Source organism: Lithobates pipiens, unplaced genomic scaffold (assembly GCF_037356315.1).
Source record: "Lithobates pipiens isolate NorthernLeopardFrog02 unplaced genomic scaffold, aLitPip1_a1.2 Scaffold_30, whole genome shotgun sequence".
NCBI classification, from domain to species: domain Eukaryota; kingdom Metazoa; phylum Chordata; class Amphibia; order Anura; family Ranidae; genus Lithobates; species Lithobates pipiens.
The window spans coordinates 169470018-169530482 of NW_027507791.1; the positions used below are offsets into that span (position 1 = coordinate 169470018).

Here is a 60465-nt window from a genome sequence, read left to right on the forward strand (position 1 = left end):
CCAGATGGCAGTTCTGAGATGCCTATTTCAGGCAAGGAAACTGATTGCCCAACCCTGCTTAGCCTCCAATGTTGGCAATGACTTGTTTTTTTTTGCTTGTTTCCCAAGATGACCATGTTGGCGTTTGTCAAGATGGTTGAGAGTGCCCGAAGAGATCGCCTATGGCCCCATCACCTTGAAAGTGCCTGATCTTGTCTGATCTCAGAGGCTAAGCATTGTCGGGCCTGATTAGTAACTGGATGGGAGACCAACTGGGCATACCAGGTGCCATAGGCTTCTTTTTATGTTGTTGGCGTTGACATGTTTTTTTTTTTCCACTTGTTTCCCAAGGTGATCATCTTGGCATTTCTCAAGAGGGCTGAGAGAGCCCAAAGAAATCTCCTACGGCCACATCACCCTGAAAGCACCCGATCTCATCTGATCTCAGAGGCTAAGCAGGGTCCGGCCTGGATAGTACCTAATTACAGGTGCCGTAGGAATCTTTTTATATTGTTGGCTTTGACCTGTTTTTCTTTCACTTGTTTCCCAAGGTGACCATTTTAGCATCAGTCAAGAGTTTTGAGTATGTCCCGAAGCGTTCGCCTAAGGTCACATCACCCTGAAAGCGCCCGATCTCAGAGGCTAAGCAGGGTCTGGGTCAGATGGGAGACCGCCAGGGTCTATGTTGTTGGCGTTGACCTGTTTTTTTTCACTTGTTTCCCAAGATGACCATCTTGGCATTTGTCAAGAGGGTTGAGAGTGTCTAAATAGAACACCTATGGCCACATCACCCTGAAAGCGCACAATCTCATCTGATCCCGGAGGCCTAGCAGTGTACGGCCTGGTTAATACCTGTATGGGAGACGATCTGTGAATACCAGGTGCCGTAGGCTTCTTTTTATGTTGTTGGCATTGACCTGTTTATTTTCGCTTGCTTCCCAAGGTGGCCATCTTGGCGTTTAACAAGAGGGTTGAGAGTGCCCAAAGAGATCACCTACGGCCCCATCACCCTGAAAGCGCCCAATCTCATCTGATCTCAGAGCCTAAACAGTGTCGGGCCTGGTTAGTACCTGGATGGGAGACCGCCTGGGAATACCAGGTGCCATAGGCTTCTTTTTATGTTGTTGACTTTGACCTGTTTTTTTCGCTTGTTTCTCAAGGCGACCATCTTGGCGTTTGTCAAGAGGGTTGGGCGTGTCTTGAAGAGAACGCTTACGGCCACATCACCCTGAAAGCACCCGATCTCGTCTGATTTCAGAGGCTAAGCAGCGTCAGGCCTGGTTAGTACCTGGATGGGAGACTGCCTGGGAAGACCAGGTGCCATAGAAGGATCTGGCCTGGTTAGTGTCTTGATTGGGAGATCGCCTGGGAATACTGGATGTCGTAGGCTTCTTTTTATGTTGTTGGCTTTGACCAGTTTTTTTAGCTTGTTTCCCAAGGTGACCATCTTGGCCTTTGTCAAGAGGCTTCAGAGTGCCCAAAGAGAGTGCCTATGGCCAAATCACCCTGAAAGAGCCCAATCTCATCTGATCTCGGAGGCTAAGCAGCGATGGGCCTGGTTCGTACCTGGATGGGAGACAGCCTGGCAATACCAGGTGCCGTAGGCTTCTCATTATGTTGTCGGTGTTGACCTGTTTTTTTTCCCTTGTTTCCCAAGGTGACCATCTTGGCATGTGTCAAGAGGATTGAGCGTGCACAAAGAAATTGCCTACGGGCACAACACCCTGAAAGCACCCAATCTCGTTTGGTCTCAGAGGCTAAGCAGGGTTGGGCCTGGTTTGTACCTGGATGGGAGACCGCCTGAGTTTTCCAGATGCCGCAGGCTTCTTTTTATGTTGTTGGTGTTGACCTGTTTTTTTGCTTGTTTCCCAAAGTGATCATCTTGGCATTTATCAAGAGGGTTGAGAGTGCCTAAAGAGATCGCTTACAGCCGCATCACCCTGAAAGCACACTATCTCTTCTGATCTCAGAGGCTAAGAAGGGTTGGGCCTAGTTAGTACTTGAATGGGAGACGACCTTGGAATACCAGGTGCCGTATTATTCTTTTTATGTTGTTGGCGTTGACCTGTTTTTTTTCGCTTGTTTTCCCCCTTGGCATTTTTCAAGAGGGATGAGAGTGCCCAAAGAGATTGCCTATGGGCACATCACCCTGAAAGCGCCCAATCTCCGCTGATCTCAGAGGCTAGAAAGGGTCACGCCTTGTTAATACCTGGATGGGAGACCGCCTGGGAATACTAGGTGCTGTAGGCTTCTTTTTATGTTGTTGGCATTGACTTGTTTTTTTTGTTTGTTTCCCAAGGTGACCATCTTGGAGTTTGTCAAGAGGGTTGAGCGTGCCTGAAAAAATCTACTATGGCTGCATCACCATGAAAGAGCCAAATCTCATTTGATCTCAGAGGCTAAGCAGGGTTGGGACCTGGTTAGTACCTGGATGGGAGACTGCCTGGGATTTCTCGATGCCATAGGCTTTTTTTTTAAGTTGTTGGCATTGACTTATTTTTTTTTTTTTTATTATTTTATTAAGTATAAGTAGAACAACATAAATATAACAGTCAACCATACAGCATGACCCAGGGTCACAATTACATGGTAACAAAAAATAGGCAGCCAAATAACTCTGGGTTCTCAGAGGGGAGTCCTACAGTTTCATGCAGAAAAGAGAGAAACCCCACCTCCGACATGTGGTACAGTATAACTAGTGCAGCTCCGTTCGGACAAATGTAATCATGGAGAACAACTGGGACCACAGCGAGCCAGCTTATCATGACCTATGTGAACCAGAGTAAAATATGAGCCGGTCGTGTCCAGAACCCTGGGGTTCTTCTGGGTCCCGAAGGCTAGTAAGGAGACAAGGCATAGTCAAAAGGGAGGATGGAGGGAGAAGAGAGTGCAAAGACAGAGAGAGAGGAGGGGGGGGGGGATGGCGGCGGGGAAAAAAAGAAAAATAAAGACAAAAAGGGAGGGGGGGGGAATGGCACCCAGGGCAGACATGGCCTACGTAGGTAAACATTAGATGTTCAGTCGTTTTCTGGGACACGGGCGCTGCTCACCTCCCGAATGTAATACCTCCAGGGCCTCCATGTAACACTAAATGCCTCTTCAGTGTTGTGAAGGGTGGCGGTCAATTCTTCCATCCGGAGAATATGATTGACTTTGGAATACCACAGCACCTTGGATGGGAGCTGAGGCTGCCTCCACAGTGTGGGAATGCAGACCCAGGCGGCGTTCAGGAGTTGCATCGTGAGGGTTTTTTTGTATTTTCGAATAGGCTGTTCAGTCAAGTGTAGAAGGCACGCTGCTGGGTTGTCTGCGATATCTACATTTGTGAGAGTTTTTATCGTCCCGGTCACCTCCACCCAAAAGTTCCTCAAGGCCGGGCATGCCCAGAAAATGTGTCCCATGGTCCCCGTATCTGAATTGCACCTCCAACAAACATCCGGGATCGATCTATTCATTTTATTCAGAAGGTATGGGACTCTATACCAGCGTGAGACTATCTTGTATCCTGATTCTTGATATTGGTTTGTGATGGAAGCTTTATGTACTAAGGTCAGGATCTTCCCTATCTGTTGTGGGGTAAATGTGATGCCTAAGTCCCTCTCCCATTTGTGGATAAATGGTGGGGTCGACTCCTCCTCCTGACTACTCAATAGGTTGTACAGGAGGGAGAGGGTGTGTCGCACAGGTTCCCTTTTGTGACAGATGGATTCATAAGGCGTCAGGTCTCTAGGAGTGTAGGGGGCCCTTTGTATGGCCAGAAGAAATTGACGAAGTTGATAAGCACTAAACAAGTCAAGCGGAGGGTCAGAAAGCTCGGCGACAGTTTGCGTAGTCGGGAGCCCTCCCGAGGGCCACACCTCTCCCAGATGCTGTTTCCCCACCACTGTCAACTGTCGCAGTTTCTTGTTGGTAAATCCCGGTGGGAAGTCTGGATTACCTATAACCCAAGTCATTGGTGATGGAAGGGGAGCAATGTGTGTGCAGCGGAACAACCTCCGCACAACAGCCAACGTAGCTCCCACTACGGGGTGATCTCTGAGGTCTTTTGGTAGGGAAGACAGGAGCCACGGGGAGGTCAATAGGGGAATTGATCCATCCTCAATCTCCATCTCCACCCACTGCTTGTGTGGGCCATTACAATGCCAATCAACGACTCTTGCTAGCAGAGTCGCTCTGTAGTATTGTCTCAGATCTGGGAGACCCAGACCCCCCTTGTCCTTTGGTCTGGCAAGCAATTGCAAACGGGCTCTGGGCGGTTTGCGCACCCAAACAAAGTCCTGGAGCAGCACCTGCAGTTGTCTGAAATGAAAAAAATTGGGGGTAACCGGATCGTTAATGTCTGGAACAAGTATAAGATCCGCGGGAGGGCCATCATTTTGAATGCATTACAGCGCCCGAACCAGGTCAGTGTTAAAGCATGCCAGTTTCCCAAATCAAATTTCAGTCTATTCAGGAGAGGGACAAAATTAAGTGGGTACAATTGCGCTAAATCCGCTGCGATGTATCTTGGGCCTCCGGGATCGCCTGAAGCCACCGGAGCCACGCCGGCGGGTGAGGTAAGGGGCTGTCATGGGTCCCCTCCCGTCACCTCCCCCCTCGCCCGGGTCTCATTTGGGCCTAAGGATCCCCAGGGTTTCCTACAGCTGCTGCCTGGAAAGTGCTCCACGGCCGTTCCGGCCTACAACTGCTGCCGCGGTTTGCCTACTTGCTCTGGCCTGATCGACCACCCCCCCCCCCCTCACGGAGGATTGCTTTATTTGAATTATTTATCTACTTCTGGTTCTCCATCCACATTTGATTGTGACCCCAGTCTGCTCTCCTGGCCCACTATTCCAGGCATCCTTGCTCCAAGCATCCCCTGCAGCCTCATACTCCCTCTGCATACAGACTCTGCTCTGGCTATCTTTGTGTACTCATTTACCTTACTGCAGCAGGGGACTGACAACTTTACATTCCTTCTACCTGGATGATCTTACAATCCTCTCAGATAATAAGCCAGCATTCCTCACAAAATTACTACGGCGGAGGTCACCTTGAACTATCTCATGACTGTAACTATAGGGCCATGTCTTGACGTATGCAAGCCCCTCCTAAATGATCTAGACTTTCACCTATAAGGGTCTACCCCCACATATGGAGAGGTAGGTCGGGCCTACACTCAGCTCCTGGCTCCCCCGACCCCACGGCCCTCATTTCGGACAGTAAACCGGACCAAACACAGCTCCATGGGGAAAGACAAGCCCAAAGCACACAAGAGCGGCAATGGCCGTCACCCGGGAGGGGATCTAGATGATTATTTCGGCCATGGACGGTTGTCCTCACAGCACCGACCAGCATCCAAAGGGACGCCGGCCCCTCCATCTCCGGCGCGCTCTGAATCAGCCCTGCAATCTCAGGTGCGTCCCCACAGCCTGCTCTCACACTCTGAGGACACTGCCCTCTCCCCCAGGCTTACCAGAAGCCGCTCTAATGCCTCCCTAGGATCGGGGGATGGATGGGACATGGAATCGCAGATCAGATCCCTGCACAGCTACATGAGGTCTCTACCCACCAAAGCTGACTTTGAACACTGTGTGCATAGGATCGAGGAAACATATCGAAAAGAGATCTCTGATTTGAGAAAAGATGTGGGGGTACGCTTTGATGATGTGGATAGCACAGTAGATGGCCTGCGGGACACTGTACAATCGCATGATCGGATCCTCAATACCCACACTGTCCTGCTTCAGCAACTCTCATACCAGCAGGACGACCTTGAAAACCGCAGTCGCCGCAACAACATACGTATACGGGGGATACCCGAGTCGGTTGACCCCAAGGATCTACCAGCGGCTGTGACGGCTATCTTCAACCAAATACTCCAACGCCCCAAAGATGACCCAATCGAATTGGACCGGGTGCACCGTACATCGGGTCCCCGCACCCCTGACCCCTCCTTCATCCGTGACACACTGTGCCGTGTCCATTTCTACAAAATAAAGGAGAACATTATGAGGGCCGCCAGCACGCAGCAGTCGATTCTCTCCCATCATGCTCCTCCCTGATCTCTCCCGCCAAACACTGGCCATGCGGAAATCCTTACGACCCCTCACGCAACTCCTACAAGCAAGACAGATCAAATACCAATGGCGTTTCCCGTTCCATCTTCGAGTGCACCATGCGGGTAAAATCGTTGTATTTTGTACATTGGGGGACCTGCCTACATTTCTCAGTACGCTTGAACTGCCTCAAGTCGCCCTACCCGACTGGCCGTTTACACCGACCACCCCAGGTTTACCCTACACCCCGCAATGGCAGAAGCAAGGTCGCAAGCGCACCCCACGGTCCCCGCAGCTTCAGGATCCCAACGACTGACCCGATCCAGTGGGCCCCCCCCCCCCCCGGGCCTGTTTTCTTTTCCCGCCACTGGGGTCCTCCCCTGAGATGGCCTTGGACCCGTATGGGTCGAATAACTCACATGCTGATTAACCCTCTTGTTTACAGGTTTTTTGTATATTTTTTACAACCCCGTTGCTGTGGCCCCCTCCTCCCTATCCCTATAGTTGGGGTGCTCCGTTGTGTTTTTTTTTTTTTTGATAGTTCCTGGACGGATCTCACGACTTGTCTTTGCAATCCACTGCCTACAATGGTCCCCTCTGTGTTGCCTTTGACGTACTTTAAGATTATTGTTATGTTTAATCTGATTCCTTCGTAGGGCCTGCTGCATATCCTTACCCCCTATGACTCATAGATGTTCTCTATTTTGTGCCGGTTTACAAATGCATTTATTGATGACCACTAAGATAATTATGCTTATTATGTTCTTTGGTTTACTCTTTAGGTCGCAACTGATTTTGGTTTACCCGTGGGGCCGGGGTGCTGGGAGCTGCCCGGTTCTGTGATTTTGTTCCACCCCCCCCCCCCCCCCCCTTACTGGGTTTTTCTTCCTTTTTTTTTCTCTCTTATTTATGTTTTTCGTTGTGCGCCCCACGGTGTTCCTATGATCACTGTGGGGTGCACTGATTTGTGCCTTTATTACAGGGTTTTTTTCTCTATAATGTTTGCCTTTTGGAGCCACCTAGTGGCCTTTTTTTTTGTTTTTGTCTTGACTACTCCTCTTTTCTGCCTGACCTATTGGGCCCGTCTCCTACCATTGATGTTTACAAATGCTCTGTTCCATGTCCCCCTGTTTGTTGTGCTGGGAGTGGGTTGCCATACCTACCACTGTTGCTACTACCTATGCAAGGTTATTATATCGTCTTTTCTCTCTCTTCTTCTTCTTTTTTTCTCCCCTCCGCCTTCTCTCTGCCTATGCCCTCCCACCCCTTCCCCCCTCCCTTACCCCCCATGACCATCGTCTATTCCCGTTCCCTACCCCAATGGGGTTTGCCCATAGTGTCACTTATCACATTGATCCTGAGCTCCACCCCTATGATCCCCCATGGCTAGTGACAATTCAATAACCTTCGCTTCCTTTAATTGTAGAGGTTTCAACACACCCGAGAAGCGGAGCCAGACACTTTACCATTTTCACAAAAAGCGTACGAAAATTCTGCTGCTTCAAGAAACACACTTTCGCGCTGGAGCTATTCCAGCACTGCGCAATAGGTATTACTCGCAATGGTTTCACAGTGTTAATCCGCAGGCCAAATCCAAGGGGGTATCTGTTGCCTTTCATAAATCTTTTAACCCGGAGGTTCTGGACTCTCTCATAGATGACTCAGGTCGCTATGTATTTTTGAAACTGAAAGTAAACGATTTTCTTTTCACAGTAGCTAACATCTACGTGCCGAACGTGGGCCAGGCTCGGTTCCTCTCTTCAGTCCTCACCAGACTATCCTCCTTTGGAGGGTCGGCTTTCATTGTTGGAGGTGATCTCAATATTGTCCTCTCCCCATCCGCAGACACATCCTCGGGTAAGTCTTCTGTTCCTTATTCCACCTTGACACGTATTAAATCACTCCTCCATTCCTCCCATCTGGTGGATGCCTGGCGAGTCCAGCATCCCACAGAAAGGGATTACAGTTATTTTTCAGTTTCACACAACTCCTACAGTAGATTGGACCACTTTCTCATATCGCAATCACTTCTAGACACGCCTCTCCAAACGGCGATCGGTAACCTCCTATGGTCCGACCATGCCCCCATCTATCTGACTCTAGTCCGCCCCCCTGCTGCCCGCCGGGGGCGAGCTGGAGACTTAACGACAATCTGCTGCGGGACACCGTGTGCGTAGCGGGTGTCTCTAAAGTCATTAAAGATTTCATAGGTGACCACTCCACTGACACAACCACCCCTTTGAACCAATGGGACACACTCAAATGTGTGATCCGGGGTACCCTTATACAACACGGCTCCCGCCTTAAGAAGGCCCAAGCTCATGACATACCCAAACTCCTTTCTACCATAGCGGACCTTGAACCCCTTCATAAAAAAGAACTGGACCCTACGGTTTTTGTCCAGCTTTCCAACGCCCGCAGAGACTTACTCCAGCTCCTAGACGCGCACTCCCTAATTGCCAGGGATAAAGCGTGAAACCACTTCTACTCCCTGGCGAACAAATGTGGTAAGCACCTGGCTAGAATTATTCACCCTAGACCCCCGCGACATTCTATCCCCTTTATTGTCCAATCGGATTATAAGAAAACATTTAACACCTCTGGGATATCTGAATCCTTCAGGCAATACTACTCACAGCTTTATAACCTCTCGCGTGCAACCCCTTCCGATCGGCCCCCCACCTCTCCTGACCCCACACAGGATTATAGTATGGAGACTGCTTTACCCACTATTGACGATGCAGAGGCGACATCCCTAGATGAGCCCCTAATTACTTCTGAATTTTTGCAGGCCATCAAAGCCCTTAAAGTGGGAAAATGCCCGGGTCCTGACGGCTTTACACCCCGGTTCTACAAGACTTTTGCCCCCCAACTTGCACCCCTTCTGACAAAGGCCTTTAACTCGGTAGACAGTCTTTTTCTTTTTGCAAATATAAGTTTATTCAAGAATTTTCACACAAATAGGGTAGAGCCCCCAAACAAGAAGGTGCAACATAGACAGTGGAGGTCGCAGCCTCCAGGATGTGCAACACATTAACAGAAATACGACTCCCAGTTGATATATTACATCGTGAATAGTAACTCGATTGTACCGGAAACACCCCCTCTGTCGGCTCCGGCAGAGGGGGCCAAAAATATACCAGATCCAGGCAATGTTTCAACTGCTAGACCCATAGGCCCAGATCACGACCGCTGTGAGCAGTCAGCAGGTCGCATTTATACAAAAAGAAAGAGAGGGTCGACAATTAGCGCACCAACAAGAGAAAAAAGAGGGGGGGGGTGAAAAATACAGAAAAGAAAGAAAAAAAAAAGGGGGGGACGGGATGAGAGAGAAAAGCAGTGATAAGAGAGGGGAAGGATTAAGGGAGGAGGGGGAGAAGGGAAGGAGGGGCAAGGGAGAAATTAGGGAAGGGGGAGTGGAGGTGATTCGGAGTACCCTAAAGGAACGTCCCTTATCGCCCAAAAAGGGCTCTGCCTTCTGTCGAGTACACAAACGTATTCCAGAGGGACCAGGTCTTTCGGTAAATTTCCTGCCTATCCTGGGCTGTCATTATCAGATCTTCCATTTTGTTAATTTCTTCCACCCGCCGTAGCCACATCGCCACGGAAGGGGGAGTTTGTTGCTTCCAGAGCAAAGGGATGCAAGATTTGGCCGCATTGGTGAGATGGCGCAGTATTGACCGCGCGTATCTCTTAGGGGGTATGTCCAACACATGTAAGAGGAAGAAGGCTGGGTCATTCGGGATTTGCCATTCCGTAAATTTTTGGGCAATGTTTCGGACTGCCGTCCAAAAGTCCAAGAGCTTGGGGCAGGACCAAAAAACATGTATGATCGTACCTCCATCTTCCCCGCAGCGCCAACAACATGCAGATGCGTCCGGGAAGATAAGGTGGAGGCGACTAGGGGTCAGGTACCATCTCGTGAGGATTTTATAATTCAACTCATGTGTCTTGGTGCATATAGAGGATTTCAGGGTGAACCGCAGAGTCTGTGCAATCTGCGCAGGTGTGAAGGTGCGACCTAGGTCCCCCTCCCATTTCGCGAGACTGGAGATACGGTGCGCTGGTGTTGGCGTATTGAGCAGTACATACATCCTAGAGAGAAGTCGGGAGATAGGTTCCGTGTCAGAAAAGTGCTCCTCAAACTCGGTCAACGGTCTAGAATAGGCCACTGGGTTCGGGATGGACTGAAGAAAGTGATGTAAACGCGCGGCGTCTCAAAAATCCAAATCATAAGGACCTCTGAGGTCCATTAGGTCACTGATAGAAACCCAGCCGTCGCGTGTTACAAACTGAGAGGCCCTAGTAAGGTCGGAGTCCCGTAATTGACGAAACTGCATAGTCGGGAGACCCGGCGGGAATCTAGGGTTGCCGAGAATTGGTGTCTGCGGTGACGACCCGTCCGTTAGGGACTGTTGGAACGCCGCCTTCTCACTCTGGTAGAGGGTGTTGCCTATGAGCGGGTGGGCTTTCACTTCCCTCGGTAGTTCGGTCCTGCACCAAAGGGCAGACTTCAACGGGACCGGGCACTGGTGTTGCTCTATCTGGGCCCACAATTTAGTGGGGAGGTTGCGAGCCCAGTCAACCACCCTACTCAGATGGGAGGCGTTATAATACTGCTTAATGTCTGGTAACGCCACACCTCCGTGTCGTTTTGGAAGGGACAGTTGGGAACGTGGTATCCGAGGCTGCTTTTGTGCCCAGACAAAGCGAGTAAACAGTGCTTGTACCTGCTTCGGTGCAACATCTCGGTATGGGTTTTTCTTTTTGTTTATGCCCTGTCTTTTACTTTCACCTTTTTGCCTTTCCTTTTTTCATTGGTGGTTTTTTATGTCTCCACATTCATAAATTTTCACCATTTATTTTCACACTTTACTATTTCCTCACTAATCATTTCATTATTGCATCTTTTTTACTCATCTAATTTTTTATTTATTTATTTATTCTTATTTCATACATTACGGTAATTACTCTTTGTGTAGTCACATTGAGTTTACCACACAAATAATTCACTCATATTACACTTTTGTTATGCACCAACATACATAATTAGTATAATATTCTGTTCACAGATACCCCTGTTCCACTGATGACATATCATCACGTCCGGCCATACAAAATTGGCTATCCACACTGCACACTTCCTCTGTTCATCTGATGCTGCACCTCTATATTATGCCGCCTCAGCTCCCGTGTTGGGGTGTATATCCGTGGCCTGCCCTGCGCCGGTCACCATGCGCTGCGTATACGGTTTGGGTTGGTGAGTGTGTTTGGTGAGCCATCTATTGACATATAATATCTGGTATAATTTGTATTTTATATATTGACATATCTTATATACTTTTATAGGAATCTCTGGTACATTTGCTCCTGACGAGTGGAAAAATCCACGAAACGCGTCGAGCTATACTTGATGACACAGTTGTATTCCATATGGATTGATCCCTACCCAGCTTTTATCAACATTTCATGATATGGTCCTTAGATTAGTCAATAGATCTGTATAGGTCCTGTGGGTGCATATGCCAGTTTTGGATCTGTCGCTGTGGCATTTTCTCGCCATAGCAATTATAAATTTTTCAGTATTATTTTCTCCTTTTTTATTTATTTATTTATTTATTTATTTGACTTTGATCTTATATCGTTTTGATTATATTATCTTACTCATGATGTTCAGGCCTTATGTGCAGTATAAATGTATATGAAATAAATTATATTCTTTATGATTCTAGATGAATGTCTTCAATTTAATAAATATTTAAATATCATTAATTTACAGTTTGTCTATACTATACAATTGCTTCATCTAAAAGTCCCAAATCCCCTTTACATTTTTTAGTGCTTGTACCTGTTTAACCACTTTCAGACCGGACCATTTTGCTGGTAAATGACCAGAGGTCTTTTTACACTTTGGCACTGCGCTGCTTTAACTGGTAATTGCGCGGTCATGCAATGTTGTACCCAAACAAAATTTGCGTCCTTTTCTTCCCACAAATAGAGCTTTCTTTTGATGGTATTTGATTGCCTCTGCGATTTTTATTTTTTGCGATATAAACGTAAAAAGACCGCAAATTTTGAAAAAAAATGATATTTTCTACTTTTTGTTATTAGAAAAATCCAATAAACTCAATTTTAGTCATACATTTAGGCCAAAATGTATTCAGCCACATGTCTTTGGTAAAAAAAAAGTCAATAATTGTATATTTATTGGTTTGCGCAAAAGTTGTCACATCTACAAACTAAGGTACGTTTTCTGGAATTTACGCAGCTTTTAGTTTACGACTGCCTATCTCATTTCTTGAGGTGCTAAAATGGCAGGGCAGTACAAAACCCCCCCAAATGACCCCATTTTGGAAAGTAGACCCCCTAAGGAAATTGATAAGAGGCATGTTGAGCCCATTGAATATTTTATTTTTTTGCCTCAAGCGATTGAATAATGACAAAAAAAAAAATTTTTTTTTTTTTTTACACAAAGTTGTCACTAAATGATATATTGCTCACACATGCTATGGGCGTATGTGAAATGACACCCCAAAATAAATTCTGCTGCTTCTCCTGAGTATGAGGATACCACATATGTGGGACTTTTTGGGAGCCTAGCCGCGTACGGGGCCCCGAAAACCAAGCACCGCCTTCAGGCTTTCTAAGGGCGTAAATTTTTGAGTTCACTTCTCACTACCTATTACAGTTTTGAAGGCCATAAAATGCCAAGATGGCACAAAACCCCCACAAATGACCCCATTTTATAAAGTAGACACCCCAAGCTATTTGCTGAGAGGCATGTTGAGTTCATGGAATATTTTATATTTTGCCACAAGTTGCGGGAAAATTACAAACTTTTTTTTTTTTTTTTTTTTTAACAAAGTTGTCACTAAATGATATATTGCTCATGCATGCCATGGGCATATGTGAAATGACACCCCAAAATAAATTCTGCTGCTTCTCCTGAGTACGAGGATACCACATATGTGGGACTTTTTGGGAGCCTAGCCGCGTACGGGGCCCCGAAAACCAAGCACCGCCTTCAGGCTTTCTAAGGGCGTAAATTTTTGAGTTCACTTCTCACTACCTATTACAGTTTTGAAGGCCATAAAATGCCAAGATGGCACAAAACCCCCACAAATGACCCCATTTTAGAAAGTAGACACCCCAAGCTATTTGCTGAGAGGCATGTTGAGTCCATGGAATATTTTATATTTTGCCACAAGTTGCGGGAAAATTACAAACTTTTTTTTTTTTTTTTTTTTTTTCACAAAGTTGTCACTAAATGATATATTGCTCACGCATGCCATGGGCATATGTGAAATGACACCCCAAAATAAATTCTGCTGCTTCTCCTGAGTATGGGGATACCACATATGTGGGACTTTTTGGGAGCCTAGCCGCGTACGGGGCCCCGAAAACCAAGCACCGCCTTCAGGCTTTCTAAGGGCGTTACAGTTTTGAAGGCCATAAAATGCCAAGATGGCACAAACCCCCCCCAAATGACCCAATTTTGGAAAGTAGACACCCCTAAATTTAGGGGTACACTAGTGAGACTAGGTAATAAATGGCGGGTGCCCTGAAACTATAAAAAAATAACTAACCAACCAGCGTCACCTGTAACAGTTATATGGTGATCACTGGTGAAAGGGTTAACTAGGGGGCAATTAGGGGGCTTTATGCGGTAGTATATGGGGGTCCCTGGCGCTATAAAAAGCTGCAGCGAACCTAAATACCTACCTGCCTAACTAGCGTCACCTGTGACACTAATACAGCGATCAGAAAAACGATCGCTTATTAGGCTGGGTTCACACTGGAGCGATGCGGGAACGCCACGAATGCGCGGCAGGTTCCCGCATCGCATGCCTCCCGGCGGCAGTTCACACTGCCCTATGCGAACTGCTGGGAGTGTCAGTGAAATGTTACTGACACCCCCAGATCAGTTCGCATATCGCAGTGCGATCTGCAAACTCGGATCGCATGGTGTGAACACCCATGCGATCCGATTCTGCTGCGGGCCAAAAAAAGGGTCCCGTGCGAATTTGCGGCGGGTGCGGCGGGTGCGGCGAATGGCTGAACTCGAATCGCACAGAGATCGGATGTGATTTGCACTGCAGTGCGGTGCGAATCACATCCGTTCTCCTAAACCGCTGCAATGTGAACCCAGCCTTAGTGACACTGGCGACGGGGGGTGATCACGGGGTTAAACCTTTATTGGGGGGGTTAGGGGGGTACCTTAGAACTAAAGGGGGCTAACCCTAACTGCCCTAACAGTTATTAGTCACAAATGACACCCGCCGGGTGATCAGGGGGTTAAACCTTTATTAGGTAATAAATGGCGGGTGCCCTGAAACTATAAAAAAATAACTAACCAACCAGCGTCACCTGTAACAGTTATATGGTGATCACTGGTGAAAGGGTTAACTAGGGGGCAATCAGGGGGCTTTATGCGGTAGTATATGGGGGTCCCTGGCGCTATAAAAAGCTGCGGCGAACCTAAATACCTACCTGCCTAACTAGCGTCACCTGTGACACTAATACGGCGATCAGAAAAATGATCGCTTATTAGGCTGGGTTCACACTGGAGCGATGCGGAAACGCCGCGAATCCGCGGCGGGTTCCCGCATCGCATGCCTCCCGGCGGCAGTTCACACTGCCCTATGCGAACTGCTGGGAGTGTCAGTGAAATGTTACTGACACCCCCAGATCAGTTCGCATATCGCAGTGCGATCTGCAAACTCGGATCGCATGGTGTGAACACCCATGCGATCCGATTCTGCTGCGGGCCAAAAAAAGGGTCCCGTGCGAATTTGCGGCGGGTGCGGCGGGTGTGGCGGGTGCGGCGGGTGCGGCGAATGGCTGAACTCGAATCGCACAGAGATCGGATGTGATTTGCACTGCAGTGCGGTGCGAATCACATTCGTTCTCATAAACCGCTGCAATGTGAACCCAGCCTTAGTGACACTGGCGACGGGGGGTGATCACGGGGTTAAACCTTTATTGGGGGGGTTAGGGGGGTACATTAGAACTAAAGGGGGCTAACTCTAACTGCCCTAACAGTTATTACAGTCACAAATGACACCAATGCAAAAAAAAAAAAAAAAAAATGACATTGGTGTCACTGTGACTGGGGGGCAGGGGTAATTGGGGGGGTGATCGGGGGGTAAAGGGGGGGTGTGAGTGTGCCTGGCATGTTCTACTGTGTGTGTAGAGTGTTGGTGCAACTTACTGATCCGCTCTCCTCCGTGTCGGAACGAAAAATACCGACACGGAGGAGAGAATACATCACTTCCTCTCCTGTGTTTACATTACAGGAGAGGAAGTGATGTCACCGGGGATTTCTATTCGTCGGGAGCGATCGCGAGGGGGTGGCCATGAATGAATGGCCGTCCCCTCGTCCGGGATCGCTCCCGTACGAATACCGACCGCCGCAGGCACCGGGCGGGGGCCCGATCGGGCCCCCGACCCGCGGGAGGCAAGGGACGTACATGTATGTCCTTATGCCTGCCCGTGCCATTGTACCGACGTACATCGGCGTGCGGCGGTCGGCAACTGGTTAAAGTAAACAGGAGGAATCCTGATCGGTAGAGTCTGAAATAAATACAGATATTTCGGCAAGATGCACATTTTTAGTAAATTACATCTACCGAACCAGGAATGCGTCCCTTTGTGCCATGAGTCCAAGAGCAGCCACGTCTTATTAAGTAAGGGGGGGAAATTGCATGCGTACAGGTCTGCAAGGTCTGGAGGAATGTAAGTGCCTAGGTATGTCAGGGCGGTCGTTGTCCATTTGAATTTGAAACTGGATTGCAGAGCAGGGAGCAACCGTGGCGGTATCAGTATCCCCATGGCTTCCGATTTGGTGAAGTTGATCCTAAGGTTAGACAACCTCCCATAGATCTCAAACTCCTTGAGTAGGTTAGGTAAGGAAATGCCAGGGTTAGTCAATGTGAAGAGCATATCGTCGGCATAGGCCGATAGTTTGTGTTGCACACCCCCCACGGCTACTCCCTGTATATCTGGGTTCAGTCTCACCGTAGCTAGAAAGGGTTCAAGAGTCAATGCGAACAGAAGAGGAGATAGCGGGCAACCCTGGTGCGTCCCATTAGTTATCGGGAAAGGGGTGGACAGCGTCCCATTAACCTTAACTTGCGCAGATGGCCTGGAATACACCCCAGATATACGTGCTATCATCCGGTCCCCTAATCCCACGTGTCTACGTACAGCAAACATAAATGGCCAGTTCACACGGTCAAACGCCTTTTCGGCATCCGTGTTCAGCAGTACACATGGTAGTCCCGCTTTCCTCACCACATGAATCAGATTAAGCACCTTCGTGGTACCATCTCTAGCCTCACGGGAGGGAATAAATCCGACCTGATCTAAATGAATCAGTCGCTGAAGATGGCCTGCCAGCCTAGTAGCTAGGATCTTGGTGTAAATCTTTAGATCAACATTTAGGAGAGAGATAGGTCGGTAACTACCGCAGGCTGTCGAGTCTTTCCCTTCCTTATGGATCACCGAGATGTGAGCGGTCAAGGAATCTTTAGTGAACTCCCCACCCTCCCCTATTGCATTAAATAGTGCAAGCATAGGCTGCCCTAGCAGGTCTAGCAGGCGTTTATAGTATTGCAACGTATACCCGTCTGGTCCCGGGGCCTTCCCTGGCTTCATCGTCCCTATAGCTTTATGAATTTCCGTCATAGTAATGGGGGATTCTAGTTCCTCCTTCACCGAAGGGGATAAGGAGGGAATTTGGGACTTTGCTAAGTAGTCGGTCAGGGCGGTCGGGGGTGGGGGGTGCGCCTGTAGATTGTAAAGGTCTGAATAGAAATTCCTGAACTCACGGGTTATATGCATGGGTAATTGGGCTTTCCGTCCCCCGGGCGCCACGACAAGGGGAACATATGTCTGAAGCTTACGTTCCCTGAGCAGTCTTGCCAATAGCTTCCCACATTTGTCGCCGGATTCGTAAGTCATCCCGCGGCAAAATTAAATGGCAGCCTTAGCCCTATAATGTAGTAGGTCCGTAATCTGTTTCCTGACTGCCAGCAGGTCAGTTTCTGAGGATTGCGAGGGAGCATGTTTATGTCTGGCCTCTATGACTCGTAGCCGTTCCAAAAGCTGGTGCAGCTGTTCGGTGCGTTCCCGTTTTATCCGGGCACCGTGTTGTATGAGGACCCCCCACACTACAGTCTTGTGGGCCTCCCACAGAACACCCGGAGGACAGTCTGGGAGGTCATTTTCCTGCAAATAACAACGCAGGGTCCTAGTGACAGCATCCAGGACCTCCGGAGTCTGGAGGAGACTCTCGTTCAGTCGCCAAAACCTATGCGTCAGGGAGGAAGCGTCTGACAGTCTATATGTAAGGACGATCGGCGCATGATCCGACCATGTCCTGTCTCCTATGGAAGAGCTTTCAACCGCGTGCAATTGGGAGTGGGGAATCAGAAAGTAATCAATTCTGGTATAAAGTTTGTGCATGGGGGAATAGAACGTGTAATCCCGTTCTCCCGAATGCTGGAGCCTCCAGACATCTATAAGTTGTAAGTCATGCAGTGTCTTCGCGATGCGTTTAATCTGAGCTATCGGCATGGAGGTCCGGCCAGACGACGTGTCTACAGAAGGGATCAGCGGGGTATTAAAGTCTCCTCCTAGCAATAATTGCCCAACTTTAAATTCCTGTAGTTTTTCCATGGTCCTCTCTATAAAAGTGGCATGGAGTTCGTTAGGGGCGTATATGGCCGCCAGAGTCACCTGTACCTGACCAAGAAGCCCCTTCAGGAACACATATCTGCCTGAAGGATCTAACAGTGATCCCTGGCAACGCCACGGGAGTTTACTAGAGAGGAGTATGGAGACCCCTTTGGATTTAGCTAGTGGGTTGGTTGAATGATACGTCCATTGGTAGTGTCTATTGCGTAGGTATGGCAGTGCATTTGGCTTAAAATGTGTCTCTTGTATAAAGGCAATATCAGCATGTAATCTTTTCAGATCAGCTAGAAGCATGCGGCGCTTTTCAGGCGTGTTGAGGCCCTTCGCGTTTAGTGACAGCACGTTTACCCTTGATATCGACATATGCAAATCTTGGGGACCTCCGAATCAGAGAAAAGGGGGGGAGGACTGGATAAGGAAAAAGAGGTGTGGGGGGAACACTGGGCTGGGGAGACGGGGACGGTAAGAAGGGAGGCAGGAAAGGTGCAGGAGGGGTCAGAGCGGGGTGAGGGGGGGGTGGGGGAGCGGGACGGGGAAGAGAGGGATGGGTTGAGGACCCAGAAAGAGGGGTGTAGCGAGGGAGAGCAGAAAGAGAGAGAGGAAAGAGAAAGACAAGAAACCGACAACCGGTACTGTTCTGGGAAAAGAGGGGTCAGAAGAGGGGAGAAATAGAGCGGAGAAGAGGAAAGAAAGAGAACACAAAAAACTGTTGAACACGGGAGTGGGCCTAATGCCCGTGCCTCCCTATAACACAGGTAAGAGCATATAATCACCCAGGGGAAACTAACCGTCACCCCTAGGACAATATGCCGGCCTATTGGTGGGGACGAAGCTGACAAGGAAACCGGTTAGCCAGCTCCACTGGCCCGCCTCCCACCTCTCGCAGGTCATAGATGTACCATGCGCAACACCTCAAAACCATCTAATAAAAATCTAGAAAATAAATAATTAAACCACAAAGTAGCATTCTGGATAAATCAGATAAGTAAAGCAGGTAGTTATACTAATGAGCAGCAACAACCCATGAAATATAACGAACAGGTCACACCGCGTCCGGGCAGTGCAACCATAAGCCTCCCCCGGGCACATACAACCATCCTCATCCCCCAGCCCCCCGTCCCCCCCACCCCCCCCCCCCCCAGCAACAAGCGCCACCCACCGTGACGCCCAATCTGGACCGTCTACCCCCACACAGCCAGAAATACAGTGCCAAAAATAACCTAAAACAAAACGTAATAACATGAGAATAGAAAACAAGGGCATAAAAGTAATGAAAGATAAAAAACATCCCACCTCCCCCCTCATGGAGAACATGGCAGGCAGGATCCATAGTTCTGCAGCAGATGCAAGGGCTTGCATACGCCTGAGCACCCGAGCCAAGAGTACCTACATGTGTAGAGAAATTCCTCGTTTGGAACTGTCAACTGGGCTATCAGGTCGAAGAGGTACTCCGGTAATGCCTGCTGGCAGAGCTTAAACGCCCCCACTACATGTGGTGAAGGAACCGTCCGGTATCACAGTGGTTAGCCAGTCCGTTCGGAAAAAAAAAAGCACCGTTACATCCGCGGAGTCCAGCAGGTAAGCTGAGTTGTTAACAAACCAGAGTCCTCGAGAGGTAATACCCACCAGCAAGGGCTCCATGACACACGGGGATATTCCGCCGCGTGTGATACGGACGTAGTGATCCGTGGCTCATTCAGCGATCCGCCAACATGAGATGAGCCGCCACCAGAGGTACAGACTCCCGGACATGTAGGTAGTAGAGGGGCTCCATGAACAGTACTAAGGCGAGGAGGGGAAGGCAGGACAGCAGCAGAGAGTCAGCAAGGAGGGGAGGGGGGGAGGGGGGGCACCAACCGCCCAGGCCGTATTCCTAGTGCGAAACATCAGCTCATCGTACATGACAGCGATGGCGGTGACAAATACAATGGTGGGGGCGAGCGGGGAGAGGGGGGGGAACAGCGGGCAAGGGACCAAAAGAGAGAAAAGTTACCTCAGAGCTCGCGGGAGTCCCCTCCTGAAGGCGCCCTGGGTCTGCGGCGTTGCCGCTGCTGCCTGGGCTGCAAGTCACCTCTCCCTCCACGGTTCAGGTCCTGTCTCTGCGGACGGGGTAGAGACGCCAGCCAGTTCGGGATAGCGATAGGCTCCACATCCAGGAAACTAAACAGAGCAGGCAGGGAGTCCATGGCACGGAGAGTGAAGACTCGTTGGTCCTTTCGAAACGTGACCGACAACGGGTATCCCCATCGGTAGGTAGCTCCACAGCGCCGTGCAAGGTCCAGCAGGGGCTTCAGTAAGGCACGCCGCTGAAGGGTGGCACGGGATATGTCCGGCAGGATCTTCACCTCAGCGCCATCAAATTCCAGAGTAGGGGCTTCCCATGACCTCCGTAGGACTTCCTCCTTGAGGCCATAATGGTGCAGCCGACACACAACGTCCCGCGGCCTGGTCAGATCAGCGGACCGTGGGCCCAGAGCACGGTGCACCCTATCAAACTCCAGGCGGGGTGGTAAATCCACCCCCGGGATGCTGCGGAAAATCGCAGTGACGGTGTCCGCCAGGTCCTCCGATCCCGTCGCCTCGGGCAGCCCCCGCAACCGCAGGTTGTTTCTGTGGCTGCGGTCTTCCATCTCCTCCAGTCGCAACTGTTGAGTGAGGAGCATGTCCACGTGTGCTGCCTGTGAGGCCTCCATGGCCTCCACCCGTTGCTCCAGGGCCGATAGGGAATGTTCCCCGCCAGTGACCCTGTTTGCCAAGTCCTTCACTTCTCCCCGGACAAGCGCCAACTCTTTACGGTGAGTCTCTTCCACCTTATCAACCAAGGCGGTGATGTCGGCTCTCGTGGGTAGAGCTTGTAATAGCAGGCGGAGGTCCGTATCCACCGGTTGTGCCGGTCGGGGGGTCTCCATGTCGGCCAGGGTAACACTATGGGACGCCTGGAGTGTTCCCACGTGTGGGGCAGGTAGGGAAGCCTGAGAAGTCTCTGAATCCAGGTCTGGTGAGGAGCAGGCAGCCCGGTCAGTGTCCACGTGGGCGCGCTCCGGCGCCATATTGGGTCCCGAGGAGCGGTGCTGAGGGATATGAAAAAGCCTCCCAATATCACCCGAGTGCGATGCAGGAGTCGGTGGTCGGGTAGGTTTGCCGTTCCTGTGTGTGGTCTTCTTCTTTGAGGTGGGCATAGTGCGGTCTAACTGCACAAATTTTCCGTCAAGGTGAGAGACGGCCGGGAGCTCAAGCAGTGCACGTCTCAATCCTTCCATGGCCAGGCCACCGGTAGACAGTCTTAACCTCCCCTCCAAGGAATCTTTATCTGCCAACATCTCTATTATACCTAAACCAGGCAAGGACCCATCCCAGTGCAGCAGCTATCGGCCCATATCCCTACTCAACATTCTGGCTATCCGTCTGTCCCCTTTACTGCCTAAAATTATTCATAATGATCAAGTGGGGTTTGTCCCTGGCAGAGAAGCGAGGGACAACACCACCAAGACGATACATCTTATCTCCCTTATCCAACGTAAAGGCCTGAAAGCTTGTCTCTTATCTTTTGACGCTGAAAAGGCCTTCGATAGGGTCAGCTGGAGGTTTCTACAGCTGTCTCTAGAACAACTTGGCCTCGGAGCTCCCTTCATCTCTAAAGTTATATCCCTATATTCACGACCCTCCGCTACGGTCCTAGTCAACGGTACCACATCGGCCCCCTTTCACATTGCAAACGGTACCCGACAGGGCTGCCTCCTGTCCCCCCTCCTCTTTGTCATCATCATTGAACATTTGGCCTGTGCCATACGACAAAACCCCTCCATTCTTGGTATTCAAACTCCGTCTGCACATCACAAACTTTCCCTGTATGCTGATGACCTCCTTGTGTATATTCAGAATCCACACATCTCCCTACCATCCCTACTCAGAGAATTTCAACGTTTTGGTGTCCATAGTAACTTTAAGATCAACATTGCTAAGACAAAAGCCCTCAAGATATCCCTCACCCCCTCCACACTGTCCCTTCTAAAATCCAACTTCTCATTTAAATGGCAGACCAAGGGGATCTCTTACCTAGGGGTCATTATACCCTCCAACCTAGCTAATTTGTTTTCCCTGAATTATATTCCCCTGCTTAACCGTACACGGAAGGACCTTGAGGAGTGGGGGGGATCTCCCTTGCCCTGGTTCGGAAGGATTCATATCCTAAAGATGGACACTCTACCCAAGTTCCTGTATTTATTTCAAACAATCCCTATCCACGTCCCCAAATCATTTTTTATCTCCCTACGTTCGCTAGCCGTCAGATTCATGTGGAACAGGGGCCTCCCCAGAGTTAAATTTAAACTGCTTACACTTCCGAAGACTATGGGAGGAACAGGCCTCCCTGATTTTGAGACTTACCATACAGCTGCTCATATGACTCGCATCATTGAATGGTTCCCCCGTCCTCCCTGCAAGGCCTCAGTGACCGTTGAACAGGACCTTTCTCCTGTAGATCTCCGAGCTCTTCTATGGGATTACAAACAGGACTACTCTCGTATGACATCCTTATCCCCACTGACTTTGGCCTCCTTGAAGCTGTGGTATAAGACAGGGCTAAACACCACCCTCTCCTCTGATCCGGGCCCCCTGACGTCCCTCTTTGACCATCCTGCTTTACCACAAAGTACAGGGGCAGCCTCCCTAGGATCCTTTAAGCGTACGGAGTGGCTGCAAGCTTGCACATTTGTACATCCTTCTCAGGGGACCCCGGTCCCCCTGGCAGACTCCGGAGATTGGCTCACGGCCCTACAGGTGTCCACATTTACCAAACGCCTACACTCCTCCTCTCAAATACATCACAAGCTTACCAACTTCGAGGAACTGTGCTCGCTCCCAGAAACTCCCAAACACCTACTATCCTCCTTATATAACTTACTACAGACTTTAGCACATGATCAACTGCCACATTACACTAGGCTGTGGTCTGCGGATTTGGGTGAAGACATCTCTGTGCCGGAATGGCAAACCTCTTTTCATTTCAAACATAAGTCAACCATCTCCTGCTACTCTCAAGAAAAGAACTACAAGCTACTGTCCAGATGGTACAGAGACCCTGCTACTTTACACAAAATCTTCCCGTCTACACCAGCCACCTGCTGGCGCTGTGAAGCTTCAGTCGGAACTTATATACATGTCTGGTGGGACTGTGAGAGGATCCGCCCCTTCTGGACACAGGTTTTTGAATGTTATAATCTTTTAGCTGATACTCCGGTTCCTATCTCTCCGAAAATTGCATTACTCTCAATACTGCCCAGGTCTATTAAATCGCAGAGACAAAGATTGCTCCGCTTTTTTATGTCCTCTGCTAGGCAACTGATACCTGCTTATTGGAAGACGACGAATACTCCCCCATTGTCACGCTGGGTATCCATTATGAATGACACCATAAGAATGGAGGAGATGTTGACACTTACAAATTTATATCTCAATGGTCGATCTGGCTCCGCTTCTCTTCCTCTGACACCTTAATGAACCAAATCTTGAACGCATAGGGACGCTGTGGGCTCTCTCTCCTACCCTACCCCCCTTACCCATATCCCTTCTCCTTCCCCCCCTTACCTCCACTCTCCTCTCTTCTTGCTATTCAGCTTTCCCCTCTACCCCTCTACCACTTTGTTCCTCTTTATTTTGCTCCTCTCTTCCGTTTCCTCTTCTCTTTTTCTTTCTGTCTTCTTTGTGCTATTGATTAAACATTGTCTCATGTAGTAACCCATGAGTATTTCTCACTACTGTGGCCTCGTGGATCGGAGAGCAGGCCGTCTTCCCTACTCTCCAAGCTTCCCGACAGGGACCGGCTGTGGCCGATAGTCATTAGCCGGTCCCCCGTAAATGTAGTCCTGTTACTGTTCCTGCTTGCATTTGCCTCATGATGGTTACTGTTTTATTGTTTTCACTTGAAATGTTCCAATAAAAAATATTTTCAACACTAAATCCGCTGCGATGTCAACGCCCAGGTAACGTATAGATTTTTCAGCCCAGTAGAATGGAAAAGAGGAGCGGAGCCTCTTGGCCTCACCATCCGGGACCGATATATTCACTACAGCCGAATTGGCGCAATTGATTTTATAGTTTGATAGGCTGCCGTATCGCCGGAGAGACGCGAGTATATTGGGAAGCAAAATGTGTGGATTGGAGACGGAACAAATTAGATCGTCAGCGTACGCCGCAATTTTGTGGTGTGCCGAGGGTTTGGATATGCCAGTAATATTCGGGTCATTCCGAACATGACACATAAGTGGTTCCAGTGTCAGAATAAAAATTAGGGGAGACAGAGGACACCCCTGCCTCGTCCCATTAGTGATGTGGAAAGAGTCCGAGCACCACTCGTTCACCCGTACCGCTGCCGACGGCGTGGAGTAAAGCGACATTACCCTGCTCATCATGTTGGGGCCAAGACCTATATGTTCCAGGGTGGCCTGCATAAAGTTCCAGGCCGCCCTGTCAAAGGCCTTCTCCGCGTCCGTTGACAACATAAGCAAGGGCCTTCCCTGTACATGCGCTGCATGGATTAAATTGAGGACTCGGGCCGTATTGTCTCTAGCTTCCGACTTATTCTTATTTTTTTTGCTTGTTTCCCAAGGTGACCATCTTGGCGTTTGTCAAGAGGGTTGAAAGTGCCTGAAGAGATTGCCTACGGGCACATCACCCTGAAAGCACCCGATCTCGTTTGATGTTGGAGGCTAAGAAGAGTCGGGCCTTGTTAGTACCAGGATGGGAGACCGCCTGGGAATACCAGGTGTCGTAGACTTCTTTTTATGTTGTTGGCGTTGACCTTTTTTTTCCGCTTGTTTCCCAAAGTGACCATCTTGGTGTTTGTCAAGAGGGTTAAGAGTGCCTGAAGAGATTGCCTATGGCCACATCACTCTGAAAGCACCCAATCTCGTCTGATCTTGGAGGCTAAGAAGAGTCGGGCCTGGTTAGTACCTGGATGGGAGACCACCTGGGAATACCAGTTATTGTACGCTTCTTTTTATGTTGTTGGTGTTGATTCGGTTTTTTTTTTCGCTTGTTTCCCAAGGTGAAGTTCTCATCTCCTTCCGCTATATCTCCCCCTCCTCCCCCTTAGAATGCATCAATCTGTCTCTTTCCCTCCTCCGAAGAGATATAAAGATTCCATGGTGTCCATATTTCTAAGTAGGTTTTTCTTCTTTTCCTAGCTGACCATATTAGGTCTTCCATCCTGTTCACCTCCTCAACTTTCTTTAGCCACATGCTCACACTAGGGGGTTGTGTCTGTTTCCACCTAAGTGTTATACATGTCTTGGCTGTGTTTACCAAGTGACACAGGATGGAATTCCTATATATATTCCCCGGGATCTCTGACAAATGCAAGAGAAATACTGCTGGGTCCTCCCGTGTTTCTACTTCACTGAATTTTTGAATAATCTCTCGTACGTCCTTCCAATATTTCTCAATTTTTGGGCATGACCAAAATATATGTAGAAAATTTCCCACTTCTTTCTGACACCTCCAACACTTACTTGATGTATGAGGGAAATATTTTTGAAGTTTTTCTGGTGTTCTGTACCACTGTGAAATGATTTTATAATTAGTTTCTTGTAGTTTTGTACATGTTGCTGTTTTAAAGATAGATTGTATCATATTTTTCTTCTGCTCCTCGGAAAAAGTCCTTCATAGGTCTATTTCCCACTTCCGAAAGAAGGGTAGCTGAAAATGTTCTACTGGTTTAATCAATAACGCGTACATTTTCGAAATTACATGCGTAATTGGTTTCTTTTCCATACAGAGTTTCTCAAATGGCGTGTAGCCACGATCTAATAACTCTGGCGCTATCTCTGTACTTAAAAAATGTCCTAGTTGTGCCGCCTGCCAGAAATCTAATTGGAAGGGGCCTTTTCTATCCATCATCTCCTGCATTGTTGGCCATTTGCCTATTTTTATGAAATGCGAGGCTTGATATATTCCTTTTTTAATCAGCTTGTCAAAAGGTCCTTTCTGTATGCCTGGTATGAATCGGGGATTACCTAATATAGGGACTAGAGGGGAATTCTGTGTCGATATCTTATTCTTAACTAAGAGATTGTAACATCGATGCACTGTTGTATTGTACTAATGTTTGTATAATTCATTTAATGGTGATAAATAAAAACTTACCTGTTAAAAAAAAAAGAGATTGTAACATATCTGTAGTGTGGGTCCTATTGTAGGATGTAACTTGGTATCCGATGTCAGGTTTCTATAGCACCAAGGTGCCTATGTAATAGCTCCCTACATTGTGCTTGCTCTAAATTTACCCATATTTTCTGGTCTCCATGTCGACACCAGTCCAACAGTCGGCCTAGATGTATTGCCTGATAATATTTATATATGTCCGGTGTTGCCAGTCCCCCGTATTGCTTCGGTAATGTTAATAGTGTCCTCCGTATCCTTGGTTGTTTATCTGCCCATATAAATTTCATGAATAATGTTTGTATAGTTCTAAAAAATTTCCTTGGCATTAGAATTGGAATTGCCTGGAGGAGGTACAGGAGTTTTGGCAGAATATTCATCTTGATTATATTATTTCTTCCAAACCAAGAATGTATTCCCCTATGCCATCTCTCCAGGCATCCACGTACCATCTTCAATACCGGCGCAAAATTTAATTCATATATTTTATTGGGGTCTGTTGCAATCATTATTCCTAAATATTTCAGGCCTTGATCCGTCCAATTAAATTTGTAATTTAGTTTTATTAATCTCGTCATTTTCTCTGGGACTGCTATCATCAAGGCTTCTGACTTGGAACAGTTTATTTTAAAGTAGGATAGTATACTGTATGCCTCAATTTCCTTAAATAGATTTGGGAGCGAAATTGTCGGATTCGTCACTGTAAAAAGCATATCATCTGCATATGCTGCCACTTTATTATGAGTTCCTCCTATGGTTATTCCTTGGATATCCCTGTTAAGCCTTACTCTACATAGCAGTGGTTCGAGGGTCAACGCGAATAACAAAGGGGACAGTGGACATCCCTGTCTGGTCCCATTTGTTATCGGAAAAGATGAAGATACCACTCCGTTTACTCTTACTTGAGCTGTAGGTTTTTCATACAAACTTGCTATCCAGCCTATCATTTTCCCCCCTAACTTTATATGTCGGAGTACCGAGAACATGAACCCCCACCCTACCCGGTCAAAAGCCTTTTCTGCATCTGTTCCTAAAAATATGCAGGGGGTCTCGGCGGAGTTGGCTGTATGCATTAAGTTTAAGGCCTTGATAGTATTGTCTCTTGATTCTCTTGTTGGGACAAATCCCACTTGGTCTTGATGAATCAAAGAGGGCAAATACTGTTGTATCCTCAAGGCCAATATTTTACTGAATATTTTCAGATCCGTGTTCAGCAAGGATATTGGCCTATAAATTCCACATTGTTTCGGATCTTTACCTTCTTTCTGTATCACTGTAATTGTAGCTTTAACTGTTTCTGAGTGGAAAGTCGATATGTCTCCTATTTCATTGAACAATTTAACCATATACGGGCATAATTCCGGCATAAGCATCTTATAATACTGGGCTGAGAATCCATCTGGGCCAGGTGCTTTCCCACTTTTTATCTGCTTTATCGTGTTTTGTACCTCATCTAGTGTGATTGGCGATTCCATCTCCTCCCGTGCAGTGCTTGTCAGAGATGGCATTTCACTTGAGCTTATATATTCGTTTATCTTAGCCTGATCTGATGCTCTCAGGTTCAAATTATACATTGAGGAGTAAAAATCGCCAAACACATCAGCAATCTGTTCTGGCATCCACTCTTCCTCCCCATCTTTTTTCCTAATTGTAGGTATGTATGTCTTTGTTTGTATTTCTCATAATGCTCTCGACAATTGTTTTCCGCATTTATTGCCGGATTCATAACTACACTTACGTCCTATCTGCATTGTCATTTTAGCTCTGTACTGTAACAGATCTGTCACTTGCCTACGTGTACTTATTAATTCTTGTTCAACTTCTAGATTCTGAGCATGTTTATGTTGGGCTTCTAAGTGTTGCATTTTTGCTAAAAGTTCTGTTAACTTAGTTTCTCTTTCCTTCTTAATCCTTGCTCCATGCTTAATCAGTACTCCTCTAATTACTGCCTTGTGCGTTTCCCAGATTGTTCCCGAGGAACTTTCTGGACCTTCATTCTCCTGAAAAAAGAATTTTATCTCCTTTCGGACATCCTCCAGCACTAAGGGGTCTTGAAGGAGGCTCTCATTGAGTTTCCACATCCTGGGGGTTAAATGTTTTTTTCCTGTTAGATTATATTTTAAAAAGATTGGGGCATGATCTGACCAGGTAATTAAACCAATAGTGGCTTCCTTAACTGAGGATAGTTGTTTATGCGGAATAAAGAATATATCTATCCGTGAGTACACTCTATGCGGATTAGAAAAAAAAGAGTAGTCTCTTTCCTTGGGGTGTAATAATCGCCATATATCTACCAGTTTTGTTTCTATTATTGCCTGAGATATCCTCTTTCTTATTTTAGGTGTCACTGACGAAGTCCCGGATGAGGTGTCTTCACTAGGGATTAATGGAATATTAAGGTCTCCCCCCATAATCAACTGTCCTTCTACAAATTCCATAAGTTTATCAAATGTCTCTTTAACAAAAGAGTCTTGTTGTATATTGGGGGCATAATATGTTGCTAATGTTACTCCTATCCCTCCTATAGTCCCCTTTACGAACAAATACCTTCCCTTTGCATCTATCAAGGAATCTCTGTGATTCCATGCTACTGTATTTGATATCATAATGGTTACTCCCTTGGTTTTGGAATCCGGATTGAATGCGTGGTAGACCATTGGATAACCCGTATTCCTTAACAAAGGGAGATTGTTTTCTCTGAAATGCGTTTCTTGAATAAACGCTACATCTATCTTCAGTCTCTTTAAATCATGGAATAACATTCGTCTTTTTTCAGGGACATTCAATCCCTTTACGTTCAAGGACATTCTTTTTAAAGTTTCCACATCTCTTCGGAAAGAGAGGCAAAAAAAAAAAAAAAAACCCCTTTAAGTCTACACCCTCCCACCCCCTTCCCGTCCGATTTACTACTCCCTCCCTCCCTCACTACCAATCCCTGGGTTGGCCGTTTATACACGGCCTCCCCACGAATCTCAAAGCTCTACTGCTTTTAACCACTCAATTTCCGGACCCTCCGGATTATGAGTGTTGACCTAATGGGGTTTTGTGGTTGTGCATGGCTGCTCCAGGCCGAGCTTTCCCCGTGCACTCCGCCAGTCTTTTATAATAGCAGGTTTTCTAATGTCACCTGTTACTTCATTACACATTGTGTCTACTCCAACATGGCTCTTGCAAAAGAAAGGAGAGATTGCAGAAGAGAAAAAAAAAAAGAAGAGAGACCAAATTAAATATGTCCGACCATATCCGTCTACATATATACATATACACATGTATACATATACACATGCATGGACACACACACACACACACAGCTGGTCCTGTGTAAGCAAGTACATACGTGTACCCACATTTGTCCGCCACTTAAGCCTCCCCTATGTTTATATTGATCACACCCCCCTCATTCCCATTTTCCATATCTCCTCTCTGTTTCTCTCTCCCCTCCTCCGAGGGCCATATTGTGTATCAACCTTATTCCAACAATACAATACATTAATACACTAATACAGCTATACAATAACACCATACATTCCTCATCCTTTTTCAACTAAGAGAGAAAAAAAATAAAAGGGGGGGGGGGGGGAAAGAGAGGAAAGGGGGGGGGGGGGGGGGTAAAACCGAAGGGTACATCTCATGGAAGTATTTTATTCATCTTTAGGTTCAGATAGGGGGGGTCCAATCCCCTGGGTCTTCCGTTTCCCCCAGGTCCCTGACTATGTGCTTTTATTTTATTAATGATGATATTAGTGATTAGTGATATTAGTGATTAACAATGTTTGTTATTTAATTTCTTTAAAAAAAATAAATAAATAAAAAACAAGAACAAACAATTCCTTGTGTTATTATTAAATATACTCTCCTTCTCTAACCCTCCCTCACCTGCTCATTGTTTCTCCCATTATCCCTCCCAAAGCCCAAGCCCACCCTTATGCCACCATCATATGTATTCACTAACCCACCTCTCCTTTACCCCCTCCCTCTCTCAGAAAAAAATAAAATAAAAATAAAGATTTATATACCCCCCCCCCCCCCCCCCCAACACTTCTAAAAAAAAAAAAAAAAATCAATCCCAAAAAAGGACACGGCAAACCCCTATCCTCACATTTTCTCCCAGCCATCTCTTTACCCCCTCGTGAAATATAATATTCTCCTAAGTGACCACCTCTTCTAGGAACCTAGGTTATGTAAGTCCCCCAAGGGACCCGATCCCCCCCTCCCTCCCTCTCTCCCTCCGTATTTATATATAATCATATGATCATATTTATGTAATTATCTTGAACTCTCCGTCTATATCTCCTATCCTATTCCCCCTCTGTCCCCCCCCCCCCTCTCCCTCCTCCAGACCTCCTCCTCCCACCTGCTACCCCCACCTCATCCCTCATTATCTCCATTCATACCAATCCAAAAAAAATGGGAACAGATCTCACTCCACTCATACTTCTCAAATCATCATGGGAGGAAGTAATTAAACAAGTTGGGAACCTGGTCGATGGGGGAAGAGGAAAAAAAAAACCCCAGTAAACGCAGAAAAACAAATTCTGAGGTATGGCTTAATTTGGCTTAATTTCCAGCGTGTGTCCCAGTATACTGTAACATATTTCTCTCTTCCTTCTAACTCCCTCTCCTTCCCTCCTGGCTTTTTTCTCTGTAGCAGAGAGAGTGGGAGTCTCCAATTTGGCACCATAAACGGCTCAACACCTATGAAGGCAAATATCTTTGAAAGATCGCTGTAAAGTCGCAATGAGCATGTAGATGTTCCTTTTCTTATTACCACAGCAAGCGGGTATTTCCATCTGTATGTGTATCCCTCCCGTCGTACACAGTCCAAGACAGTTCGCAACTGTGCTCTGCGCTGTAATGTGGCCCGCGAGAGGTCAGGTAAGAGCTTCACTACTGACCCCTCTATCTCAATAGTGCCGGCCTCCCATGCCTTCCTCAGCAAAGTTTCCTTATGCACATACCTATGGAGGCGGCAAATTATATCCCTGGGTCTTTGGGGGTCTATCGATTTAGGTCCTAGCGCCCTGTGTCCAAGTCCATGTTAGCCGGGACATTACCCTCTAAAACTTTGTGAAAGACGCTCATTACCTTCCCCTGCAAGTCCTCCTGTTCAGCGACTTCAGGGACACCTCGGAGCCTCAGGTTACAGCGACGGCTGCGATCCTCGAGTTCCTCGATCTGAAGCTGCATCTCCGCCATCGTCTCGCCATGCTCCTTACTCTCCCTCTCCACTCTCTCTATTTTTCCTCCAAATGAGGACACTCTTACCTCCCCCGCTGTCAGACGGTAGGAAATGAGCTGGATCTCAGTATGCACCTGCTGGATCTCCGCACGGTGAGTCTCCTCCACTCTCTTAATGAGAGCCTCTATATCGGCTTTCGTTGGTAAAGCCTGAATTAGACTCTTCAGATCCTCTGCTTCTGATCGTATACGGCGGGGGGCAGCCTCCTCGTCTTCCACTCCGCTGTTCCCTGCATCAATTGAGCTCTTCATCTCTCCTCTATTCAGCTGCACACTCACCGCCTCACGGGGCTTGGCTGTATCCGTGATCTCAGCGATATGCCCGGCAGCCGACATCCGCCTAGGGGAGAAATACTGCTGTATAGCAGACTGGGGGCCACCGCACCCTGCAGCTCTACGGGAGGTTTTCGTTTCCCTCTGTCTAGGTGCGCTCATCCCGGGATCTTCAGGCACAAATCTCCTGTGACTGTCGGTTCTGCTCGGAGCACGGACTCTGCGCGCCCTCACTCAGCCATGCTCAGACCACTCCCCCCCTGTAAAGAAATTGCCTACGGGCACAACACCCTGAAAGCGCCCAATCTCGTTTGGTCTCAGAGGCTAAGCAGGGTTGGGCCTGGTTTTTACCTGAATGGGAGACCGCCTGGGTTTTCCAGATGCCCAGGCTTCTTTTTATGTTGTTGGTGTTGACCTGTTTTTTTCACTTGTTTCCCAAAGTGATCATCTTGGCATTTGTCAAGAGGGTTGAGAGTGCCTAAAGAGATCGCTTACAGCCGCATCACCCTGAAAGCACCCTATCTCTTCTGATCTCAGAGGCTAAGAAGGGTTGGGCCTAGTTAGTACTTGAATGGGAGACGGCCTTGGAATACCAGGTGCCGTATTCTTCTTTTTATGTTGTTGGCGTTGACCTGTTTTTTTCCGCTTGTTTGCCAGGGTGACTATCTTGGCATTTTTCAAGAGGGATGAGAGTGTCCAAAGAGATTGCCTATGGGCACATCACCCTGAAAGCGCCCAATCTCCGCTGATCTCAGAGGCTAGAAAGGGTCGCGCCTTGTTAATACCTGGATGGGAGACCGCCTGGGAATACTAGGTGCTGTAGGCTTCTTTTTATGTTGTTGGCGTTGACTTCTTTTTTTTGTTTGTTTCCCAAGGTGACCATCTTGGCGTTTGTCAAGAGGGTTGAGCATGCCTGAAAAAATCTACTATGGCTGCATCACCCTGAAAGAGCCAAATCTCATTTGAGCTCAGAGGCTAAGCAGGGTTGGGACCTGGTTAGTACCTGGATGGGAGACCGCCTGGGATTTCTCGATGTCATAGGCTTTTTTTTTAAGTTGTTGGCATTGACTTATTTTATTTTTTTTTTTATTCTTTTATTAAGTATAAGTAGAACAACATAAATATAACAGTCAACCATACAGCATGACCCAGGGTCACAATTACATGGTAACAAAAAATAGGCAGCCAAATAACTCTGGGTTCTCAGAGGGGAGTCCTACAGTTTCATGCAGAAAAGAGAGAAACCTCACCTCCGACATGTAGTACAGTATAACAAGTGCAGCTCCGTTCGGACAAATGTAATCATGGAGAACAACTGAGACCACAGCGAGCCAGCTTATCATGACCTATGTGAACCAGAGTAAAATATGAGCCGGTCGTGTCCAGAACCCTGGGGTTCTTCTGGGTCCCGAAGGCTAGTAAGGAGACAAGGCATAGTCAAAGGGGAGGACAGGGGAGAAGAGAGTGCAAAGACAGAGAGAGAGAAGGGGGGGGGGGTGGCGGAGGGGAAAAAAAGAAAAATAAAGACAAAAAGGGAGGGGGGTGGGATGCCACCCAGGGCAGACATGGCCTACGTAGGTAAACGTTAGATGTTCAGTCGTTTTCTGGGACAGGGGGCGCTGCTCACCTCCCGAATGTAGTCTCGACTACCAGTAAAATACCTCCAGGGCCTCCATGTAACACTAAATGCCTCTTCAGTGTTGTGAAGGGTGGCGGTCAATTCTTCCATCCGGAGAATATGATTGACTTTGGAATACCACAGCACCTTGGATGGGGGCTGAAGCTGCCTCCACAGTGTGGGAATGCAGGCCCGGGCGGCGTTCAGGAGTTGCATCGTGGGGGTTTTTTTGTATTTTCGAACCGGCTGTTCGGTCAAGTGTAGAAGGCACGCTGCTGGGTTGTCTGCGATATCTACATTTGTGAGAGTTTTTATTGTCCCGGTCACCTCCACCCAAAAGTTCCTCAAGGCCGGGCATGCCCAGAAAATGTGTCCCATGGTCCCCGTATCTGAATTGCACCTCCAACATGGGACTCTATACCAGCATGAGACTATCTTGTATCCTGATTCTTGATATTGGTTTGCGATGGAAGCTTTATGTACTAAGGTCAGGATCTTCCCTATCTGTTGTGGGGTAAATGTGATGCCTAAGTCCCTCTCCCATTTGTGGATAAATGGTGGGGTCGACTCCTCCTCCTACCAACTCAATAGGTTGTACAGGAGGGAGAGGGTGTGTCGCACAGGTTCCCTTTTGTGACAGATGGATTCATAAGGCGTCAGGTCTCTAGGAGTGTAGGGGGCCCTTTGTATGCCAGAAGAAAGTGACGAAGTTGATAAGCACTAAACAAGTCAAGCGGAGGGTCAGAAAGCTCGGCGACAGTTTGCGTGGTCCGGAGCCCTCCTGAGGGCCACACCTCTCCCAGACACTGTTTCCCCACCACTGTCAACTGTCGCAGTTTCTTGTTGGTAAATCCCGGTGTGAAGTCTGGATTACCTATAACTGGAGTCATTGGTGACGGCAGGGGAGCAATGTGTGTGCAGCGGAACAACCTCCGCACAACAGCCAACGTAGCTCCCACTACGGGGTGATCTCTGAGGTCTTTTGGTAGGGAGGACAGGAGCCACGGGGAGATCAATAGGGGAATGGATCCATCCTCAATCTGCATCTCCACCCACTGCTTGTGTGGGCCATTACAATGCCAATCAACGACTCTCTCTAGCAGAGTCGCTCTGTAGTATTGTCTCAGATCTGGGTGACCCAGACCCCCCTTGTCCTTTGGTCTGGCAAGCAATTGCAAATGGGCTCTGGGCGGTTTGCGCGCCCAAATAAAGTCCCGGAGCAGCACCTGCAGTTGTCTGAAAAAAATTGGGGGTAAACGGATCGGTAATGTCTGGAACAAGTATAAGATCCGCGGGAGGGCCATCATTTTTAATGCATTACAGCGCCCGAACCAGGTTAGTGTTAAAGAATGCCAGTTTCCCAAATCAGATTTAAGTCTATTCAGGAGAGGGACAAAATTAAGCGGGTACAATTGCGCCAAATCCGCTGCGATGTCAACGCCCAGGTAACGTATAGATTTTTCAGCTCAGTAGAATGGAAAAGCGGAGCGTAGCCTCTTGGCCTCACCATCCGGGACCGATATATTCAATACATCCGACTTGGCGCAATTGATTTTATAGTTTGATAGGCTGCCGTATCGCCGGAGAGCCGCGAGTATATTGGGAAGCGAAATGTGTGGATTGGAGACGAAAAAAATTAGATCGTCAGTGTATGCCGCAATTTTGTGGTGTGCCGAGGGTTTGGATATGCCAGTAATATTCGGGTCATTCCGAACGTGACACATAAGTGGTTCCAGTCTCAGAATAAAAATTAGGGGAGACAGAGGGCACCCCTGCCTCATCCCATTAGTGATGGGGAAGGAGTCCGAGCACCACTCGTTCACCCGTACCGCTGCCGACGGCGTGGAGTAAAGCGACATTACCCAGCTCATCATGTTGGGGCCAAGACCTATATGTTCCAGGGTGGCCAGCATAAAGTGCCAGGCCACCCTGTCAAAGGCCTTCTCCGCGTCCGTTGACAACATAAGCAAGGGCCTTCCCTGTACATGCGCCGCATGGATTAAATTGAGGACTCGGGCCGTATTGTCTCTAGCTTACTACTTATTTTTAATTTTTTTGCTTGTTTCCCAAGGTGACCATCTTGACGTTTGTCAAGGGGGTTGAAAGTGCCTGAAGAGATTGCCTACGGGCACATCACCCTGAAAGCACCCGATCTCGTTTGATGTTGGAGGCAAAGAAGAGTCGGGCCTTGTTAGTACCTGGATTAGAGACCGCCTGGGAATACCAGGTGTCGTAGACTTCTTTTTATGTTGTTGGCGTTGACCTGTTTTTTTTTTCACTTGTTTCCGAAAGTGACCATCTTGGTGTTTGTCAAGAGGGTTGAGAGTGCCTGAAGAGATTGCCTATGGCCACATCACTCTGAAAGCACCCAATCTCGTCTGATCTTGGAGGCTAAGAAGAGTCGGGCCTGGTTAGTACCTGGATGGGAGACCACCTGGGAATACCAGTTATTGTAGGCTTCTTTTTATGTTGTTGGCATTGATTCATTTTTTTTTTCCCTTGTTTCCCAAGGTGACCATCTTGGAATTTGTCAAGAGGGTTGAGAGTGCCGAAAAGAGATCGCTTACAGCAGCATCACCATGAAAGAGCCCTATCTCTTCTCTTTTCTGAGGCTAAGAAGGGTTGGGCCTAGTTAGTACCTGGATGGGAGATGGCGTTGGAATACCAGGTGCCGTATTCTTCTTTTTATGTTGTTGACATTGACCTGTTTTTTTTCGCTTGTATCTCAAGGTGACTAAAGAGTGCCCAAAGAGATTGCCTATGGGCACATAACCATGAAAGCGCCCGATCTCCTCTGATCTCAGAGGCTAAACAGGGTTGGGCCTTGCTAGTACCTGGATTGGAGACCACCTGGGAATACTAGGTGCTGTAGGCTTCTTTTTATGTTGTTGGCGTTGACTTGTTTTTTTTTTGTTTGTTTACCAAAGGTGACCATCTTTGTCTAGAGGGTTGAGAGTGCCTGAAGAGCTCGCCTATGGCCACATAACGCTGAAAGCACCAGAACTCGTCTGATCTCAGAGACTAAACAGGGTCGGGCCTTGTTAATACCTGGATGGGAGACCACCTGGGAATACTAGGTGCTGTAAACTTCTTCTTATGGTGTTGGCGTTGACTTGATTTTTTTGTTTGTTTCCCAAGGTGACCATCTTGGCGTTAGTCAAGATGGTTGAGAGTGCCTGAAGAAATCTCCTACGGCCACATCACCCTGAAAGAGCCCAATCTCATCTGATCTCAGAGGCTAAGCAGGGTTGGGACCAGTTTAGTACCTGGATGGGAGACCGCCTCGGATTTCCAGATGCCGTAGGCTTCTTTTTATGTTGTTGCCATTGCCCTATTTTTTTCTGCTTGTTCCCAAGGTGACCATCTTGGCGTTTGTCAAGAGAGTTGAGAGTGCCTGAAGATATTGTCTACGGCCACATCACCCTGAATATGTTCCATCTCGTTTGATCTTGGAGGCTAAGCAGGGTCGGGCCTGGTTAATGCCTAAATGGGAGACCGCCTGGGAATACCAGGTGTCGTAGGCTTCTTTTATTTTTTCAAATATAATTTTTTCTCCTAACAGGGGAAGACGGTCCCCCGAGTACATAATGCAACAGAGAAATACAGAGCTAAAAGCAGCTGAACAATACTTGATACAGGTATATTCGCAACTGTGAGTCTGCCTTCCATCAACCACAATGATTCGAGGCATGGATAAAGTACTGTACCAAGATCCATGGTCACACAAACCCCCGGTCCCTCCGGCATAATCCATCCATAGGGGGGTGTGGGGCCGTCATTCCCAATTTTCCACTTTTTCCAAAAGAGAGAGGGGGTGGAGGGGGTGAGAGATAGGGGAGGAAGGCAGAAAAGAGAAGGGGTGAAAGATCAGGAAAGGAGAAGAGGGGACGAGACACGATGGCAGCCACTGTCCAAGGGGCCAGTCAAGGAAAGCTCAGAGCACTAAGGCGATAGCAGGCGACATCCTTCCAGCGAGAATATAAAGGTATTCCAGATGTCCCAGGTTTGTTTAAAAAATTCTTGTTTACCTTGTGATGTGAGGATCAAGTCCTCCATTTTTTTTAATGTCCTCTATTTTCCTAAGCCAGTGAGTAATGAAAGGGGGGGAACATTTTTTCCAATAGAGAGGGATGCAGGATTTCGCCGCATTTATCACATGCCGTAAAATAGATTTTTTTGTACTTCTTAAAGGGAATCTGTGAATGGTGCAAGAGAAAGAATGCAGCCTCTTCCTGGATGGAGAAGTCTGTGAATTTTTGTGTTATGCATCAGATCTCTGTCCAGAAGTCCACCAAGCTGGGGCAGGACCAAAAAATGTGGAGCAACGTGCCCTCTTCTTCTCCACACCTCCAGCATATGTTTGAGGAAGATGGGAAACATTTATGCAGCTTTGATGGTGTCAAATACCACCTGGTGAGAAGTTTAAAATTTGTCTCCTGTATCTTCGTGCACAGCGAGGTGTTGAGAGCCAAAGTGATAATGCGTTCTGTGTGCTGGGGAAAACGAGCAATTAAGGTCCTTTTCCCAGTTGGACAGACAGGTTAATTGTGGGTAATCTGTTTGAGAGAGAATGTGGGCCAAAGGGCCTTCGCTCCTGCATAGAGTCTCAAACTCGGTCTGAGGGCGGGCGAACGTTTGAGAATTGGGGATGGAATGGAGAAAATGATGTCGTTGCGCCACTCTCCAAAAAGGCAGTTGGAAAAGCCCTGTCGGATCTGTTAGGGTTGAGAAAGAAGGCCATTTTCCCTCAATGACGAATTTAGACGCATTGTCTAGGTTGGAATTTCTAAGTGGGTCCCCGGTTCAAAGTTCAGATGGCCACGTACAGGGAATAGGGGGGAAGTCAAAGACGTGAGTGTGTTTTGGGTAGCGATCAGGTGACTGACTTTCAACTAAGCCCCTTTAGTGGGATGTGACGTCAATTCTGTGGGTAAATCCTTATAGCACCACATGGGGCTTCTTAGCGGAATTCGGGAGTGAGCTTAGAAAGTTTGTTTCGATTCCAGTCCAATACACACCCCAGATGGGAGGCCAGGTAGTAGCGTCGCAAGTCAGGGAGAACCAACCCTCCCTGTTGTTTAGACAATGTCAGCTGTGACCGCTTAAGTCTGGGATTTTCGTGGGCCCAGTTAAATTGAGTGAGCAAGGATTGAGCTTACTTAAAAAACGGGACTGGAATCGGGATCGGGAGAGCTTGGAAAAGATAGGTAAATTTATGGAGTATGTTCATTTTAATGAGATTGCATCTCCTGAACCAGGAATGGAGGCCAAAATGCCACCCGTGAAGCAAACTGCGGATCTTAGTGACAAGGGGTGGGGGGAAGTTTTAAGGGCTGTATGGGTCCATTTAAATCGAAAATTGGACTGCAAGTCTATTAACGTTTGCGGGGGGACTGCAACCCCCATGGCCTCTGATTTCAAGAAGTATCCCGTATATCTGGAATTCCCGAAGGAGATTTGGCAAGGAAACTCTGGGATTCGTCAGCGAGAACAGCATGTCATCCGCGTAGGCAGATATCTTGCACTCAATAGTACCCATTTGGAGTCCCGTTATGTCTGAGTTTTGTCGAATTGTGGAGAGAAAGGGTTCGAATGACAGGGGTGACAGGGGTCAACCCTGTCTGGTCCCATTCCCGATGTCAAGGGGAGATGAGAGCACCCCATTCGCTTTGACTTGAGCTGAAGGGCGTGAGTATATCTTACTTATCCATGCCAGCATCCGTTCACTCAGACCTATATGGCGAAGGACCAAGAACATGAATGTCCATTTGACCCGATCAAAAGCCTTCTCGGCATCAGTACTCACGAAAAGACAAGGGGTCCCAGATGACTTTGCTTTATGGACCAGGGTAAGCACCTTAATGGTGTTGTCCCTATCTTCCCTGGTGGGAATAAACCTAACTGGTCAATATGTATAAGGAACTGCAAGTGATGTGTCAATCACGCGGCGAGCATTTTAGAGAATAGTTTTAGGACCGAATTTAGGAGGGAAATGGGTCTGTAGCTCCCACATAGGCCCGGGTCTTTGCCCTTCTTAGGTATCAACGAGATGTGGGCTCTAAGGGTATCCTCAGGAAAATCCCCATTCGAGCTCAGAGTATTAAATAAAATCACCAAGCGCGGGCCGAGAATAGGGAGGAAGGTCTCATAGTATTGTGCGGTATATCCGTCAGGGCCCGGAGCATTACCCACCTTCGGAGGTCCCACAGCCGTCTGGACTTCTTCCAGTGTGATCGGGTCCTCCAAGTACTCCCGTGAGTCCGATGAGAGGGTTGGTAGACCAGAACCAGTTACATATCTGTCTATATTGTCCTGTCCGGACCCTGAATCGGGCAGGTTGTAGAGATCAGAGTAACATTTTTCAAAGACTTCGGCTATTTGGGTTGGGGTAGAGGCCCTCTGGCCATTCTCATCTATCAACTGTGGTATGTAAGAGGCAGATTTCAACTCCTTTACCGACCTGGCTAAGATTTTTCCGCATTTGTCCCCTGACTCCTATGTCAGTTTACGACAAAACTGGAGTGCCGCTTTCGCTTTATAATGGAGTAGGTCAGCAATCTGGGTACGGAGTGTCCCCAATTCAATCTCTAAGGTCCGTGAGGGGGCATGTTTATGTTTCGCTTCCACAGAGGCAAGTTCACAAAACAGATTAGCAAGCTGTTCCTTCCGTGTTTGTTTGATGCGCGCCCCGTGCCTGATAAGTACCCTGCGGAGTACTGACTTGTGAGCCTTCCAAATTATCCCCGGGTCGCAGTCCTGCGTTTAGTTTTCTTGGAAATAAAAGTCCAATTCCCTGGTCACATCTGCTAAAACTTCCGGTATCTGGAGGAGGCTCTCATTAAGGTGCCAGAATAGAGACTTAGGTGAGGGGTTCCTAGAGAGGGTGTAGGTAAGGGCTACAGGAGCATGGTCGGACCAAGTAATATGGCAGATGGAGGAAGAGCTCACCAAGTGCAGTTGGTCATGTGGAATCAACAAGAAGTCTATCCTCAAGTATGATTTGTGAGGGGAAGAGCAAAAAGAGTAGTCCCTTTCCCCAGAGTGTTGCAGACGCCAGACATCAACTAATTGGTCATTCAGTAAACACTTAGTAATCCGCTTTCTAGAGGAAATGAGGAGCGAGGAGCAAGAGGCAGAAGTGTCAACCGATGGCGAAAGGGGACATTAAGGTCCCCACCTAATATCAACTGGCCCTCCCAAAAGTCACATAATCTGTGCAGGGTAGTTCTGAGGAACGTGTCTTGGTGATCATTGGGAGCGTACACAGTGGCAAATGTAAAAAGGCACTCTCCAATGTGGCCCCTAAGAAAAAGATATCGGCCCCCAGGGTCCACCAGAGAATCCTGGAGAACCCAGGGGAGCCTGCTAGAGATCAGAATGGAGACTCCCTTGGTCTTAGAGGAGGGGTTTGTAGAGTGGTAGACTTTAGGGAAGGATCTCGACCATAGAAAGGGGAGGCTAGTATTTTTAAAATGTGTTTCTTGTATAAAGGCCACATCAGTACATTAAGTCTTCAGTTCTCACAGGAGGATCCACCGTTTTTCAGGGGAGTTCGGTCCCTTAACGTTTAGAGAGGTGACCTTGACTGAGTCTGCCATCGCTCCTCGGGGAGGGGGACGTCAGAGAAAAGCAAAGAAAGTTGAACTAAGGTAGGTTTTGGGTAGGTAATGGATGGCGGGAACTAAGGGGGAGAAAGGAAGGGCAAATGGAAGGAAAGGTAAGGGGAAAAAGAGGCCGGGCACCTCATCCCCAGGGGAAGAGGGAAATTAAGGGTTGTCCGCACTCAACAGTACAGGAAGGGTATACTAAAACAGCACAATTATGCTATAGCGCTTACCAGATGTACACTGGGTTTAAAGCGCTGTCCTAGTTGGGTTGGTGGGTAGACAGGTCAGAGAGGAAGCCCCCGAATCCTAGTCCCCCCAGTCCCGGCAGTGGTAAATGTCACGTCTGATACCGGTATGCAGATAAAAGACAATCAGTAACATCATAAAACCAAAAAACAATAGTATAATCAAAACAGAGGTAGAGCACATAACTGTCAGCACTGAGGGGTCTCCTCGGCTCGCCCCCTAAATGTAGGCATGCACGAGGGAGTCCATCACAACAGAAAAGGCATCACAGAATGGGATAAACCACCCCCCGTCCCATACCCCAAAAGTACATGTAGTCCCCGAACAAATGCATTTCTCCCTTTGGCAGATTGTCCTCTCCTTACCCCCTCTCCCCCGTCCACGCCCCGGGGGGAAAAGGGGAGGCAAGGGGGGAAAGGGGGGGAGGGGAGGGAAAGGGGGAGGGAAGGGGGAAAGGGGGAGGGAAGGGGGAAAGGGGGGAGGGAAGGGAAGGAGGGAAGGGGGAGGGAAGGGGGGGCAGCAAGGGAGAGGAAACAAACATGCGGAAATGTCAAGTCCTTTAGCGTACTCACACCAGCAACCACCCGGACGCCATAAATTTCAACTCCTGCCCTCCATGGTCACCACATCAAGATGAAAGAGGAGCAGCCCTGGTCGGTGCATGGAGAATCCAGCAGGCAAGGGGCTGGGGCCACCATCCCTCCATCCAACGGGAGACTTCACCCGAGCAGCAGTCCTGGGGCCCGCCAATTAGTGTCTCTCCTGCATCGCCATCGGGGGCTGTGTAGAGCATCCAGAGGGAGGCTGGGACCGCCCAAACAGTAAGGGGTAAATCCTCCAGGGGGGTCCAGAGTCACATTGGAGGGAAGCAGTGTCTCGTACCAATAGGCTCAATAAATACGTCATCCAGGGTGTCCCCGAAAGCTGCAGAAGGCAATGTCGGCAAAGAGTAGGTGGGGGCCAGAGGGGGGGACGAGGGGCGCAACCAGGGGGAGGGGACACATATGCGGGAATGTCAAGCCCTTCCAGTACAGCGCTCTAGGTATTACTCAGAACCCCCAAAGCGCAACTCCCCCCTCTAAGGTCATGACTCCAGAAGGAAAGATGAGCCGCCCTGGTCTGTACATGAAAGAACCTGCTGCCAAGGGGTTGGGGCCATCATCCCTTTATCCAATGGGAGATGCCACCGGCATGACAGCCCCGTGTCCTGTCAAGTGGTGCCCCTCCGACAATGTCGTCGGGGTATATGTGGAGCATCCAGGAAGAGGCAGGGACCACCCATACAGTGAGGGGTAAAGCCTCCAAGGGGGACTGGTGTCAGACAGGAGGATAGCGGTGTCTTGTACAAGTTGGTTAATTAATCCAGTGTGTTCCTGTGAGCAGCGGAAGCCTCTCTGTATAAACTAGCCGATCTACTGTATACACTAGTCCATCTGTATACACTAGCAAGTCTGCATACCCCTGCCTCTCTGTGTAACCCAGCCTCTATCTCTCTGTATACCCTAGCCTCCATCTCTGCATACCCAGGACGTTCTTCTGTATAATGTAGCCTATCTGTATAAACTAGCCTGTCTTTTGTACACATTAGCCTCTCTGTATAAACTAGCTGGTCTTCTGTATACACTAGTCCGTCTGTATACACTAGCAAGTCTGCATACACCAGCCTCTCTGTATACCCTAGCCTCCATCTCTGCATACCCAAGATGTTCTTCTCTATAATCTAGCCTATTTGTATACACTAGCCTGTCTTTTGCACACATTAGCCTCTCTATATAAACTAGCCGGTCTTCTGTATACACTAGTCCGTCTGTATACACTAGCAAGTATGCATACTCTAGCCTCTCTCTCTGTATACCCTAGCCTCCATCTCTGCATACCCAGGACGTTCTTTTGTATAATCTAGCCTATCTGTATACATTAGCCTGTCTTTTGTACACATTAGCCTGTCTGTATCAACTAGCCGGTCCTCTGTATACACTAGTCCTTCTGTATACACTAGCAAGTCTGCATACTCCTGCCTCTCCTGGGTAGTGATGGACGAACTTCCGACGGGACGTTTCGCGAACGCGAAACGCGAACGGACACAAACGTTCGCGAAAACGACCGTTCGCCGCGGGCTCCATTGACTTCAATGGGAGGCGAATTTCGCAAACCTTTAGGTCGAATTTGCGGCCACGGGGTAATTATTAGGGGGTAGCACGTAGTCCCACCACCTGGACAATAGCATAATACATGTATGAGGTGAATTTGGGATCGATAACTACAAGCATTTTTTTTTTATTTGGGAAATTGTTCTGACAATTCAGGACTATGGAGCTAATGAAGGCAATGGAGGAGAGGGAAGGTCAGGGACCAGGGTAGGCAAACAAGAGGGTGCAGGAGATACAGAGCACTGACAGCAGCACCGTAATACAGAGCACTGACATCAGCACCGTGACATACAGCGCTGACAGCAGCTCCGTGACATACAGCGCTGACAGCAGCTCCGTGACATACAGCGCTGACAGCAGCTCCGTGACATACAGCGCTGACAGCAGCTCCGTGACATACAGCGCTGACAGCAGCTCCGTGACATACAGCGCTGACAGCAGCACCGTGACATACAGCGCTGACAGCAGCTCCGTGACATACAGCGCTGACAGCAGCTCCGTGACATACAGCGCTGACAGCAGCTCCGTGACATACAGCACTGACAGCAGCTCCGTGACATACAGCGCTGACAGCAGCTCCGTGACATACAGCGCTGACAGCAGCACCGTGACATACAGCGCTGACAGCAGCTCCGTGACATACAGCGCTGACAGCAGCTCCGTGACATACAGCGCTGACAGCAGCTCCGTGACATACAGCGCTGACAGCAGCTCCGTGACATACAGCGCTGACAGCAGCTCCGTGACATACAGCGCTGACAGCAGCTCCGTGACATACAGCGCTGACAGCAGCTCCGTGACATACAGCGCTGACAGCAGCTCCGTGACATACAGCGCTGACAGCAGCTCCGTGACATACAGCGCTGACAGCAGCTCCGTGACATACAGCGCTGACAGCAGCACCGTAAGCAGCCCCAGGAGGAAGTCAGCACAGCACAGGGATGGTGTGATCCCCTCATAATAAGAACCCCCAGGAGGAAGTCAGCACAGCACAGGGATGGTGGGAGCCCCTCATAATAAGAACACCCAGGAGGAAGTCAGCACAGCACAGGGATGGTGGGAACCCCTCATAATAAGCAGCCCCAGTAGAAATATGACACCGCTCAACCTCTTCAAAGAGGAGGGTAGGGGCATATAGTACGGTGTGCTTTTTTGGGTCAGGGAAGTGAGCCAAATGAATTAAGAAGGTCTGTGTGCTTGATTCCAAAAATTGTTTATAGACATATACATGGTCTACTGATCACATGTGTTGAATTCCTCCGAGATCCATGCCTCATTCATTTTTAGAAATGTGAGGTAGTTAACACTGTGGTGAGCTAGGCGAGTACGCTTATCGGTCACAATCCCCCCTGCTGCGCTGAACGTCCTTTCGGACAGGACACTGGATGAGGGGCAAGCCAACAGTTCGATTGCAAATTGGGCAAGCTCTGGCCAGAGGTCAAGCCTGCCCACCCAGTAGTCTAGGGGTTCATCACTCCTCAGAGCGTCCACATCGGCCGTTAACCCAATGTAGTCGGACACCTGACGGTCTAGGCGTTCCCTGATGCTGGATCCGGATGACACCTGTCGATGGGTCGGCTGAAAGAATGACCTCATATCCGAAGTCACCAACACATCTTCAAACCGGCCTCTTCTTGCAGGCGCTGTTGGATTGGTACCCGCAAATCCTTCTCTGGGAGTGGGAATTGCTCCTCTGCCAGCGCACGCAAAAGCAGAATGCAGCATTTCTCGAAGCAAGGCCTGGAAGTGCTGCATTCTGACAGCCCTCTGCGACGGCGGTAACATTTCCGCCATTTTGTGTTTGTACCGGGGGTCTAAGTACGTTGCCACCCAGTACTGGTCCTTGACCCTCATGCTTTTTATACGGGGGTCCCTATTAAAACACTGGAGCATGAAGGCCCCCATTTGCACTAAAGTGGAAGCGGTGTGGTGGCCTGGCTCCTGCTCATCATCCAGGATAATGTCGTCCTCTTCATTCTCCTCTCCCCATCCTCGCACAACAGGGATCCCAGAAAGGTTTAAAGCATGCTCTTCTTGCTCCTGCTCATCCGCCCCGGCACCATCCTCCTCTGACTCCTCATCAGACTCCTGTTGTTGACTTGTCTCAGATAGAGTAGCCCCCCCTGGGAATTCATCCAGCATTGCGACTTCCTCATCTTCCCGCTCCTGCTCCTCCACAGCCTGATCAATGACACGACGCAATGCACGCTCCAGAAAGAAGGCATAAGGTACCATGTCACTGATGGCGCCATGGCTGCGACTGACCAGTTTGGTGATCTCCTCAAATGGCCGCAGAAGTCTGCATGTGTCGCGCATGAGCAGCCACTGGCGCGGTGAAAAAAAACCCAGCTCCCCAGAACCGTTTCTTTCGCAGAGTTCATACAGGTAGACGTTAACTGCACGTTTCTGCTGGAGCAGCCTATCAAGCATATAGAAGGTTGAGTTCCATCGCGTCGGGCAATCGCAAATAAGACGTCTGACCGGCAGATGGTGTCGCCGCTGAATGTCAGCAAGGCGAGCCATGGCCGTGTAAGATCTTCTGAAATGGGCCGAGATTTTCCTTGCCTGCCGCAAGATGTCCTGGACCCCAGGGTATTTGACAAGGAATCGCTGCACGACCAAGTTTAAGACGTGTGCCATGCACGGCACGTGCGTGATTTTGCCCTGTTTCAATGCGCTAAGCAGATTGGCACCGTTGTCACACACCACTTTACCAACTGTCAAATTGAGCGGTGTTAGCCACTCATCTGCCTGTGAACGCAAAGCTGAAAGGAGTGCCGGGCCAGTGTGGCTCTTTGCTTCCAGGCACAACAGACGCAGCACGGCATGGCAACGTCTCACCTGGCATGTGGAATAGGTTCTGGGGAGCTTGGGCGGTGCAGTGGAAGAGACGCTAGCAGCGGAAAAGGAGGAGGCAGCTGAGGAGGAGAGGGAGGAGGATGGAGTAGGAGGAGGAGAAGAAGAGTCAGGCCTGCATGCAATCCGTGGCGGTAAAACCAAATCTACACGGGTGCCACGGGTTACATGCTTGACGGCCGTCAGAAGGTTCACCCAGTGGGCAGTAAAACTGATATACCTTCCCTGCCCGTGTTTGCTAGACCACGTGTCTGTGGTCAGATGTATCTTGGCACCGACACTGTGTGCCAGAGATACATTCACTTGCCGCTGAACATGGCCATATAGCTCTGGGATGCCCTTCTCTGAGAAATACTTCCTTCCTGGGACCTTCCATTGTGGTGTTCCAATGGCCACAAATTTGCGAAAGGCCTCCGAGTCCACCAGTTTATATGGCAGTAGTTGGCGGGCTATGAGTTCTGACAAGCCAGCCGCCAACCGTTGGGCAAGAGGGTTATCCGGCGTCATCATTTTTTTACGCTCAAACATTAGGCCCACGGAAGCCTGCCTTTTTGCAGAAAAATGTGAGCTTGGCGTGATGGAAGGTGGAGTGGAGGACAATTGTGAGGAGAGAGGAGAAGGAGAAGTAGAAGACGAGGCTGGACGGTGAGAGCCTGCAGTGTGGCTTTGTGTGTTCCGTTGCTCCCACTGGGCTCGGTGATGGCTGCTCATGTGCCTTCTTAAGGCGGTCGTCCCTAGGTGAGTATTGGGCTTACCGCGACTAACGCGTTGACTGCAAAGATTGCAGATGGCAACGCTATTGTCAGCAGCGGACACGTTAAAAAAAGCCCACACTGCGGAGCCATGTGCCGGTGTCCTGGGAGCGCCAGATGTGACCGTACATGGTCGATGACTCGCTCCTGATACATTTGCAGTCTGCTTTGTCCCTGCTGTGCAATGTAAGTCATTGCTGCTTCTCCTCCCTATCTGCTGGTCCATATCTCCCTCTGAACTCCCCTCCTCTTCCTCTCTTGTGGGCACCCACGTGACATCACTAGACACGTCATCATCAACGTCACCTTCCCCACCGCTATAAGTAGAGTAGGCAGCAACACCGGGGACCAACCTCCTCCTTGGGCTGATCTGGGTACTGGCGTCAGACTGCTGAGTAGCGCTTGTTGCTACCTCCTCTTCCTGATCCAATACCAAGAGTGGCTGCGCATCAGAAATGTCCTCTTGATATGGATCGGAAAATAATTCCAGTGACTCAAGCGGAAGGTATGTGGTGGTGGTGGTGGTGGTCGTGTTGTTGGTGGTAGTGTCTTTGGGGGTGCACATAGCAGAGAGTGAAGAAGAGGGTGCAGATCGAGAGGATGAGGAGGGTGCAGAAGAGTAAGGCTGAGCGAGCCACTCAACCAAGTCTGGTGCATCCTTTAAAGTAATTGAACGCACCTTCTGCAACTTCCCACTTTGGCTCAAGCCTGTTGCTCCTGCCCTACCCCTACCACCCCTGCGGAAGGGCCTGCCTCTTCCTCTGCATGTCATTTTTTAAATGACCCTGTGACAAAACTCTTAGTCCCTATACCGCTGAAGGACTGCTGCAGTATAGGTGAGCGGTCAGCAGTGGTGCACGTCAACCCTATCTATTGTGGACCTATAGCGGTCCTTACAGAACAGCAGACTGTACCGCACTCAAGCCTATGTACCGTAGCACCCTATACCAAGTTACCAGTCCTTATAAGAACTTTTGTGGACCAAGCAGGTTGTGTATTAGTGTTTAGCAGACTGTACGTCAGTCCCTATACCGCTGAAGGACTGCTGCAGTATAGGGCAGCGGTCAGCAGTGGTGCACGTCAACCCTATCTATTGTGGACCGATAGCGGTCCTTACAGAACAGCAGACTGTACCGCACTCAAGCCTATGTACCGTAGCACCCTATACCAAGTTACCAGTCCTTATAAGAACTTTTGTGGACCAAGCAGGTTGTGTGTTAGTGTTTAGCAGACTGTGCGTCAGTCCCTATACCGCTGAAGGACTGCTGCAGTATAGGGCAGCGGTCAGCAGTAGTGCACGGCAACCCTATGTATTGTGGACCGATAGCGGTCCTTACAGAACAGCAGACTGTAACGCACTCAGGCCTATGTACCGTAGCACCCTATACCAAGTTACCAGTCCTTATAAGAACTTTTGTGGACCAAGCAGGTTGTGTGTTAGTGATTAGCAGACTGTACGTCAGTCCCTATACCAATGAAGGACTGCTGCAGTATAGGGCAGCGGTCAGCAGTAGTGCACGGCAACCCTATGTATTGTGGACCGATAGCGGTCCTTACAGAACAGCAGACTGTAACGCACTCAGGCCTATGTACCGTAGCACCCTATACCAAGTTACCAGTCCTTATAAAAACTTTTGTGGACCAAGCAGGTTGTGTGTTAGTGTTTAGCAGACTGTGCGTCAGTCCCTATACCGCTGAAGGACTGCTGCAGTATAGGGCAGCGGTCAGCAGTGGTGCACGTCAACCCTATCTATTGTGGACCGATAGCGGTCCTTACAGAACAGCAGACTGTACCGCACTCAAGCCTATGTACCGTAGCACCCTATACCAAGTTACCAGTCCTTATAAGAACTTTTGTGGACCAAGCAGGTTGTGTATTAGTGTTTAGCAGACTGTACGTCAGTCCCTATACCGCTGAAGGACTGCTGCAGTATAGGGCAGCGGTCAGCAGTGGTGCACGTCAACCCTATCTATTGTGGACCGATAGCGGTCCTTACAGAACAGCAGACTGTACCGCACTCAAGCCTATGTACCGTAGCACCCTATACCAAGTTACCAGTCCTTATAAGAACTTTTGTGGAACAAGCAGGTTGTGTGTTAGTGATTAGCAGACTGTACGTCAGTCCCTATACCAATGAAGGACTGCTGCAGTATAGGGCAGCGGTCAGCAGTAGTGCACGGCAACCCTATGTATTGTGGACCGATAGCGGTCCTTACAGAACAGCAGACTGTACTGCACTCAGGCCTATGTACCGTAGCACCCTATACCAAGTTACCAGTCCTTATAAGAACTTTTGTGGACCAAGCAGGTTGTGTGTTAGTGTTTAGCAGACTGTGCGTCAGTCCCTATACCGCTGAAGGACTGCTGCAGTATAGGGCAGCGGTCAGCAGTAGTGCACGGCAACCCTATGTATTGTGGACCGATAGCGGTCCTTACAGAACAGCAGACTGTAACGCACTCAGGCCTATGTACCGTAGCACCCTATACCAAGTTACCAGTCCTTATAAGAACTTTTGTGGACCAAGCAGGTTGTGTGTTAGTGATTAGCAGACTGTACGTCAGTCCCTATACCAATGAAGGACTGCTGCAGTATAGGGCAGCGGTCAGCAGTAGTGCACGGCAACCCTATGTATTGTGGACCGATAGCGGTCCTTACAGAACAGCAGACTGTAACGCACTCAGGCCTATGTACCGTAGCACCCTATACCAAGTTACCAGTCCTTATAAAAACTTTTGTGGACCAAGCAGGTTGTGTGTTAGTGTTTAGCAGACTGTGCGTCAGTCCCTATACCGCTGAAGGACTGCTGCAGTATAGGGCAGCGGTCAGCAGTGGTGCACGTCAACCCTATCTATTGTGGACCGATAGCGGTCCTTACAGAACAGCAGACTGTACCGCACTCAAGCCTATGTACCGTAGCACCCTATACCAAGTTACCAGTCCTTATAAGAACTTTTGTGGACCAAGCAGGTTGTGTATTAGTGTTTAGCAGACTGTACGTCAGTCCCTATACCGCTGAAGGACTGCTGCAGTATAGGGCAGCGGTCAGCAGTGGTGCACGTCAACCCTATCTATTGTGGACCGATAGCGGTCCTTACAGAACAGCAGACTGTACCGCACTCAAGCCTATGTACCGTAGCACCCTATACCAAGTTACCAGTCCTTATAAGAACTTTTGTGGAACAAGCAGGTTGTGTGTTAGTGATTAGCAGACTGTACGTCAGTCCCTATACCAATGAAGGACTGCTGCAGTATAGGGCAGCGGTCAGCAGTAGTGCACGGCAACCCTATGTATTGTGGACCGATAGCGGTCCTTACAGAACAGCAGACTGTAACGCACTCAGGCCTATGTACCGTAGCACCCTATACCAAGTTACCAGTCCTTATAAGAACTTTTGTGGAACAAGCAGGTTGTGTGTTAGTGATTAGCAGACTGTACGTCAGTCCCTATACCAATGAAGGACTGCTGCAGTATAGGGCAGCGGTCAGCAGTAGTGCACGGCAACCCTATGTATTGTGGACCGATAGCGGTCCTTACAGAACAGCAGACTGTAACGCACTCAGGCCTATGTACCGTAGCACCCTATACCAAGTTACCAGTCCTTATAAGAACTTTTGTGGACCAAGCAGGTTGTGTGTTAGTGATTAGCAGACTGTACGTCAGTCCCTATACCAATGAAGGACTGCTGCAGTATAGGGCAGCGGTCAGCAGTAGTGCACGGCAACCCTATGTATTGTGGACCGATAGCGGTCCTTACAGAACAGCAGACTGTACTGCACTCAGGCCTATGTACCGTAGCACCCTATACCAAGTTACCAGTCCTTATAAGAACTTTTGTGGACCAAGCAGGTTGTGTGTTAGTGTTTAGCAGACTGTGCGTCAGTCCCTATACCGCTGAAGGACTGCTGCAGTATAGGGCAGCGGTCAGCAGTAGTGCACGGCAACCCTATGTATTGTGGACCGATAGCGGTCCTTACAGAACAGCAGACTGTAACGCACTCAGGCCTATGTACCGTAGCACCCTATACCAAGTTACCAGTCCTTATAAGAACTTTTGTGGACCAAGCAGGTTGTGTGTTAGTGATTAGCAGACTGTACGTCAGTCCCTATACCAATGAAGGACTGCTGCAGTATAGGGCAGCGGTCAGCAGTAGTGCACGGCAACCCTATGTATTGTGGACCGATAGCGGTCCTTACAGAACAGCAGACTGTAACGCACTCAGGCCTATGTACCGTAGCACCCTATACCAAGTTACCAGTCCTTATAAAAACTTTTGTGGACCAAGCAGGTTGTGTGTTAGTGTTTAGCAGACTGTGCGTCAGTCCCTATACCGCTGAAGGACTGCTGCAGTATAGGGCAGCGGTCAGCAGTGGTGCACGTCAACCCTATCTATTGTGGACCGATAGCGGTCCTTACAGAACAGCAGACTGTACCGCACTCAAGCCTATGTACCGTAGCACCCTATACCAAGTTACCAGTCCTTATAAGAACTTTTGTGGACCAAGCAGGTTGTGTATTAGTGTTTAGCAGACTGTACGTCAGTCCCTATACCGCTGAAGGACTGCTGCAGTATAGGGCAGCGGTCAGCAGTGGTGCACGTCAACCCTATCTATTGTGGACCGATAGCGGTCCTTACAGAACAGCAGACTGTACCGCACTCAAGCCTATGTACCGTAGCACCCTATACCAAGTTACCAGTCCTTATAAGAACTTTTGTGGAACAAGCAGGTTGTGTGTTAGTGATTAGCAGACTGTACGTCAGTCCCTATACCAATGAAGGACTGCTGCAGTATAGGGCAGCGGTCAGCAGTAGTGCACGGCAACCCTATGTATTGTGGACCGATAGCGGTCCTTACAGAACAGCAGACTGTAACGCACTCAGGCCTATGTACCGTAGCACCCTATACCAAGTTACCAGTCCTTATAAGAACTTTTGTGGAACAAGCAGGTTGTGTGTTAGTGATTAGCAGACTGTACGTCAGTCCCTATACCAATGAAGGACTGCTGCAGTATAGGGCAGCGGTCAGCAGTAGTGCACGGCAACCCTATGTATTGTGGACCGATAGCGGTCCTTACAGAACAGCAGACTGTAACGCACTCAGGCCTATGTACCGTAGCACCCTATACCAAGTTACCAGTCCTTATAAGAACTTTTGTGGACCAAGCAGGTTGTGTGTTAGTGATTAGCAGACTGTACGTCAGTCCCTATACCAATGAAGGACTGCTGCAGTATAGGGCAGCGGTCAGCAGTAGTGCACGGCAACCCTATGTATTGTGGACCGATAGCGGTCCTTACAGAACAGCAGACTGTACTGCACTCAGGCCTATGTACCGTAGCACCCTATACCAAGTTACCAGTCCTTATAAGAACTTTTGTGGACCAAGCAGGTTGTGTGTTAGTGTTTAGCAGACTGTGCGTCAGTCCCTATACCGCTGAAGGACTGCTGCAGTATAGGGCAGCGGTCAGCAGTAGTGCACGGCAACCCTATGTATTGTGGACCGATAGCGGTCCTTACAGAACAGCAGACTGTAACGCACTCAGGCCTATGTACCGTAGCACCCTATACCAAGTTACCAGTCCTTATAAGAACTTTTGTGGACCAAGCAGGTTGTGTGTTAGTGATTAGCAGACTGTACGTCAGTCCCTATACCAATGAAGGACTGCTGCAGTATAGGGCAGCGGTCAGCAGTAGTGCACGGCAACCCTATGTATTGTGGACCGATAGCGGTCCTTACAGAACAGCAGACTGTAACGCACTCAGGCCTATGTACCGTAGCACCCTATACCAAGTTACCAGTCCTTATAAAAACTTTTGTGGACCAAGCAGGTTGTGTGTTAGTGTTTAGCAGACTGTGCGTCAGTCCCTATACCGCTGAAGGACTGCTGCAGTATAGGGCAGCGGTCAGCAGTAGTGCACGGCAACCCTATGTATTGTGGACCGATAGCGGTCCTTACAGAACAGCAGACTGTAACGCACTCAGGCCTATGTACCGTAGCACCCTATACCAAGTTACCAGTCCTTATAAGAACTTTTGTGGACCAAGCAGGTTGTGTGTTAGTGATTAGCAGACTGTACGTCAGTCCCTATACCAATGAAGGACTGCTGCAGTATAGGGCAGCGGTCAGCAGTAGTGCACGGCAACCCTATGTATTGTGGACCGATAGCGGTCCTTACAGAACAGCAGACTGTAACGCACTCAGGCCTATGTACCGTAGCACCCTATACCAAGTTACCAGTCCTTATAAGAACTTTTGTGGAACAAGCAGGTTGTGTGTTAGTGATTAGCAGACTGTACGTCAGTCCCTATACCAATGAAGGACTGCTGCAGTATAGGGCAGCGGTCAGCAGTAGTGCACGGCAACCCTATGTATTGTGGACCGATAGCGGTCCTTACAGAACAGCAGACTGTAACGCACTCAGGCCTATGTACCGTAGCACCCTATACCAAGTTACCAGTCCTTATAAGAACTTTTGTGGACCAAGCAGGTTGTGTGTTAGTGATTAGCAGACTGTACGTCAGTCCCTATACCAATGAAGGACTGCTGCAGTATAGGGCAGCGGTCAGCAGTAGTGCACGGCAACCCTATGTATTGTGGACCGATAGCGGTCCTTACAGAACAGCAGACTGTACTGCACTCAGGCCTATGTACCGTAGCACCCTATACCAAGTTACCAGTCCTTATAAAAACTTTTGTGGACCAAGCAGGTTGTGTGTTAGTGTTTAGCAGACTGTGCGTCAGTCCCTATACCGCTGAAGGACTGCTGCAGTATAGGGCAGCGGTCAGCAGTAGTGCACGGCAACCCTATGTATTGTGGACCGATAGCGGTCCTTACAGAACAGCAGACTGTAACGCACTCAGGCCTATGTACCGTAGCACCCTATACCAAGTTACCAGTCCTTATAAGAACTTTTGTGGACCAAGCAGGTTGTGTGTTAGTGATTAGCAGACTGTACGTCAGTCCCTATACCAATGAAGGACTGCTGCAGTATAGGGCAGCGGTCAGCAGTAGTGCACGGCAACCCTATGTATTGTGGACCGATAGCGGTCCTTACAGAACAGCAGACTGTACCGCACCCAAGCCTATGTACCGTAGCACCCTAGACAGACCAAGTTACCAGTCCTGATAAAGAGCTTTGTGGAACAAGTGAGTTGTGAATGATTAGCAGACTGCAGCAGAAGGGCAGCAGTCAAGTATAATATTCTTTCTATATTTGGAAGAAAGAATATTATACGTGTACAAGCCTATTACCGTACCACTGATACCAGTCCTGAAAAGAACCTTTGTGGAACTAATAGTAACAGCAAGTCTTTAAAATTATCCTCACTGCCTGACACACTGCTTCCTGCCTGTCCCTATACAAATTGGCAAAAAAGAGTAGGCTGGAACGATTAGCTGGAACAGCTCTTTTGTGGACCTGATAGTAACAGCTAATGATGATGATGATGATGATGATGAAGAAAGACTAATCTGGCTGAGCTGTCCCTAAAATAGCAGCATACAGCGCTCTGTCCCTTTATCTAAACTGACAAAAGAAACTCAGGCTGCTGACCTAACACCTATACCAGTCCTGAAAAGAACTTTTGTGTACCAAATAGCTAGCGTTTTCTCTGTCCCTACTCCACACAGGATCCTTTCCCTACAGTGACAGAAGAAAGAATGTAAAATGGCCACCGGATCGGGTGTATTTATAGGTTAGGGGGAATGTCCAAGTGTCCATGAGCTGTCATGTCTCAATTGGTTGTCCTGTAACACATGATAAACGTGTCACGAAAGGTTAAAGTTCTTGTATACATTAAACACGTAAGTCCGCCGGGGCGAACGACGGAAAAAGGCGTTCGAACCCGCGGACGGCGAAAGTCGGAAATTCGCCGCGAAACGACCGCCGGGCGAACCGTTCGGCCATCACTACTCCTGGGTATGCAGAGATGGAGGCTAGGGTATACAGAGAGAGAGGCTAGAGTATGCATACTTGCTAGTGTATACAGGCGGACTAGTGTATGCAGAAGACTGGTTAGTTTAAATAGAGAGGCTAATGTGTACAAAAGACAGGCTAGTGTATACAGATAGGCTAGTGTATACAGATAGGCTAGATTATACAGAAGAACGTCCTGGGTATGCAGAGATGGAGGCTAAGGTATACAGAGAGAGAGGCTAGAGTACGCATACTTGCTAGTGTATGCAGACGGACTAGTGTATACAGTAGACCAGCTAGTTTATACAGGGGGGCTAATGTCTACAGAAGACCGGCTAGTGTATACAGATAGGCTAGATTATAGAGAAGAACGTCCTGGGTATGCAGAGATGGAGGCTATGGTATACAGAGAGAGAGATTGGGTTACAAAGAGAGGCTAGTGTATGCAGACTTGCTAGTGTATACAGGCGGACTAGTGTATACAGAGAGGCTTGGGTATACAGAGAGATCATTTATAAAGAGATGCTAGTGTATAACAAAAGACAACCAAGAGTAGACAGAAGACCGGCTACAGAGAGGCTAATTTGTACAAAAGACAGGCTAGTGTATACAGATAGGCTAGATTATACAGAGGAAGGTCCTGGGTATGCAGAGATGGAGGCTAGGGGATCCAGAGAGAGACTGTGTTTTACAGAGAGGCTAATGAGTGCAAAAGGCAGGCTATTTTTTACAGATAGGCTTGTGTATAAAGAAGACAGTCTGGGGCATTCAGTGAGGCTAGTGTATGCAGAGAGGCTGGGACACCGAGACTATTGTAAAAAGAAGGCAGGCTGGTGTATATAGATTACGGGCACGTGTATACAGAAGACAGAGAGGCTAGTCTATATAGAGTGGCTGGTGTACACAGAGAGATTAATGTATACAGAAAGGCTAGCGTGTAAAGAAGACAGGACTTTATTTTATACAAATATACAAAATAGAGCAACAGAGTGCTAAGTTTATTTTGTTAAGTCATTGACTGATAGACGTTAAGTAATTGGCCGTTATTGGTTTGGCAGTAATGGTTTATTTTGATGTAAGATAGTTTTATTCTCTACTTATAGCCGAGTTTTAGACGACTTTATTATTAGCACTATTCGCATTATTATATGTATTATGCAGAGTGTAAGTATTGCAGTGAGACGATATTGCTTTTGAAAGATTTGTATAATTATACATAGCATTGTTAGCAGACCAATAGGACAATTTACATGGCTTAATATTGCAGAGCGTAATTTAACAGGAAAGAGATCCAATGCGTTAGTTGCAGTAGTTTCATAAAACTGAGAAATCGTTGCATTACTCTAAATTTGGAAGCACTGAGAAGACGATATTAGATGAGTGATCTACACATTCCGTTTACTATTGCAGAGAGATACCGGCTAAATGTTAATATCTTAATATGTGCTGCGTGTAAGGAAGAAATAAGATGGTTGGGTGTGAGTTGGTTTACCAGGATTTAGAGATAGTAATCTGTTTATTCTAATAATAAATATAGCAAAATAACTCAGATTAATATTGAGACAGTATACACAGGTCGGGTTTAAGTGGAAATACACGAAATAACAGCAACTACGTGTGTAGGTTTTTATCAATCAGGTTCATTACGTGTCTTCAATCATGTAGTGAATATACCCCAAATATAGCATAAGGATGAGAAAGGATAATAACTGGCAGAGTATGACATGGCAAAAAGACAAACTGCATTAGAAATGTGAATCTGAATTAGAGATTAAATGTCAATCCCCTTTGGTTACTTACAGTTATTAATACTGTTAACACGGCTACGTACAGCAAAGTGTGAGCTAAGCAGCTAAATATTCTGCAATAGCAGAGATTAAGTTTTACAGTTGAAAAGAGATCGGAAGCGTTAGTTGCAGTAGCTTCAAAATGACAGAGAAATCATTTCATTACTCTAAATGTAAAAGTTATCCTGGTAGCACTGAGTTGACTGATATTAGATGAGTGATCGTTGTTGTAAAAATTCAGTTTCCTATTGGAGAGAGATACCAGCTAAATGTGAGAAGAGCAATTAAACTGTTCACGGTAGCATTGCATTACTCTTAATATGTGCAGCGTGTAAAGAAGCAATACGATGGTTTTGTATTATCCTAAAATTAGCAGTATACGTAATAAAGGTGAGTATATGGATTTAGACATAGCAAACTCTACAATCAAATTTAGCAAAATTAGAACGGATAATATTGAGACGAGTTTAAGTGGAAATACACAAAATATTGTTCAATAGAGCGTTGCAAAGTAATACCAAGGCAGAATGTTGGAATAGCAATTAGATGAGATGATTGTCTGACTGTAATCATGAAATATCAGCAACGAAGTGACTAGGTTTTTTTATCGTTTTTCAGGATCCTTACGTGTCTTTAAGGATGAGAAAGTATAGTAACTGGCAAAGTATGATATGGCAAAGAGACAAATTGCATTAGAGATGTGAGATAGACATGAAATGTCAATCCCCATTGGGTATTTACATGTAACCATTAATACAATTAACGCGGCTACATGCAGCAAAGTGTGAGCTAAGCAGAATTCCAACGTGCAAATCGTTCCATTAATTTTGTTACGCAGGAAGACGGCTTACAATGACTATTTTCCGTTTCCACTGGAAAGAGAATCCTATTGCAAAGAGGTAGCGAGAGATGGTTGCATTACTCTTAATGTGTAAAGGTTTTTAAAAAAAATGGTTTTGTGTGAATTTTGCTTTAACGTAAAATAAGCTGTAGCCATTATAACTATGGTCAGGTTTACAATGATTTAGAGATAGTTATCTCTATAATATAATAATAATAACTATAGCAAAACAATTTAGGAAAATATTGAGGCAGTATATATAGGTCGAGATAAAGTGAATACACAAAAGGGATCAAGGGATAGTTGCAAAGTAATATCCTCATTAAGGCAGAATGTCGGGATAGCAATGAGATTCGATGGTTGCAACATAAAATTAAATATGAGCATGGCTAAAATACAGAACAACAGTACATAATTTAAGAGTACAGTAGAATATAGTATAAATGACTTAAGATTAAATAGACTTAGCTTGAAAAAATCTAAGTTTAAATCGTTGAGTAAATCGTAAATTTATCAGCTAAATTAACTCTGAGATTAGGATTAATTTCACAGTTCCATTTTCCACTGGTATAGTCATAATGTAATATCAGTAATTGCTATCAGTAAATGTTACAATTTTAAGACGGTTCACGGTTATGTGGAATTGATATGGATTTAAAAGCGGTACATTAATTTTAATGAAGCATATGGCAGAAAGACGGCTTACACTGCTTTTCTTACATTTTGCTGCGGTAAAAATAAATGTTTTGTCACTGTGTTTTAACTGTGACAGTTAAGGTGGAGAAAAAGAAGTAATACAGAAAATTGAGTCAAACAGTGGAAACGTTTATTTGCTTATGTCATGACAGCTGATACTGGTTGAGCAATAAAACTGTTTTTTAAGATGTAAGACTAGTGCTTTTCAGAGAGTAATATAATATAGGCGACCAATAGGACATTTAAATGAAGAAGTAACGCTGTTCAACGGTAAGAGATTGAAAGCTTAGCTTGAAAATGGCCGAGAAATAGTTGCGTTAGTCTAAATTTAAAGGATATGCCGGTACCATTGAGAAAGCTTATATTAGACTAGTTGATCTTTGCATTACACAATCCTATTATTATTATTATTATTAAGATCATAGTGCAGAGAGATACTCAGTTAATGTCAGAGATACTCGGTTAATGTCAGAAAAGCAATAAAACTGTTTACATCGTTAGCGAGCGATAATTACATTACTCTTAGTATGTGCAGCATGTCTGGTAGCAAATGGATGGTTTTGTGAACATTTTGCATAGATCGTACAATTAGCGGTAGAACTCATCGAAGTGAATAGATTTAACCGGATTTGGAGATCGTACTCTATATTTCTAATAAGAAATAAAGCAAAATAAGTCAGGATGGTGTGTCAGGACTGTCACATAATGTGACAGTTGATGTGGAGAATTACAAATATGCAAAATAGAGCAAAAGAGTACATGGTTTATTTTGATGAATGATAGTTTTATTGCATGCTTATGTGGATGATTAAAATCGTGTAGTGAGTATAATCTATATTTAGCATAAGAATTAAAAGGCATAACATGGCAATGAGACAAACTCCATTAGAGATGTGAGCTAGATGAAATGATGAAATGTCTCTGTATAGCCAAGATTGTCTTCTGTTATCACTTAGCATACCCTCTAAATTCACTAGCCTCTCTATATACACCAGCATGTTTACACTAGCCGGTCTTCTGCATACAATAGCCTGTCTTCAATATACACTAGCCTATGTTCTGAATACACTAGCCCGTCTTCTGTCTTCTGTATGCCCTAGCCTGTCTTCTTTATACATTAGTCTCTCTGTATAAACTAGCATCTCTGTATACCCCAAACTGTCTTCTGTAAACACTTGTCTCTCTTTATAGCCTGTCTAGACTTTCTTCTGTACACACTAGCCAGCCTTCCATATACAATAGCTTCACTCTATGCACTAGCCTCTCTGTATAATCTAGCCTCTCTGTATACCCTAGATAGTGTTCTGCATACACTAGCCTCTCCGTAGAAGCCAGCCTTTATTCTGTATTCACTAGCCTTTCTTCTGTATGCTGTAGTCTTCTATATATACTAGCTTCTCTGTACACCCTTGCATCTCTGTAAACACTGTGTAAACTAGCCAGTCTTATTTATACACTCCCCGACTGTATACACTAGACTCTCTGAATACACTAAACCCTCTGTATACCACAGCCTGTCATCTGTATACACTAGACTGTAAAAACTAGCTAGAATACACCAACCTGTCTTCTGTACCCAGTAGACTCTCTGTATACACTACCCAGTCTTCTGTATACACTTTCAGCTTGGATGTTTACCCAAGCCTGTCTTCTGTATACACTAGTCTCTCTATATGCACTGTCCTATCTGTATACACGCGTCTTTCTCTATACACTAACCTCTCTATATACACTAACATCTTTGTATATACTAGCCTCTCTTTAAACTAGCCTCTCTGTGTACCCCAGCCTCACTGTTTACTCTAGCATCTCTATATACTCAAGCCTATCTACATACACGAGTCTGTATTCTGTATTCACTAGCCTTTCTTCTGTATGCTGTAGTCTTCTATATATACCAGCTTCTCTGTACACCCTAGCACTGTAACAGTGCTAGGTTCCTGTATTACAGAAACAGAACCCCAGCAATAAGGTGTATATTGTGCAGGAGGCACACAACACCCACTCTAACTTCTGCAATGCAGATGCATGTATTGCAGAAATTGAACACCGGTGATAAAGGGTAGCTTCAGGTGTGTACTGTGCAGGAGGCACATAACACCCACTGTAACAGTGCTAGGTTCCCAAGCAGTAAAGACACTGTCCCTGACCACCGCAACACACTATACAAACCCCCCTGAGCTATAATTGGCCACAGGAATCCTGCCTGTTGTGAATTGTGGCTCTCCTCACAGAGGATGTCACATCTGTTCTTATTATATAGAACCTATTATGCTCCTCGTAAACGTTTTCAATTTGGCCGAAAGGCCGGACGCAAGTTGCCCCCGGTGCGGGAACATGGGGGGAGACATGATGCACATGTTTTGGAGGTGCCCGAAGTTGATCCGCTACTGGACAGAGGTGACAGGAACCATTGATCGGGTGTTTGGAACCTCCACCAGGATGGAGGCAAAGTATTGTCTCCTGGGATTAGTTGAAGGAGTTGGAAACCCGGGAAGCAGCCAGATGGCAGTTCTGAGATGCCTATTTCAGGCAAGGAAACTGATTGCCCAACCCTGCTTAGCCTCCAATGTTGGCAATGACTTGTTTTTTTTCGCTTGTTTCCTAAGATG

General features: G+C 47.6%; 10 pseudogenes; all 10 read left to right on the top strand.

Annotated features, from left to right (window-relative positions):
* The first annotated feature begins 157 nt into the window (after positions 1–157).
* On the top strand, positions 158–276 carry LOC143949379 (5S ribosomal RNA; annotated as a pseudogene).
* A 695-nt stretch (positions 277–971) lies between these two features.
* Positions 972–1090, top strand: LOC143949175 (5S ribosomal RNA; annotated as a pseudogene).
* Positions 1091–1189: 99 nt separating this feature from the next.
* Positions 1190–1308, top strand: LOC143949507 (5S ribosomal RNA; annotated as a pseudogene).
* Positions 1309–1467: 159 nt separating this feature from the next.
* LOC143949432 (5S ribosomal RNA) lies at positions 1468–1586 on the top strand (annotated as a pseudogene).
* A 22784-nt stretch (positions 1587–24370) lies between these two features.
* On the top strand, positions 24371–24489 carry LOC143949334 (5S ribosomal RNA; annotated as a pseudogene).
* Positions 24490–24587: 98 nt separating this feature from the next.
* LOC143947655 (5S ribosomal RNA) lies at positions 24588–24706 on the top strand (annotated as a pseudogene).
* Positions 24707–35340: 10634 nt separating this feature from the next.
* Positions 35341–35459, top strand: LOC143946076 (5S ribosomal RNA; annotated as a pseudogene).
* A 297-nt stretch (positions 35460–35756) lies between these two features.
* On the top strand, positions 35757–35875 carry LOC143950030 (5S ribosomal RNA; annotated as a pseudogene).
* A 312-nt stretch (positions 35876–36187) lies between these two features.
* On the top strand, positions 36188–36307 carry LOC143950108 (5S ribosomal RNA; annotated as a pseudogene).
* A 98-nt stretch (positions 36308–36405) lies between these two features.
* LOC143949656 (5S ribosomal RNA) lies at positions 36406–36524 on the top strand (annotated as a pseudogene).
* The last annotated feature ends 23941 nt before the right edge of the window (positions 36525–60465 follow it).